Source organism: Pinus tabuliformis, chromosome 7 (assembly GCF_031772625.1).
Source record: "Pinus tabuliformis cultivar Carrire ecotype Pingquan chromosome 7, CPIR1, whole genome shotgun sequence".
NCBI classification, from domain to species: Eukaryota; Viridiplantae; Streptophyta; class Pinopsida; order Pinales; family Pinaceae; genus Pinus; species Pinus tabuliformis.
This window is the reverse complement of record NC_142293.1, coordinates 908,810,622-908,882,710: the sequence shown is the minus strand read 5'-3', so window position 1 is coordinate 908,882,710 and position 72,089 is coordinate 908,810,622. Positions and strand designations below refer to the sequence as shown.

At 37.7% G+C, this 72,089-nt stretch overlaps 1 protein-coding gene and 1 pseudogene across 3 annotated transcripts; both read right to left on the bottom strand.

The window, feature by feature from the left end:
- Positions 1-23,100: 23,100 nt before the first annotated feature.
- LOC149250566 (putative casein kinase II subunit beta-4) lies at positions 23,101-63,389 on the bottom strand. Of its 3 annotated transcripts, none has more exons than XM_089459144.1 (6): positions 63,116-63,389; positions 62,489-62,925; positions 61,701-61,922; positions 23,974-24,083; positions 23,710-23,875; positions 23,101-23,488 (listed from the first exon to the last, which is right to left on the bottom strand). In XM_089459144.1, the coding sequence occupies exons 2-6, from the start codon at positions 62,745-62,747 to the stop codon at positions 23,346-23,348; spliced, it is 900 nt and encodes a 299-aa protein (XP_089315270.1). In that variant the 5' UTR covers positions 62,748-62,925; positions 63,116-63,389; the 3' UTR covers positions 23,101-23,345. The 3 variants fall into 3 exon arrangements, with proteins under 3 accessions (XP_089315270.1, XP_089315269.1, XP_089315271.1); XM_089459143.1 differs by having other exon boundaries at positions 63,227-63,389; XM_089459145.1 differs by having other exon boundaries at positions 23,101-23,482; positions 63,227-63,388.
- Positions 29,395-30,956, bottom strand: LOC149250567 (double-strand break repair protein MRE11 pseudogene; annotated as a pseudogene).
- Positions 63,390-72,089: the final 8,700 nt, after the last annotated feature.

Here is a 72,089-nt window from a genome sequence, read left to right as displayed (position 1 = left end):
ATGAGAGCAGCGGTGATGAAGAGCATGATGAAGAATTTCAAAAGAATGGAGTGTCACAGTGTCCTCTTAGTCCTAATCCTATTGACTATGAGAGCAGCGTTGATGAAGAGCATGATGACTAATTTCAAAAGAATGGAGTGTCACGGTGTCCTCTTAGTCCTAATCCTGTGGACTATGAGAGCAGCGGTGATGAAGAGCATGATGACGAATTTCAAAAGAATGGAGTGTCACGGTGTCCTCTTAGTCCTAATCCTGTGGACTATGAGAGCAGCGGTGATGAAGAGCATGATGACGAATTTCAAAATAATGGTGTGTCACGGTGTCCTCTTAGTCCTAATCCTGTGGACTATGAGAGCAGCGGTGATGAAGAGCATGATGATGAATTTCAAAAGAATGGATTGTCACAGTGTCCTCTTAGTCCTAATCCTGTGGACTATGAGAGCAACAGTGATGAAGAGCATGATGACGAATTTCAAAAGAATGGAGTGTCACGGTGTCCTCTTAGTTCCTAATCTTGTGGACTATGAGAGCAGCAGTGATGAAGAGCATGATGACGAATTTCAAAAGAATGGTGTGTCACGGTGTCCTCTTAGTCCTAATCCTGTGGACTATGAGAGCAGCAGTGATGAAGAGCATGATGACGAATTTCAAAAGAATGGTTTTTCACAGTGTCCTCTTAGTCCTAATCCTGTGGACTATGAGAGCAGCAGTGATGAAGAGCATGATGACGAATTTCAAAAGAATGGTGTGTCACAGTGTCCTCTTAGTCCTAATCCTGTGGACTATGAGAGCAGCAGTGATGAAGAGCATGATGACGAATTTCAAAATAATGGTGTGTCACGGTGTCCTCTTAGTCCTAATCCTGTGGACTATGAGAGCAGCAGTGATGAAGAGCATGATGACGAATTTCAAAAGAATGGTGTGTCACGGTGTCCTCTTAGTCCTAATCCTGTGGACTATGAGAGCAGCAGTGATGAAGAGCATGATGACGAATTTCAAAAGAATGGAGTGTCATGGTGTCCTCTTAGTCCTAATCATATGGACTATGAGAGCAGCGGTGATGAATAATTTCAACTGAATAGAGTGTCACAATGTCCACTTAGTCTTAATCCTATAGATTATGAAAGTAGCAGTGATGAAAAACATGACGAAGAATTTCAAAAGAATGAAGTGTCATGGTGTCCACTTAGTCCTAATCCTATGGACTATGAGAGCAGTAGTGATGAAGAGTGTGATGAAAAATTTCAAAAGAATGGAGTGTCACGGTGTCCTCTTAGTCCTAATCCAATGGACTATGAGAGCAGCAGTGATGAAGAGCATGATGACAAATTTCAAAAGAATGGAGTGTCACAGTGTCCACTTAGTCCTAATCATATGGACTATGAGAGCAGTAGTGATGAAGAGCATGATGAAAAATTTCAAAAGAATGGAGTGTCACGGTGTCCTCTTAGTCCTAATCCTATGGACTATGAGAGCAGTAGTGATGAAGGAAAGGATGAAGCACTTAGTCCTAATCCTAATGACTATAAAGGTAGAAGTGACAAAGGACATGATGTAGCATTTTCAGTAACTAAATAGTCACATTTTCGACGTAGTCCTAATTCTATGGACTATAACAGCAGCACTGACAATGCACATGAGGAAGAATATCCAATAAACATCGAGTCAAATTTTCCATTTAGTCCCAATTCTAAGGACTATGAAAGTAGCACTGAAGAAGGGGAAGATAAAGAATATCCTCCAAGTCAGTGTTTGAAAAGCACAGCTGATCATAGCGTGGATAACACTCCTCTTAATGATGATCCACTAATGGAGATGTTGCCAAGAAATATTGTATCGAGGAGTAGGAGCAGACATTTTCGTATCAATGCAAGATGTTCTAGTTATACAAGGGGTAGAGCAGAATATCTGACGAGAAGAAGTTCTATCAGCGCTCTCATTTCAAGTGAATGTTGTCAAAAAGATTGCTTGAAACATATGGATTTCAAATTTGCATTAGAGGAAAGGAAGAGATATTTGTCAATGAATAAAAGCATGAAAAATTCATATTTAATTGGGTGCATGCAATCTACATTGTCAGGTTATGATTATCATAGTGGGTCTTTATTTATCTGTAGAAAGGCTTTCAAAATGTTTTATTCAATGGGGAATTTTCGTCTCTCGAGAATTCAAGAAAATTTGGAAAAGGATCCCACATTTTATTTAGAAGTACATCATAAACGACAGTTTGAGCCATTATCAAATACTGCAATGACATGGATGAAAGATTTATTTTCAAAGCATGGAGAGTGTATGCCAAATAGAGAGACAATACATATTCCAGATAATTTTTCAAGACGAGAAATATACAACTTATACAAAGAATATGTAGGTGTTGAGGGACATGGTCGGTTTATTACATATCAATATTTTGTGAAGGTATGGAAGAAAGAATTCAACAATGTCCGTATTCCTAAGAAGACAAGGATGGGAATTTGAAGTACATGTGCTTCTCTTAAATCAAAAAGGGACAAATGTGAAGGGTCAGAAAGAGGTAAGCATTAATAACTTTAACTTTTAAAATCGTATAGTCATCAACTATGAAAACATATTTCTTAATGGCTTTCTTTTATGTTGTGTAGATTCAATTGTCAAAGAACTTCAGGAGCATCGCGAACAACAAACAAGTGAAAGGGAAAAGTTGTACAAGAATCGAAAGAAGTGTTATGATCATCCGAATAAATATTTGGATTTGATAATTGATGGTATGGACCAGAGGAAAACACTTTTGCTACATTTTGTTCGCACACCTGAAAATTTACAAGAGGAAAATTTTATTCAGTATCACTTGGTCAGTTCTATGGTCTTCAATGGGAAAATGTTGCCAAGGGCATATTTCACAGCTCCAATTATTCATAATGATGCAAATCTGACAATAACCATAATTCATGATGTGCTTTCTCATTGGTCTGGTAATCTTCCTGAAGTTTTGAATCTACAATTGGACAACACTTGTCGTGAAAATAAAAATCAGGTTGTTTTTGGATATCTAAACATGCTTGTTGAATTGAGAATTTTTCAGAAGGTGAAGGTTGGTTTCCTTCTTGTTGGGCACACCCATGACCATATTGATCAGATGTTCAATCGTTTTTCAGTCACATTGAGGAGGAAGGAAGTTGGTAGCTTGCCATCATTAATTGAATCTATTAAGAAATCATACATGCCAGAGCCTACTTTTGATGTGTTGGAAGAAATTGTTGACATGTGAAGGTTTATTCTGGGATCGCATGGTGAGGAGAAATGCATTGAATAACTTAATGACATTAGCTTCCAACATCAATTTCGTATCAAAAAAATTGATGGGAAAACACTAATATGGGGAAAGAAGTACTCAACTACTACAGAATGGGCACATCATCAGGTTTGGAATTTTTGAAGTTCATTCTAGATCATCCATTATTTGCATCAAAAATATTGTTATTACAATTAGTTGGTGAAGTTCATAATGCACGCAGACATAATAGAGATATAAATTATTCTAAATGCCTAGAAAAAAATTTAAAAATGTATTAGATATACATATGAGTACTTTGACATTTCTGATTCAGTTTGGTGGGAGTCATTTTCCAATAATCAAAGTGATATCATTTCAACGACAACAATTGAAGATATACCTTTGAAAAATCCATTTATTTGGCCACAAAATGTGTCAAATGAACATGAGGAAATAAACATTGTTGAACAGCAACAATCTCAAAGTATTATTAATTCTTCACAGGCAAAGGAAAGAGAGATGTATATTGGTTCCAAAAGATCTCGTGCACAACGTGAAGCCATGGAAGACCTTTACAGGGGTTCAGTACATGATACTAAGGAGAGTTGCATGATCGCAGTGCTAGCAGATGGAGATCGCAATGGCTATCCATTCTGGGTTGTTAAGGTTATAAAGGTATTTACAGAAAATGAGGATGTTAAAGGTGTTGAAGTACATTGGTATGCCACAAATACACACCCATTCAATGGTGTGTATAAGCTAGAGATGATAGTTGATGAAAAAAATGGCGGAAAGAGAAAAAGAAAGGGTACAAATATAAATCGTTGCCGCACAGACATCTTAAAATTGGAGAATGTTGACATACTTGTTTATAACTTCAATTTAACAAAGAGAGGAACTCTTCGCTTCAAGACAATAGAGATTCTGAAAAGGTTGTTACCAGAAGGAACAGTGTTGAGATGGGAGTCTGCTGAAACCAGTCGTAGATCTAGAAGAATTTTGAAACCTGAAATGGTGGGCATGCATGTGGACTCAGATGGGGCACTAGTTGATGAAAGAGAAGAATATGGAACATCTTCGTCAGCATCCAGTCATTCATCTGAAAATTTGAATTCTAATGGTGTGCAAGAAAATATGAGTGATTTTGAATATTTCTACGATAGTTTATATAATTGATATTTGCATCGTATCTTGAAACAAAAAAATTGATTTCCATATGGTGTTAAATCAAAAGTTATGAGTCATTTTTATGTTGTTGGATTATATGTCTTAATTATGAGAATTTTTATTGTTTATAATATCTACAATGCAATATTAAATTAAAGATATAATGTATGTTTCATTCAATATACAAATAATGACATTTTGATTCATTTAGTCATGTAATTTGTTCATAATGTAATGGTTTTTTAATTTTATGGTTGAAAAAATTCCATTTTTTTTGTATCTAGCATGTTATGGTTGAAAACATGTTGAACTTATACTTAGGAAAGAAAAATGTTATTCTACCAAAAACATTAGTTTGTTTTTTTCCTCATAAACAACTGTTTTTTACACATAAAATTTCGATTTTACTAGCATTTTTTAAAAATGTTGAAAATTGACCCTAAAAAAAAATCATCGTTCCAGTATCAACACTTTTACGTTTTCAAGGTGTTTTTTGAACGAAAATTTCGTTTTCACTACCATTTTTAAAACATGTTCAAAATTGACTCTAAAAAAAAATCATCGTTCCAATATACACACTCTTCATTTTTAACACTGTTTTGATGTTTTTTCGTGGTTTTTTTGCCAGAGTTCCCGTTTTGAGTTTATAGTTCCCATTTCAAAGTTTACATTGTTTGAGGCATAGTGGAAAGAAACGAATCGATCTCAAGACCAGGCATCCGCATCATTGCGAGATTTGGGCATCAAGCATTCTAGGGTTTCCAATAACCCTCCACATCTTCCTCTCTATCTCTTTCATCATGATGTAAATATCACCCACTATTAATCGGCCACTATGTTAGGTCTAATCTGGGCATGTAATAATCATTGTGGCCTAAGGAAGAAGTGGGTAATCTCAAGAGTCATGAAGGTAGTCGAAAGGTCATAAGGGAGGCCAAGGGTCATGGTAGGTGAGAAGTCACCTCACCTCTATAAGTGTTCCCTTAGGCCTCATTCAAAGGGACTTTTAGCACATGAGTTGAGGGAGAGATAGATAGCTCATGTATGCTTGAGAGCTAGGGTCACTCAACGCTTGGTAGCTAGTAGAATGGATTTGCAGTGGGTTTAAGGTTGTGGCATCGGGCAACGGTATGAACAGCCCATGTTCCACTATTGGGTATTGACCAATTGCATGATATGTATTTGAAGTTGCAGGGATATTAATAAGATTGTTTTATTTTACCTTTTTGCATTGATTTCCATACTTACTCATGGGGGTTGTATTATTTGTTTGGTACCTTCACCATATTTTTATGTGTTCTTGCATATACGCGAGATGTTATGTACTGATACATAGTGATTTCATTTATGTTTTGCTTTAGAATCTGTGTTTACTTGTCCCTTGCCATGTCGGTAACCTATGGTGAACTGCTTTGCGATTGACCTCCAGCATGTTCCTGTTTATTATGTCTGATGAGGTTTTAGCTCACTAATCCCTCTCATCGTTTATCTCTTCTTATCGTTGTGGTGACTTGTTTTCACCTCTTTCTGCAATTTGTCAATCTTGGGTTGATTTTGTTTCGCTGCCCAAGAATTTCATTCTTGCCCCACTCTAGCCTCTTCTCAGTTGATAACCAAGAGAAGAAAACATTCATGGTGGCAGTCGGGCCCACATACCATATGGGACTCCTATCCCAAACGGTGTGAGATCTAATTGGGACTTCACACCGGGGAGACCCCTTAGTCATTGGTGGTACATTTTGGCCTGTCAACAGAACCAAGATGAGTGTAGTCCTAGTAGGGCATACTTGGAGAACACCCGAGTGGTTACGACCCTAAGAGAGACAATAATTATGTGTGTCTATCAGTCATTAGTCTCGCCAACATTGTGCTCTGATCCAAGTGAGAGATAGATTTGTTAGTTAAGGCCTTGCTATATGAAAACAATGTTGGTTGTAATGATGCTATAATAGATGGAATACAAATCCGATATTCTTATGAGAATTATTCTGTGAACTTGAAAAATTGTCCAAGCACCATGTGTGCATGAATACCTCCCTAGTTAAGAGGGAGTGTTGAAGAAAGTGTAACTGGGTTCAGTCTTCATAATGACACATTCCATTGTAAATTATGTAAATTGTATCTAGCAAAATATTTTGTAAATTTGAGTCATGGGTTTTATGCTCAAATTTTGTTTGTAGTAACTCCCATTAAGAGCTCTAGGCTAGGTGATAGGTTTGTGTCATTCATGTAAATAATTACACTTGTAAAGTATATATTTTATCTCCAAGATCAAGGGTAGAACCATGTGGAATGTCTCCTCCAAGTTCAAGTACAAATGGATAATAAAAGTATCCCCCAAGCAAAGATCAAAATGGCATTGTAATTTGACAAAAATGTATTATATTCATGTTGGCTAAATCATTATGTAAGTCAGCCTAATGAGCAGCATTAAGAGGACTATAAATAAGGGCCTCTCATCCCTCATTTGAACACACTCACAACACATCAATTCGGTCTTTGTCCTATGTGAAGAAGTATGTGTAAGGGTACGAAGAAAGGGTCAACTCAAGGAGTCACAAGTCAACAAGAAGGTGGTATGTTCTACCATATATAACCGCAGGAATTCTGTCCACCCATGCAAGGCGAGGGCATCATCATATGTGCTCTCATCATCAAGGAAAGAATTCGATCTTGGATCTATTTGAAGGGCATATTTATTTGAAGAGCAAAGACAAGTAGAGTGAAGGTTTAGGAGGGATAGAAGAGCCCTAAACCTCTCACACTTGCAAAGGAATAGGTCACAATTAGGGATGCATTACAGTCCTAGGTCATCTTCATGATAAGGGTTGATTTGAGGCCTAAAGAGTTTGGTTGTTGGTCTAGAAGGAATCTCCAAGTATAGCGACGAAAGAAGGAGGCTACAAGATTGAGTAGCTCACTCACACGTGGGAAGACAGTGACATCTTCAAGTTTGCTGCAAGAATTGTTGATCAGTGCACAACAAGGAAGCAGATCATCTTGTTTCAAGGCAAGCATTGAGGAAAACAACTGGACAAGTAAACTAGTTTGGACAAGTGAAGCCTGGAAGAAGGAGGAAGGAAGAGGGAAGCTAATTCATCCATCTATAGTTGTAGATCTGATCCATGGAACCGTAGGTTAAAGGCCAACAGTAGCAGAAGGTTCTAAACTTGATCTTGGAGACACTTTGGTCAAAGGGTCTTTGTATGTGTCTTGGAAATTTTGTCAAGTGAAGATTCTATAGGAAGAATTACCGTGGGTTTTGCTCTCAGGTTGGAGAGGTTTTTCCTTGGATGTTGCCTATATCTTGTGTTATTTTTCTTTTGCTTTTTATGCATGATAGATGGTTGATGAAGTTAATAAACATACACATATGAAAAGATCTTGTTTGAATAAGGAAAATGATAAAAATACTTCACAAGCAGTTATCTAAGATAGAGAAATCATTAACATATCAAGCCCTAATATTTCTCAACATTGTCCCCCATTCTCTCCATCTCTCCTTTGTCTCTTTATCTCACCCCCAAACATACACACTCTCTCTCCATCTCTCCCTTGTAACTCCCTCTCTCTCTCCACTTCTCATTCTCTATGTCTTTCTTCTTCCCTCCCTCTCTCCCCCTCCATCTCCATCTCTTATCCCTCCCTCTATGCTCCTCTCTCTCTCCCACTCTCCTCCTCTCTCTCGTTCTTCTTCTCTCTCCCTTTCTCTCCTACCTCCCTCTCTCTTTCCCATCACTCTCCTCCTCTCTCTCATCCTTCCCCTCTCTCTCTCCCCCTGTCTCTCTGTCTCTCTCCAATACTCTCTCTTCCCCCATCACTCTCCTCCTCTCTCTCATCCTTCCTCTCTCTCCCTTTCTCTCCTACCTTCCTCTCTCTTCCCCCATCGCTCTAATCCCTCCAATCCTCTCTCTCTCTCTCTGTCTTTGCCCTCCAATCCTATCTCTTTCCACCTGCCCCTTCTCTCTTTCCAACTGTGTTACTTTATCCCTCCCTCTCTCCTTCTCTCTCCTTCTCTGCCCCCTTCTCTCCTTCTTTGTCTCTTTATCTCACCCTTAAACATATACACTCTCTCTCCATCTCTCCCCTATCACTCCCTCTCTCTCTCCACTTCTTACTCTGTATGCCTTTACTCTTCCCTTCTTACTCTCTATTCCTTTACTCTTCCCTCACTCTCTCCCCCTACAACTTTATAATATACCCAATTTTGTGAGCATGGGAGTCACTAAGTAATTTTACCCAATTTTTGTAATATTAATTAAAAAGGGTCAAATATTATTAGGAAAGGTGGCTTAGTTTATCGGAGAATAGCGGCAAATTATTATTTTATTAAATGGTGGAAAAAGTGACTTAGTAGAAAATGGCCCCTGCCAATAAAATAATATTTAAAAAAAATCTAGAGGAATGAGGAGAAATTATAAAAGGAGGATGGACTCATTTTGTGGATTATCTTCTACATTTTCAAACAAACACTCACTTGTATGTTTTGTTGTTTAGCAAGTCTATTGGTTGTTTAGCCACGAATCTCTCACGCGGGAGATTCAATGTCTACTTCAGGGGACCATTTGTGCCCCCCTAGGGAGGTTTTTCTACAGGAGATTTCAGGGAGTCAGGGGCAACAACACACATCAGTCACCAGCGTAGAGAGAGGGAAGTGTGTATTTCTAGGTAGCTAGAAAACACGCAAAGGGAACTGAAGATCAGCAGGGGACTCATTGCTTGTCGGGAGATCCAGCTACTAGCAATTCGCATTTCTGAGCAGAGGGATAGTGTAGAGGCCACCCAATAGAAATTTGTGGAGTTTGGGGAGCAGTTGATCTTGGCTAAGAGTCATCTGGGTAGTGAGGAGTTGGATAGTAGGGGTAAATCCAATGTTTTGGAGGAGTTTGCAGAGGGATTTGCAGGTAGTTTGTAGGAGGTCAAATTTGGCAGCCATAGCTATGGTGAGGCTCCAAGGGGGGTCAAAAATCAGAAGTCAAAACCAGCCAAATTCCCTTCTGGGTTTTGGACAAGGAATCCGGGGTTAAAAGCACACAATTTTCTAGGCGGTTTTAGTGCACTTTCCAGCTAGTCAAAGTTCAGCAGTGCATTAGTTTTCTGGGCAGCACAGTGCAAATTGGTGCAACAGCTGGGCAGCCTTCAGCTCAGCCATTTTCCTACCTAGGTTTGGTCCTGCTTGTCCATTGAGACAAGCCCAGGTGCACCATTCCACTATATATTGTATTTGGCTTGCAGAATTATAATAAAATGGCTCAGAAGTTCTTCATTTGCAATTTTTGTGGGTGCTTAATGAATATTTCGTTTTTGTATTTTGCTGCATAGGATAATTGCTATTATCACTTGTATTTCCTATTTAGGAACATTACAATGGTATCAAAGCATGATCTTGGCCAGCTATGGGGGAGCTAACAATATCATAGAGGTTTTGGACATGCATGTATAGTGATTGGTGAATTTATGGGCACTCCAATGACACAAAAAGAGAAGAGTACACAGGGGATCATGGAGGAGTTGATGAGGCAGAACCAATAGTTGAGGAGACAAAACCAATAGGTCCTAGAGAGGATGCAACAAATGGTGGGGATGTTGAGTCATACCCAGCAGAGAAGCCATGTTCATGCACGCACAACCCAGCAGTACAACACCCATATGTATCGCCAATTTGGTTGTCCTACCATGCCTCATTTTCTAGATGAGCTAAAGGAGAAGCATGGGTCAAGGACAAGATCATCCTGTAGAGGAGGGCAATTAGAGGGTGAGACTAAGGGGAGTTTCTGCTAGTGGAGACCGTGCTTTAGATGTCAGGAGCTTGAGGAGGAGGTTGACCATGATGAAATGCAGGATGGTGAGGAGCACATTGATATACCTTGTGTGGCGCAAGAGTCACCATTGTTGGAGACCTCTTTGATAGCACAGGTTGACACATTCATGGAGATAGTAGAGCCTACACCCCTAAATCCATATGTTGATGATGTGTTGTCCCTAGGTGAGGTGCTAAGAGACAGAGATACCTAGAGCCATGACTGAGTTCCCAGACAGCAGCCACCTACAGCAGCATGGAGAACACATAAAGGGATGTGAGATATTCATGGAGGGGCAGGTTGTGACCCATGTAGAGCCCATGGTGGAGGAGGACGAGCAATTGTGTTTTGGACTTGCCACTAATTTAGAGCATACAGATGCACAGACCATCACCAAAGACACAATACTTCCAGACAGTAGCTCTCTTCGGGCTTATATAGATGGCACTTGCAACATTTCTAGGCTACCTCTGCACAAAATTGCCCCAATTGATTTTATGTACTGACAAGGTTAGTGTGATGAGACGACATGAGCTACACATGGAGCAACATTCGCAGGATGTGTAGGTTTTAACCCTGTAGAGAAATTACCTGCATACGAATTCTAAAACACCGAAAATAAACAATGCAAGAGCATAACACATAAAACACATATACACAGAGATTTTCTCCTGGATCCCAAAACCGGGACTACCAGCTTGATTTTTCATAATGTTCATTTCAATGTTACAATACATAGCTATACATGCCAAAGCATCCAATACCATGGACTGAAAACCATCGTGTCCAAAACCATGGACCGAAAATCATCGCGTCTAAAACCATGTGCGAAAATCATGTACAAAACCATAGGTAGGTCCACCCAACCTAATATAAGGTACCAAAAAAAAAAATTGTAGTCGTGGAAATAATAACACAACCCAACATTCTCCCACTTGTTGTTTTCTTTCCACAGGGGGCCACAAGAGAGCTTAGTCATTTATCCAACCTTGCAACGCCCATTGTTTCTCTACACCAAAAGAGCTTCTCAGAGCTCACAAATTTTTTCAATGCAGCTACAGTATTCTTCAAAGTGTGCACCTTTACCAGCAACACCTTTTTGTCTTCTATCATATCCCTCACAAAGTGACACTGAACATCAATGTGCTTTGTCTTTGAATGGTAAGCAGGGTTCTTTGCCAAGAAAATTGCACTTTGGCTATCACGGTCTATCCTTATAGCTCCTTGTACTAACCCCATACTTAAACACAATATCTGCAACCAAACTGCTTCCTTGCTTGCATGAGTGGCTGCCATGTATTCTGCCTCTGTAGTTGATAGTGCCACTACAGATTGTTTCTTACTCATCCAACTGACTGCACCTTCACATAGGTTAAACACATACCCACTTGTAGATCTTATCTGATCAAGATCTCTAGCCCAGTCTGCATCAACAAAGCCACGGATATCCAAAACTTTGTCCAATCCTGGTCTTCCTTGGTAGCACAAACCATAATCACTAGTGCCACGCAAATACCTGAAAACCCGTTTCACTATTGTCCAATGCTCCTTCCCTGGTTTTGACATAAACCTCCTCAACACTCCCACTGCATGTGCAATGTCTGGTCTAGTACAGACCATCACATACTTTAGGCTACCGACTGCACTTGCATATGGAACACGGGACATATCCTCTTCCTCTTCTTGTGTCTTGGGACACTATTCAGCAGATAACTTTACACCTACAGGAATTGGAATCTTCACTGGTTTACTATCCTGCATATTAAATCTCTGCAATATTGTCTCGACATATTTCCTCTGATTTAACCAGAGCTTCCTCTTTGCCTGATCTCTTTTAATTTCCATGCCTAAAATATAGTTTGCAGCACCAAGATCTTTCATGTCGAATTTGGAGAATAATTGGGTCTTCAAATCCTAGATAATTTCTTTGTCATTTTGAACCAACAACATATCATCCACATACACAATCAGATAAATAACACGGTCACCAATTAATTTAAAATACACACAATGATCTGCTTTTCTTCTGGTGAAGCCAAGTCCTCGTATAAATGTATCAAATTTTTGATACCACATCCTTGGTCACTGTTTTAACCCATACAAAGTCTTCTTTAACTTGCATATCAGTTCTTTCTTACCCTTCACCGCAAAGCCTTCAGGTTGCTTCATGTAGATCTCCTCTTCCAGATCCCCATGAAGAAATTTTGTCTTCACATCCATCTGTTCTACCTCAAAATCAAAGGCAGTAGCAACAAATAAAAGTAATCTAATAGAAGCTACCTTGGCAACATGAGAAAAAATATCACCAAAATCAATTCCTGGCACCTAGGAATAGCCTTTTTTCTACCAATCGAGCTTTGTATTTCTCCACCTTTCCTTATGCATTTGTCTTCTTCTTGAACACCCATTTGTTTCCAATGGGTTTCCTTCTGGCCGGAAACTCCACCAGATCCCAAGCCTCATTTTTGTGCAAATATGTCATTTCATCACCCATGGCCTCTTTCCAAAGTTTTCTATCCTCTGAATCTACTGCTTCCTTCATAGTTCTGGGATCATTATCAGTGATAGATAAAGCAAATTTTGAACAGAAAGAAGATGGAATATACCTTTCTGGTTGCCTTCTTTCTCGAACTGATCTTCTCACACGCGGAGTTTGTGGCTCTTCATCTTCTGATTCCTCCTCTGTTGTAGACTCTGATTCTTCCTCCTTTAGCTCAAACTCTATCTTCTCAGGTTCCTTTGGTTGGACTTCATGTTTAATAACATCTTTCACCTCTTTGAACACCACATCTCGACTGTACACAAATTTCCTTGTCACAGGGTTCCAAAGCTTGTAACCCTTTAAACCATCCTTATACCCAATAAAAATGCACTTTTCAGATTTACTATCCAACTTGGTTTGTTTCTCCTTTGGAACATGTACATATGCATCACATTCGAATACCCTCAGATGTGAAAGAGAGGGTTTCTTACTAGTCCATACTTCTTATGGAGTCTTATCCTCCAACTCTGATGAAGGTGATCTATTGACCAGGGAACATGCTATCTCCATCGCCTCTACCTAGAATTCTTGTCCTAACTCGGCACCACTGAGCATGCTTCTTGCCATTTCCATCAACGTCTTGTTCATTCTTTCTGCAACTCCATTTTGCTGAGGTGTATATGGAGTAGTCTCCTGTCGTGCTATACCACACTTCTTACAGAATTCTTCAAATTCTTTACTGCAAAACTCTCCACCGTTATCTGTCCTCAGCAGCTTTATCTTCTTCTCTGTCTGGTTTTCTACCAGAGCCTTAAATTCTTTAAACCTGTCAAAGACTTCAGATTTCTTCTTAAAGAAATACATCCACGTATTCCTTGAGAAGTCATCTATAAATGATACATAGTACACAAACTTACCCAGTAATAGAACCTTCACAAGTCCAAACACATCACTGTGCACAAGCTCTAATATTTGTTTCACCCTCTTACCACCAGAGGGGAAACTCACCTGATTCTGCTTCCCATATACACAATTTTCACAGAAATCAAAATCCAGAGAGCTATTACTCATACCTTCTACCATACCTTTACCATGAAGTATTTAAAGGCCCTTCTCTCCAATATGTCCAAGCCTTTGATGCCACAGCGTGGTCTTCTCTTCAGAGACCACTAGATTTTCTGCTCCACTTTCATGAACCACAAAACTATTGCACCCATCAACAACAGTGCTACCTTGCAGCGTGTATAGAGATCCAATCCGAACTCCCCGCATCAATACCAGTGCTCCCCAAACCATCTTCCAGGTATCCTTCTCCAACATTGTTTTTACACTTGCATCATCTAGCTTGCTTACAGAAATCAGATTTCTGGCCAATGCAAGAATATGTAAAACACCCAGAAGTGTTCTAGCCCTTCCACCTTACAACTTCAACTTTACTTTTCCGCGACCAACGATTCTAGCCTTCCTATCATCCCCTAAAAAAACATCACCACCATCGTATTTCTCATACTCGCAGAACCACTCTCTATGGGTAGTGAAATGAAAGGATGCACCTGAGCCAATCAACCATGCCTCATGATCTACATGTGTACTTGAAGAAACCAAGTACACATCCCCACCTTCATCTAAGGTGGTTTTTGCCTCTTCAGAAGGAGCATCATCATATCCCTTTCCTTTGTCAGGAGCTGTAGATTTACAACCCCTTTTGTAGTGCCCTTCCTTTCCGCATTTCCAGCACACCACCTTTACATGTTTTCCTGGAGGTTTAGATCTCCCTCTAGATTTAGGTCTCCCACTCGATGACTTATTTTTGTTTCTATTCTAGGACCGTCCTCGTACAGACGCATCACCATTCTGGCTCTCCATATTTTTCCGTCTCATCTCCTTCGTCAACAAGGATGAGACAATTTCATCAACCTGAAAGGCAATTGTATTGCTACCTATTGCAATAATTAGACTATCCCACGAATCTAGTAGAAAACACAACAAACTGATGCACTTATCTTCATCTGAAATTTTAATATCAACAAATAATCACTGACTTACCACAATATTAAATGCGTTCAATTGCTCTGTCACCAAGTCTCCATCTTTCATCCTCGGGTTATACAGTTTTTTCCATATGAACAGTTTATTCACCAAAGACTTAGCTTGGTACAAAGTCCCTAACTTGTCCCACAAATCCTTCGTCGTAGCTTCCCCTGATACATTTAGCAATACTAAATCTGAGACACACAATCGTATTGTGCTCTTTGCTTTCCGATCTAACTTCTTCCATTCTTCATTGGACACTCTCGTTGGTTTAGTACCCGGATCTACCGTGATCCACTGATCTTTATCCACCAACAGATCCTCCATCTTAAGTTTCCACAACTCAAAACTCTGACCATTAAATTTCTCGATCTCTATCTTTCCACTACTCGCCATCTTCTTTCACCACCGAATCGATCTCACAGATCTCCCACTGAACAGGATCTACCACAGGCCCGAGCGAAACCCCTCAGCAACAAAGGCGTCCCATTGAAGCCAAAACAGCTCTGATACCAAATGTAGGTTTTAACCCCGTACAGAAATTACCTGCATACTAATTCTAAAATACTGAAAATAAACAATGCGAGAGCATAACACATAAAACACATACACAGAGATTTTCCCCTGGATCCCAAAATCGGGACTATTAGCTTGATTTTTCATTATGTTCATTTCAATGTTACAATACATATTTATACATGCTAAAGCATCCAATACCATGGACCGAAAACCATCGCGTCCAAAACCATGGACCGAAAACCATCGCGTCCAAAACCATGTGCGAAAATGATGCACAAAACCATAGGTAGGTCCGCCCAACCTAATATAGGGTGCAAAAAAAAATTCCCGAGGTGCTGCACCGAACCCCATAGAGGGGGGCTACCTGCCCCCCTCAAACCCCCCCTATGACCCCCCCCCCCCCCCCCGCGCTGCGCAATCGGTGCAACGAAGGGGGGGCGGAACCCCCCGGTTCACTACGTGGGCTAGTCGTGGAAAGAATAACACAACCCAACAGGATGGGCGACTGGTTTCGTGTATGGTTGTTTATGCATTTGATCCCTCTCTCGGGATTGGATGGCAAGAGATATTGAGTTGGTATCTGGTGGAGTTGGTTAGGAGGTTAAATGCATCCATGGCCATAGTTCAACAGAGGCTATGGATTACCAGAGGGAGAACCACATTGTTGTTAGGATCCAGGTGGGATTCTCTTTCACATCATGGAGTCAGTAGGTGGTGGTAGTAACCGCATGATGGACTTGGTGGTTGGGCACACACACCGTTTCATATCCCCTGCAGATTTCCTGACAAAACTAGTGACAAGATCGGTTAATAGGGGAGCAAGCATATTTCATGAGTCGTCATGGCATGTTGGGAATACATGGGATTGTAGGATGATGAGCCTACTTTGGCAGGAGTTGGTAGGAGGAGGTGGCATCGGCAGGCCACCAGACAGGGTATTGTATGGAGACTGTGCTCTCTCACTGGTATATTGGACACCATAGCTATTGAGGATAGGCTCAATAGTGTTATTCACGTTAGCATGTAAAAAGTTAGGTTGCTTAGGTCTATCTAAGCAAATGAGGAGATATAGCTCACATCATGGAGGGCTTACCAGCAGAGTGGTAGTAGAGATGGTGACCCTGATAGGATGCAGGAGGATGCCTATGGACTCATTCTTAGACCTTGATATCCAAGGGTGTATAGGGGTATGCAGTGGTGCACAACAATATGCAAAGAAGCACGAAGGTGTGCAGTGGTGCGCAATGGTGTGCAGGGTTGCATTGTTGTGTAAGAGGAGCGATTCAAATATTAATGCATTCCGTCATAGAGTGACAGACACATCGATATAGGAGGGATACCAATTGATCCGAGATGATGTAGCAGCATGTAGCAGGGTCCAATGGTGCATAGAGATGTGTGATTGAGCGCAGTTGTATGCCAGGGGACACGAGGATACATGGTTATATGCAATATTGTGTGAGGTTGCACTGCGGACAGAGAGAGTTCTACTAGCAGGGAGATCCCTTGATGAGAATGTTAGGCATGTCAATGGAGTGGACATACCCAGGTTGGCAGATCGAATCGGTCACAGGACGGGTTGGGAGCATCCACATGGGTTCTTGATCATACTCATCGGAACCTACACATCTTCCACTCGTTGGCACCACGTGCAGTTGAGGGCAGCCTTGTTTTGTTCGATCCAGGCCCATAGTGTGGATAGAAGGACTTGTGGGATTTTCCTAAGACAACACTATGAGATTTAGTGCCTCAGGGGCATGATAGACCCAATCAGTGTCCAAAGGACTTTCTCAAGTTGATGGAATTGGCTGTAATGAAATATTTGTTGAGTTTCCACGACACTCAAGAATCTAGTTTGAGACTTAAAATATCCAACATAAACACACTTAAACGCCACAACACTTCTACTTTTCACATTGGAATAAACACAACAGTGAATCAACTAGTACACAAAACACAATTTTTCAACCCAACTTTGTAATATAACAAATCTTGAATACAACAGTCTAGGTCTCCCATACCAGGGATCAGGGCCGATACAATCAACCCTGATACAAGACAAATAGTGCTTGGGATCAACAACAACTATGATGACCAATCTACCTTGAACAAAGTACCACTAACCTAATTTTGTTGTTGTGTATCTACAATCCTTTCGGTCCATGTACCTTGAACACTTTTGGCGGTCCTTTGCCTTCCAATCTGCCACTATCAATGATCACAGCTCCTTTAGGTCATTGAACATTGACCAAACTCAATCTACACACTAGTTACAATTCCTTCAAGGACACAAGCACGTAGGGTCATCCGACTACCCACTTCTATAACATTGTTGCTCTAAAGATGACAAATCTTAGGGCTTTGGAGGTTTCCCTCTTTCCATTTAAGATGATCATTGCAACTAAATGAACTAGGGTTGATCACTAGCCTTCTTGGTTGCCCTTTCTTCCTTCAAAGAACAACCCTTAGAGCTCCAAACACCCTACCCTCCTAACAGCCTTATAGTCCTTCACAATGGATTGTACTTAGGACACTAACAGCGACTTCTAATAGTCCTACACTTCTTGTACTTAAGTTGCCATACAAGTTTCCAACAAGACCTACATCAACTTAGCAAACATCAAACTTAGAAGGAGATTCAACATACCTCAAGACATCAACTTCTGTCCTTAAATCCCTAGACCTGTATATGCACCAGAACTGTAATTTTCGGCCCTAGTTAGGGCATCCTGTGGAAACAACAGGATAGCTCCTACTAAGCCTCAAATTGCTCTAAACCCTACGTTGTACCTCCCACTCAATCCCTTACCTCTATGTTATAACTCATCCTCCTATACACATCTCTTTCAAGGGTCTTCTACCTTTGTCCAACTCACACTTAGGGATCAACCCTGCTATAAAACTTCAGAGACAAATCCTCGACTTATCATAGAGAGATAGCACCCAAAACTATGCACAAAAATTCCTAGACTTTGTCATCCAACACTCTACCCATGTCAACCTAGTCTTGTCACAAGAAAAGACTCAAACTGACATTCTCTTCACATCAGCCAGACTCCTTGACGTTGCGACTAGTTCAAATCTCCTTCTCCTTAGATGTGTTGTGCTTGTGATGTTTTCAAAGGAGGTCTCCATCCTCTTCTATTTATATGCTTCTAAGGGTGCAACGACTTGCCCTCAAAGGGCACCTCTACAAGCCTAGCTAACTTGACATCGTAGCAATTTGCCCCTCATTTAAATAAAAAAATTCTCTCATTTGAACAATGCTCCCATGGCTGCCTCAGTTTCCCCTTGCTCCATTAAGGGTGTCATACACGCAACAATGGTCCGACAAACAAACTCATGCTTGGTTTTGCGCCCACAAATTTGGGTGCACAACCGACTACTTTAGTACATTTCCCACAAAGTGCTTTAGTGGTGCCAACTCACACAAACCTCGTACCCAAGGTTGTGGAGTACATACCAAGCTACAAAAATCAACAATCTTTGCCCCTACAACCAAAATGAATTACATTTGCATTGTTTTAGCCTTTGTTACATCACATAAATGGGAGATCCATTAAATAGATGAAAATCTACATTTTTACATGTGATTGCAAAAGAAACTTACATGGCCCTTAACCATGTTCAAAATGACTCCATACTTATTTGTCACCTTAAGAAATATCTCTATTGTCTTAACCAAGCTCCTTGAATTTGGGATGCTAAAATGGATAGTTTTTTCTTCACACCAATTTTTCTAAATGCCAATCTCACCCTAATGTATATACCAAAAAAGTACCTTACAACGTCATAATACCTATTTTTATGTTCATGACCTTATTCTCACTAGCAGTGACCCCAAACTTTTAAACCATAAATAATCAAACATTTACACACACAAATTGATAAACCTTCGTTATTTATATTATTTATTTGGCCTCCAAGTATTGCAAGCTTAATAAGAAATTTCCTTTTCCTAGTCTAAGTATGCATGTGACATTCTTCACTTCTTTCACATGGAAGATTGTAAACTAGCTCCAACTCTCTTCAAGTCTAAAGTCAAACTCCTTGTTGCCTATACTACACCTAAGTAGATACCACTTTGTATCATCAATTAGATGGTAATATTTTATGTGATTCAAACTCGTGTTGGCATTTCCTTTGTTGTTAATCTTGTTGCCCAGTATATGTAAGCACCCTATGAGAGCCATTCGAAAGGAAAAAAAAATTACTTCAATACATCTAAGGCACACTATAGTTTGGGATGCATTATAGTTTAGGTGGGCCTCTTTTCTTGGTTTGTTTCACTAATTTTGATTGGCCGAGCAACCCTTATGATTCGAAGTCTATTGCAAGTTATATTTACTCTTGGTTTCAAACCAGTGACTTGGGATTGTAAGAAGCAAGCAGCTCTTACTCCTTCAATGAACACACTCTCATATAGCAATTAATGCAAGTCAAGAAGCCTTAATGCTTCAACATATCCTCTTTAAGAGTTTAAATTCCAACAAAACAGTATCTAACCAAATTAAAGTGTGATAATCTAAATGTCATCAAGCTCAACAAATATCCTATTCAACATTGGTGTAATAAACACAGTGAACCACCCATGCACTTCATCAAAAAATTTATTCATGGTTGTGTTCTTCAAGTGCCCTTTTATCCCAAGAATGATGAAGATGCAAAAGCTTCACAAATTATTCTACAAAACAGTTTTCCCAATCTTTCATCTCTATTAAAAGTTCAAAAGGTTGTCATTAAGGGGGAAAAGGCTCCAATGCCTCCTCATATTGTCATCTTTGTAAATCCTTTGATTATATCCCTAATTACTCTTAAAGGGCAGTGTTAAGATATTTAGCCACTTGAAAGTTAGTTAAAACCAACGTGGTCTAATGCATCCATTAGTATGCATCTACAATTATGTATTCTAATGGTCATCATATGTTTTAGACATAAATCAATCCAAAGATTCATATTCTCCTCAATACTAACAATTACAATGATCTATGGTTTACTACCAAATTCATCCATGATCTCTATTTAAAAAGCATAGAAGATGATTTGTTGCTGATTAATTGTGAGAAATTCATATGTAAATAGTTTTCCTTCTAAATTAACATATAGTGTCAATATGTCACATTGCTTGGGGTCATGGATTATTTCCCTCTTTAAACATTTTAACTATATGATACACTTATGCACCAATCTTTGCTCTATTTGCGTTAATAGTGTCGTAGCAATTTGATATGGACCAACCTGTCCTTACAAATTGAGGTACAACTACATAAAATGCACTTGTAGTTAAACTTACAACAATAGGAGCATTTGCTTAAGACCCCCTACACTGTGAGCCATGTGCCTCTTAAATCTTACCCTACCCCTACCCCTACCCATGTTCCTGCTCATTCCACTTCTAAATGATCTTCAATAGCAAGCTTGCAAATTGATCAAAGAACATTGCAAGCATGAATGCAACCTCTTTGTTGGCCTACCCCCAAACCGTGGGCAAGGCCTTCTTGTCTACAACTCTAGCAATCTCAAAGGGCCCTAGACCCCAAGGAACCACCAATGGATGGAATATAATATTGGTATTAATCATGGGCTCTCTTTCTTCCCAGTTTTATTACATAGATTTAAATGCATTTGACAATGTTTAAAATTGGAGGATACAATTGAGAAAATTTAAAAAGCGACCAGCTATTGTTATTAACATGCACCAGCTACTTAATGATGTTAGCAAGTAACTTGAAAGTTATTCAGAGTTACTGTAGAATATCAATAAATACTTGGGCATGGATTTTAATTGCCATCTACGTTAGAACCACAATCTTGAGAAGGGATTCATTGATTGAAAGCTTGTCATGATTTTGAAAATAAATGTCAAAAAGATGCACTTCTTAATCATTTTATATGACTATGAAGTTCAAGACTACATCTCCAAAAAACTTGGAATAAAATTGTAGAGTCAAATAACTTCTTCTTCCAAGTAACTGCTATTTTTTCCATTAAATCAGTCTAATGAGCATCATCAAAGATACATTTATTGAAGTAAAAGATATAGTAAAATATGACATCAAGAAAGTACATTATCTACACCTCCACAAATTCAGTGATCAACTTATCATGGGGAGAGACATCCCTGGTACCACAAAGAAGATCATATACACCAAATTGGTGTATAACTTAGACCATAAGCTTAAAATTATAAATATTTCATAAGCTTGAAATTATAAATATTTCATAACCTTGAAATTGAAATATTATTCATTTACCAAAAAATATATTTCAATCTACATAAAACTGTTCCTAAATTGTGCAAGCATTTTTTGACACAATAAAATTTGAAAAAACAATTAGTCCTAAACCTAATTAACCATCATTTAATCAAAATACAAAGTAAATCCAGCATAAAAAAAATAAAACATCGAACGTCATGTCAAACAGCTTCTTATGCACATGATAGTCCTATACGTTAAAAATTGAATAGTCCTATACATTAAAAATTGAATCCTAACTCTGGAAAAATGACAGACTATCGTACAACAACAGCAAAAACCTTCCTACCAGTAGTACTCTACGGATTAGTGAATTAAAAGCAGTCTGGCGAGTTACGAACGGCAAGCTCGAAGTTAACAGAGCATAACAAGGCAAACAAGAATTATACACAAATACCGGAACAGTGCCAATATATTCCTTCAGCCAAGGCATCATTTGTTGGTAGAATACATGTTACTAAATACTAGGCGCCGTAACACCAGAACTCCCCCCGTAGATTAGTAAAAACAATGTGCCTACAGCGTGATTTTCATACATTTTATCATTTACATAAATAGGTGTTGCGGTACTGCAAACATTTCATTTATTGGAATAATTTATTTTTAACGTAAATTTAATTTAATATTCATACAAGTCATCATCACATAAATAGATCGAGTTGCTATCCTACAAACATTCCATTTAGTTGGGATACTTCTTTTAGGTAGGTGGATTTGATTTAATAGTCATTTTATAGGAAGGTCATGTCCAAAACTATGCACAGGTTCCCAGGAAATGGTCCAAAGCCTTTCACTGAGATAATCCTGAAAAATCTAATCAAAGTTATTAACATCACAACAACCTTAACTCAACGGGATTAAAAAAACTCTATTACTCAATCCTATATCTATCCTGAAATTACGATCCCTGCAAAAACTAGAATATCGCTTTCTGCAAAAATAGCACCTCCAGCATTAGTTCAGTAATTAACTAGTTTTTGCACCTCCAGCATTAGTTCAGTAATTAACTAGTTAGATGTGTGCTACCTAGCATGCCATAACCCATGTTTTCCTCTTTTAAATACACAAAAATAATTCACAACCAAAACTCCAAGCGCTTAAGGAAACTTGTAACGAAATAACCAAAGTCCCCAACCATTCCCACTAAATGTTCTACAAATCAAAGAAAAAACAAGAGTCAAGCTCAACCATCGACAAAGTAAAACTAACCCAGCTAGTATACCAGAAACGTTAGTATAGCTGAAATGTAAAAAATAAAATGCAACATTAATGTAAGAAACCATTGAAAAGAAACCATTGTAAAAAGTGATTCCATACATTTAAAAATAATAATAATAATAATAATAATGAATTTCCAATTGAAAAGAAACAACTGTAAAAAGTGATTCCATAGATTTAAAATAATAATAATCCATTTGTCTAAGATAAATATATAAATTACCAATTGAAAAGAAACAATTGTAAAAAGTGATTCCATTGATTTAAATAATAATAATAAGCCGTTTTAGAAATTCACGTATTTGGATGAAGACTGAAATTCTGTTTGTTGAATTGCACGGCTAGAGTGGATGGCATTATCGTAATCATAAATAAAAATAAAAATAAAATCTATTGAAAAAGGGAAAGATCCTTTAGCCTAAAGATAAAATATTTAGATGGAGCTCAAAATCCCAATGCTCTATAATTTTACCATTTTGTACATGGCCATAATGGAGGTGACAATCACATTAACTTATATCTTAAACAATTCAATGAAAAATAATATGAAGTACAACCCTCGTGGGCAAGAGCTACTGCTTGTCACAACTAACTACAGTTACATCATTATACTTGGTTCATCGTGCACTTTTGTGGATTTTAAAACCAAATATCTTTGGAACATAGCTCTGCATTGGCCTGGATGGCTTTATGTGTGCATATGTCATCAAAAATAGATGAGGAAATGTGGTTCCGAAATATGCTCCATCGGTATCTGAATCTAATTAAGGAAATTTGGGTGACAGAAAACAAGTCAGTAATGTCTCGAAAAAAGTGAGAAAGCACCTGCCCAACACCTGTCTGACACGAGAATTGTCAAAATAATCGAGCAACGTATTCAAAACGCGCATATTAAACTAGGAAAATAGGGAAACATATCTTCTGATCATGACCTTATTCAGCGAGAAAATTGAACAGAAAACATAATTTATTGAAGGATACTGCCTTGATACTTCGATCTTGGATAGTAAACATCTTCACACTTTGGACAGTAAATCTTCACTGTGCTTGTCCGGGGAATGTCAGATTGGCCAACTGGAAGACACGGTTGCCCTGAACAGTAAACTCTTGGACATCTTCCAAAATCAGTATTCTTGTACTTCTCTAGCTGTAGAAGAAACATCAAATTGAATATCAGGGTTGAACAATGAATCAGCATAAACTCCTAGACAACACAATATTCACTATGCTTCCAACACTACTGACCATGGCATTCATTCCCTTGCTTGTTAAAATATAACGGACATGGATCAATCCATACAACATTTCTGCAGCCGACTCCACCAACTCATTCTGTTCCTCGGTTAAGATATCATCTGTACACGTATAATGTATACTGTAAGCTTTTCCATAGATATATATACACTGTAAATAAAATCACATCAGCACGCTCAAAATTAAGAATGCCATATTATACATTCATACATTAATGCACAATTTTGGCACGTTTTCATACAACACGCAGGTTTAAAGGGGAATGGATGGGCTATACTCTAAGGTCTGCAAAAAGCAAAATCTACTTTATATTATTTTAATTCCAAGCTAAAGAGAGATCCTATGTGCATTGTGAGAACAACCTGTGAACTTTTTTACATGCAAAAACACTTGATATGCAAAATGCACAAGTGATTGTGGAAGAATAGACATATGCAAGTGAATGTGTGGAAGGTGCTTAAACATGCCTCCATTTGCTAGAATGTTGGTTTTAAAAGCAAAAGGAAAGCTAAGCAGGACTTGGTTGTTGAAAAAAATTGACCAGAATTCTTGTTACTGTAAGTTATTTTTATAACATAATAGCACCTATGTTTCTTGAGAAAAAGCACCACAAGCGAAGACTGTAGGATATAACAAAGATTGAGCCCACCAAAAGGAATTCAAGTCAAGAAAAGGGAAGCATTTTCCTTGTTCTGTCAGCTACAAATACTTCTAATGATATGCGGTACTTGCATTTCGATGCACTTCAGTATATGACAGAATAAGAGTATAGTCTATTCAAAGAGTTGAAAGAAGATGTTAGGGGAAGGAAAAATATTCTTGGCAACGGTGTTTCCCTTCAAACCGAAGAAATAAGTTAAGTGCCCGTGGACAATGGTAATGAAAGGCCATTACCAATATTATGTCTTTCTTGCATTAAAAATAATATATTATCAGTCCATCAGTTTGCCATGAAGAGGCGGAAATAAAAGAAATATTCAATAATAGGTAAGCGTTATGTTGATAATATGTTTCCTGAAAAATAAAAAGGAATTATTATAAAATCATTCTCAAAGACATAACAGAGAATGGCATGCATAGGATTTTCACCAAAATTGAAGATAATAATGTGCACATGTTGCACAAAATACAACACAACATTATCTAGTGGGTAAAATGGGAGGATTTCACATAACGATGCCACATACAACCAGTAGGCTAGCCTTTTTGAAATATAAATGCATAGGAGCTCTGCAACTCATCATCATTGTAATTGGGAGCCGTGCTCCACATTAATTATTTAAAAATAAAATAAAATTGTATACAAAATTTCTTTCATTGTTGCGCTGGTAACTTAGACCATGGCAAAATGCAATACCAAATTAACTAAAATACACCTTAAATAATATCCAACAAACAGGCAAACCAGACATCACGATACAGTCAATTATATATGTATCACCTGTCTTGTTTGAAAAACACCATGCAACCACTTCAACTACATTTTACAAGTACACCAGATCCCGAAACCTCAACACTGTAAAGAACTGTGGGCCAAACAAGACTGTCCATGAGTGAAATCTTGGCCAATATGTCCTGAAAATGATTCCAAAAACATTCTCTCGAGAAGGGCCAAGAACCCATAACCCTTATTGATTCAACATTGAAGTGCATGCTGCAAACTAAAGCAAGTATTGATGATTGCTCGAACATGTGCTTCTGCATAGACTAGGTGTCAAGCATGCAAAATATGTCCAAAAGCCTCTTTAGGTACTTGCTCATGTTAAATAAATGACTTTTATGATCTCTTTCCAAAGTCTAACTTAGGAAAAGCACATTGATTCATCTATTAATTAATGTTAGCTATTGGGCTAAGATTTTCAAATGAAAAGTAAATTAATTACTTTAGTGAGCTAGATCTAACCCCTACCATTGAGGCTTATGTGAGGGTCAGGATCTAATCCTAGTCATCCATCATTTAGGAGATCTAAGGGTTGAGATCTAGCTCAAACAGAAATTATATGAACAAAAAAACACGGCCTAAGGGAGAGATGGGGGACAAATCAATTTTATTGGGAGAGCAAATTTCTCAAGAAGAGTGAGAGACTCAAGACAAAAGAGAGGGGAAAAAGGTGTGCAATAAGGAGATTCTAGTGAGAAGAACTCGAAAGGCTGAGATCTTAGAAAGAGTAGACCAAGACTTTCAGCTGAAGGCTTGCACAAGGGGGTCATACGGCCTAGGAGAAAAGTGACTTTCTTCCAATGTGCAAGGGGTCGTACAAGGCCAGGAGAAAGGAGGCCGGTTTACAAGTAGCAGAAGACGAGTTCCAAGGGCCAAAATTTCCAAATCGGATTTTCCAGGAGGTCGAAGTTTCCACATAGACAAAAATTTAAAGTTTTATTTTGTTGCTTTTCCATGTATTCTATGAGGGCCATTTTCCCTGTTAAGAGAGCCCTTAATTTCCTAAGTAATAAAAGGTGGAGGATAATTTAGTGTGTGAAAAAATTCTTGTGTTTGTGACTGATTTTCTATTTAAATTTCCGCTGCAAATTATTTAAGTTAAAATACCAATGTACTTTAATTTACTAGGGATAAAATAAATTTTCCATGAATTGGTACTGGAAAATTTAACAGCAAGGACCTTGAATAAGACCCAGAAAAGTATGTGAGCTAGTGATCTTGATCTCCTCTCCTTTGAAAAAAAAGTTAATGAAAAAGAAGTTAAAGATCATGACCTTGGTTTTACTTAGATTCATAGTTATCAGAACCAGACTGGTCACTGAACCAGTAGACGGCCCCAGACCAGGAACTGGTCAGAACCATACAGAAACGGGAAAGAAAACCAGACCAAAAATCTGATCAACCAAAAACACATAATATTCAAATTTTCAAAGAAAAACATATATATTCATGTGCATCTATATGAATCCAAACCATTTATACACAAATAAGCAGAAGTTCTCATTTATATAGCATGCAAAGGTGCACATAACCAAAATAGCACTGAGTGCAATCCATCTCTAAACCGAAAATACATAGCTCCACATGGCCTCTAGCATCCGGAGAAAAACAAAAACAAAAACAAAAACAAAAAACAAATAAATAAATTATGCTACAACAAATACCTACATATCATCAAAATCATTGGCTATAGTGCAATCTTTGTCATCAATATCACCCTCTAAGCATTAAAATAAGATAGAAAAATCATAGCATATTAAGTGAAGATTTTGTTTCAGTGATGGGTATTTTTTTTAGTACGCTCGTGATAGAAGAGTTCAAAAACCAATGCCACTAGTAGCCCCAATGTAGTCATTGGAAGAAAGTCACTTTTCTCATTGGAAGAAAGGTTGTGGGGCTAGTATTTTTTTTAGTACGCTCGTGAGAAAATCCAATGTAGCATTGCAATCCTGAAATCCTGTAAAACTGTTAAGTCTGTTGGATTTTGAGTAAGATCTAAAATTCTACTTTCGAAATATGAAATCCAATGAGGTCAAAACCACTCTCAAACATCCCAAGTCATTTCATGGTAATGTTAAAAATTTAAGTAAAAGGATGAAAATGAATTTTCATCATTTTACTTGAATTTTTAACATTACCATGAAATGCATAGCATTAGTAGGGCCATATGCTTGAATATTAGGCACCTATTGTGGGCTAGTGCCAACCTAAGACAAATATTAAAATAAAAAGGCAAAACAGGCACAACTTGTTGCATTCTACGTGGCTTTAAAGTACCGAACTGGACAAAAACAGTTCAAGTCACCCGTTCAAAATGGTTTTTGCCTCAAAATGGTCGGACCGGTCTGAACCAGTCGGTCAGGTTCGTTCCTTAAACATTGCTTAGATTGACTATCAATTGATGAAGACCACAAAAAAGGGCCAGAGCATCCACCTGTCTTTGCAATCCATTAGGAGATGAAGCTAGAAGGATCACACCATCCGCAAACAACAAAGACACATTGTAGATCCCAAATAGTGTGAAGGACAAGGGGCTACCTTGTTTTACCGCAATAGTACTTCAAATAAAATTTGATAACTTATGTGCTATGCATAGACAACCATATGATGCAAGGTTGCTAAAAAGGTCTTTGAGATGCCAATGTCTCTGAGTTTTTGGAATAAAGTCTTCCCTCGGACAAAGTCAAAAACTTGCTGAACATTTATAAAGCAACAGTGAACTTTCTGAGAGCAATGTCAAGTTTCCTCAATGATGGCCATGTTAGTACTCAAATTCTGCATTAAAGTGGTGAAAGCTACAAACCAATGGGGCAAGGTGATATCACAAGTAACTCTGGTGACTGATGTCGAGTTTCATCAACGATGGCCATGTTACTACTCAAATTGTGTATTAAAGTCCTGAAAGATCCAAACGAATGGGGCAAGGTGATATCACAAGTAACCCTGGTGACTGAAATGGTTTTTAACCAAAAAAAGGACATAATGGTGATTGAAGAATGTGAAGATCAATTCCCACATTCAAATGTGGTATGTGAGGTTACAACCAAAACCCTCTCCTTGTCAACTCTTCCTTTATGATTCGAAGGGTGATGAGTTGGGTGTGAAACCATCCCACTCAAACCATTATAAAGTTATAAACTAACCTACAAGGAATTTGGTTTCACTAAAAGGACTTATTCATTCAAAATGTCCCAACCACTATACCAACAGTGCCACCAATATTCCACAATAAGGTTGAATATCCCCCCCTTGGAGGGCTTGTCCAACACAATAGTATGTCTTCTTAATGGAAACCAAGGGTGAGTTTAAGACCCTGGATCCTTGACCTTCCCTTCCAAGTGACCACTTGTCCCTCAAATGGATCAGCAGAGCAATTTTGTGATCACAAAACTATACCTACAAATCAATATTTTAAGCCAATTTATAGGCAAAAGCTAAGAAGAAAAGGAATAGAAGAATCAACCCAGCATACCAATATACTATGAAAATTTTCATTATGTCCCTCTATTTATAATGAGGCAGCGTTAACTCCTTTACAAAAAAAGGATACTATTTCTACAAGAACTTAGTCTAAAAAGACTAAGACTAATCTAACATACAATAAAAAATTAATTAATTAATTAAAATTAAAACTAAAAGAAATGAAACAAAAAAATGGTAGACAAATCCACATGTACAATGACAATAATAGTAGCCCCACAACCTTCAAAAAATAAGGCAGCAAGTACCTCTATTTATAATGCGGCAGCATTAACTCCTCTACCAAAAAAGGATACTATTTGTATAAGAACTTAGTCTAAAAAGACTAAGACTAATCTAACATACAATAAAAAATTAATTAATTAATTAAAATTAAAATTAAAAGAAAAGAAACAAAAAAATGGTAGACAAATCCACATGTACAATGACAATAATAGTAGCCCCACAACCTTCAAAAAATATTTTTTTTAATTTAACGTAACCCTCTTTGACTTTGAAAAAATCAACATGCATTGTGATGATGGTTAGCTAGATATGGCCCATGATGATATGCTTTTGGCTTGGCTATGATAGCATGGAATGACCCCACTACTAGCTATGCAAGTTTCAACCCACTTTTAACTTATACAACTGACAAAAAAGACCCTACAGCCACCTTTTACTCAACGACTAACTTACTAAGTCAATGTGGCTGTGTGGCCCAACTCAAAAATTCTACAATTCCACCTCCTCCACCCTAGCCTCTAATTCCAATTTATTCCCAGCTACTTTAGCTATCCAGGGTTACAAAATTTCCAACATGCCCTATTGATTATTATCTAAACGCATTGGCCCACTTTGTGGATCAGTTCCTCCTCTTCTTCAATTTGCAATACATCTACTTCTTTGACAAGTTTATTCCATGTCTACTCAAGATTGTGTTGCAAAAAAGAGTGGAAAGTTGATTTATTGTCCTTATTAATGAATTCGTACAATGCAACATCTCGACAATTCCACAAGGATTTCCATCAATGTTTTGTCGGTTAAGTTTCCTTAGTTGCAAGCGTTCAACATCTTGAATCTTTTCATCCATGCATTGATTCCTTCTTGTGGCCTTTGAAAAGAAAAGTATGCCATGCAGATTTGCAACCTTTCCAACAATTTTTTGACCAAATATTTGAGGATTTATTGTTGTGGGTCCTACATAGTCTACCTTGATTTGAACTAGAGGAATATCTTCAGCTTCAGATGACTAACTTCCTTTCTTTCAACCAATTTAATCATACCTTTTTCCACTTTATCTAGATATTCCATAACATCTTTTTGATCATTGGGTTCTAAATAAGGTTCATTCTTCAATACAACCTCTTGATATTCTAAAGGTCTCACTTATTGCAAAGGGAATTTTGTTGGTCAGTATTAACTCCCCTTTATCTCCAAAAGAAGTACATGTTTGGGTTTTGCTTCACCATCAATCAGAGATATTGCAATTGAAGAGCTCAGTTGTGTTAAATGAAAAGCCATTCCAGGAACTTCTTGTGGATCTATCGAGAATTCATGTTCATGTCCCCAAATCACAAGATCTAAAAACCAAGGAAGTGAACTGCTCATTAATGGCATTTTTGTATTGGTTTAGACCATGCTTTGATGAAGAACCAAATTATTGAACCTATTTAACATGGGGCATCCTTCCTAAGGTTTAGGGCACATCCATAAAACATCATGGGGTGTCTAGAACATGTAGTTAAGCCACTCATCACGTATATTTCCCAAACCATAAAGAGCCCCAAATGTAACTTCATTTTTTATAGGTATGGGAATAAAGAGTAATCTGACCAACCTCAAAACCTTCAAGCACCACTTTTCCAAACAGTTCACAAGATTACATGTAGAAAGGATGTTATTTGCAAAAAGATTATAGCAAAACAGAGTCTGTTATCAACCAATTCATCATTAAACAATTCCAACTCCTACTCCCCCCACATATAGCCTTGAGGCCTACCTCTTGCCATGAGAATTTGGTCCCTCCAATCTTAGATTCCAATTGTCTGTAAAGTTCACCTACCTGTAGCATTTTTCTAGTTTTAAAAAATGGTGTTGTACATGTAGAACTAGACATATGAAGCATCCTATGATTAAAATAGTCTTCCTATAAACCTATTTTTGTTTTGGAAGTATCTATTAAATAGTCTCCATGATATGATTGAGGAAAAGTACGTACAAACTTTCTTGCTTGCTATAAACACCTGTAAACTAGCACACCCTCAAACTTCAACATTGAAGGAATCAATCCAATCACCAATTTCTACAATAGGTTAGGTTGCTCTTCAAATGTTATATTATCTTTTATGCCTCATAATTGCCCTACTCAACTAACACAAGCATACCCTTTTGCATGGGTCATGGTTATCATAATTATTGAATCAACACCCATTTCCAAAGTTTCAATCAATTCCTGCTTGTCAATTGCATGATCAATGAGAATTATAATTGGCACAATAGTGTGCCCTATAGTAGAGACATAGCATGGGACCAAAAGTAGTTATAATATGCTTATGTATGTTCCAACTTCACTTGAGAAAGCACAACATATTTTTGAAACATTCATTCACATCAACATCTCCACAATTCAAGAGCTTCACCCTATTACAAAAGAATATTATTTTGGAGCTTGCCTTGTTATTCAAAAATCCCTTTGAAAGTGAAAAATTTTCTATAGGTATCTCTATTAAAAGCAGGGGTAACAATTGACTTCAGCTATGAGACACATTCTCCACATGGGAGAATGTGAGGACCCAAAAATGTCAACATTCTAGATGAGCATCGGCCAAAAGTAAAACAAAATGTTGCAACTATTGTCCAAATGGAATTTTATTCATCTACCCCTAATGTAACTTACTTTGAAGTGGCATTTTTCAGCAAAATCAAAAATCTAGTGCAACCACCTCAAGATGGCATCAATCCATTGCCTTTTTCATCGATGCTTGATTACCATATAGAACAAAGACACTACAAATCAGATGCTTATTTGTATGAATCTTTGTGACCAGCAAACTGAAAATGTATCTAAGCACCTGTGTAATAGCCATGTCTTCCAATGGACGTACAAATAGAAAGTAGCTGCTACAAGATTTGTCAATACACCCCTGCAATAAGTTGACTAAATGTTGTCCAGATCTAAAAATTCCATCAAATCAACATAATAATCAATTTGCTCTCCTTTATTTGACTTTAAATCAATTGTCCCTTTACCTTGCATATGGCTCATAAAGAGAGGTATGGATATTTCTAATGCAAGCATTGAAATTCACAATAGGATGGCCTTTCCAATTGATATATAGTGTGTAATGTTGGCTTACGAATCTAGGTAGGGATTTCCATTTGAATCATTATGAATACTGAACTAAGATGATGTTGGAGGGAAGCAACATACCACTCTGTGCATGTCTAGCCAATGGAGATAACCCATGAATATGAATCTACATCAACCAATGCAGCTCATCTGAAGACACCATAGAAACCATCCCCTAAAGTGAGTCCCTAGTTAAACCTGCAAAACCACCTAACCTTCTGACACCTATTGAAACTGTCATGGTGGTTATCCACAACCCCTAGTCTAGCGTGACATGCTTTGAGGCCTTTGTTTCTCTTGTCCAAGAGGGGCGCAACTAGGAGTCATTGATTAATGTTGCATTTCCATGGTAATCCATACTTGTCACTTTTCATCTTTCCCTTGTTTCATGTTCCATCTTTGACTTGATTGCTATCCATCACCAATATCAATTCCTTGTTTTCCTCATTCTTGAGTAGGGGGCTTGAAAAATTTGTGCCAAGAGGTTGCAAATAGAAGCATGAGATATGATTATAAAATGCAAATAAATGGTTGGGATATAATAAAGTGTGCAAACAAATGCCTAGCTCAAGCTCTACCCCACTCATTAGCCCTCAGCGAATTCGGCCCAATACATGAACAATGAAAATGAAAGGAACTTTGATATCACAACCCTGATGAACAATAAATCATTTCATCTTGAAGGGGTAAATAATGGATGAATGAAAGCTTTTGAGCCATTGCTTATCAAAGGCTGAAGGTTGTATATAGTCACTTAAAGTTATATAAAGAGACCAAGTGTACATTGAAGTACACGCGAGAATGGATTAATTGAATGGAGTTCACATTCGAGGGTATCTTGACTATAAATTCTTGATTTGCAGTAGTATGTGTTTGAGTTGATTTGTTGTTGATTGTAAAAAGCACAATAATTTCCTTCAATCTAGACAATCAAAGGCAAAGCAACCTATATTGAGATACAAATCACACTAGTAGTTTTTCGTTCACAAATTACCTCTTAGCCTCAATACAAGATTAATATGTAATCCATCTACATCAATAATCTATCCCAAGTTAGCAACCAAGTTCATGCTAAACAAGCTTCGCTTGTTATTTAACTAGAGATTCTACTTCTTTAACTTAAACATTTCATTGACATGTTGAAAATGCTCTTTCCATCCTTTGAGATATGGTACGAAGTTACCAATTGAATAATCATAAGGAATTCAAGTATGATCACACCACCTTAGAAATCAAACTCTAGAATTTTGTTCAAACATTACTCAAGTACAACTTAAGCACCCTTAGAAATCAATGATAAATTGTTGTGGCAAAATGGCATCACAAAGGCAGTCATATAGCCCTTGATAAACCTTGAACATACATGGTTGATCCACATAATTGATTTGTCAAATATTCACAATATCATTCAAGTACTTGATCATCAACTCTTAGCACTATATAACATATGCACAATTGTATAGTAAGTACTTCTTGAACAGCGAGACGAGCTAACCAAGTAGAGTAGCTTGGTCAAATAAAATCACTTTTAATCAACCTTTACAGTTACTACTCTCTAAATATGAAACTCAAGTACCTACCTATATTTGGCCAAGTTACATTCTATTATGAAACCACATTGTGTGTAAAATTTGAATATTGTTACTAAAGGTATGCCTTGCTTATTTTGTGAAGAGTTTGTCACAATGTTGCGGGCGCCGCCCGCCCCCACCCCCAATCCCGCTCCCAATCCGCGCTCCGGGCGGGAGCGACTCGGGAGCGTGCTCCCATAAAAAAATTTGTGCTCCCTGTCTATTTCCAAAGCGAAGCAGGGAGCGTCGCTTCGAGAGCGATTTTTATAACCCGGGAGCGATCAAGGAGCGAACACTCCCGACCGCTCCCGGATCGACGTGAGCAACCGACGGGAGTGAAACACGCGAGAAAGAAACAAAGAACTATTTAAAGAAAAGAACATAATATGAAAAACATTAAAACAATTAACAACCAAAGAATTAAACAACAACATATATATATATATAACAAACAAACAAACAAAAATTGTGGAAAATTTGTGACGGAGGGAGGGACATAGGGTTAAATAAACCCTCCCTCACTTCATTTCATCATTGTGAGAGTGAGAGTGAGATTGATATTGAGAGAGGGTGAGAGTGAGGAGCAAGGAGAGAGTGAGAGAGAGCATGGAGAGAGCAAGGAGAGAGTGAGGAGCAAGGAGAGAGCAAGAGAAAGAAAGGAGCAAGAGGAGCAAGGGGAGATTGAAGAACTTGCAAGGGGAGATTAGACACCAAAGAGGTAGGCTCTACAATAATGAATAGAGTGTCTAGAAAAAGAAAAAAAAAATGTTTATTCCTAAATAAATAAATAAATTTCTCTATTTCCCATTCCCATTCCATTTTCTTAAATTTTGCAGATTCAAAACTTCAAATTTCAAACATCATGATTATATTTCTTGGAATTTTCTTCTTCTTGGTTCCTTTTTTGGTTATCATGGTGCTGGAGAGTAGAAAAAGGAGGGTTGAAATCGAAAATGAAGGGGGGGATGAAGAAGGGGGACATAGTGGATTTGATGAAAACCCCGGTGAGGAGGAGCTGAAGGAGAGTGAACATGAATCAACTCAAAAAACTAAACAAGACCAAACCCCATTGTGGAAATATGTTAACATGTCTGAAGCAGGGAAAGGGGGTGGAACCACTAAATTTCATTGCCCCCATTGCAACAATAATTACACAGGTTCATACACCCGTGCCAAAAAACAACTCTACGAGAAAATTCCAAGGGATGGAGATAAACAAATAGGAATCAAGACTTGTACAAGTGTGTCAACAGCAGATAGAGCCAAATACATAAGGGTAGAGGAGGAAGCCCAATACAAATCTAAAAAATCAAAGGGTTTCTTTGAACCAAGCTCACAATCACATGCACAAAGAACTCCTTCAACATCCTCCCAAGGCAATGGATATGGAGGCACGAGGTCACCAGGTTTAAGGCGTAGAACCATATCATATTTCCTTGATGAAGGGTGTAGGAATGATGTGGATTCAAAAGTTTACAGGTTTCTCTATGCATGTGGGATACCATTCAATGTTCTTCGCTCACCTTATTGGCACGAAATGGTTTCTGCCATAAATGATGCCCCTAAAGGATACAAGAGCCCTAGGTATGAGAAGGCAAGAACCGTTGGACTTAATCATGAAAAAGCAAAAATATCACATTCTTTGAATAGAATGACAAGTTCTTGGACTGACCATGGGGTGTCCATTGTATATGATGGATGGACAAATGTAAAAGGCAAGCCATTGATAAATGTTCTTGCTATGTCTGTTAGTGGTGCCATCTTTCTTTCAACATATGATTACTCAGACAAGTTCAAGACCTCCATCAACATTACAGAACAATTACTTGAAACAATTGACCGTATTCGACCATACAATGTCATCCAAGTCATCATTGATAATGCTCCTAATTGTAAGGCAACGGGAGCAATTATTGAGAATAAATACCCCAACATATTTTGGTTTGGGTGTTTGGTTCACACAGTGAACCTTTTGATGCATGATATTGTTAAGAACAAAAACGAACAATACAAATGGATTGGTGATTTGTACAAGAAAGGCAAACAAATGATAAAATTTACTACAAGTCATAGCAATACCCATGGCTTTTTCCGCAGTCACTCAAGATTGGAGTTGTTGAAGATTGCGAGGACTAGATTTGGTAGCTATTACCCCACCTTCAGGGGCCTTTTGAAGGTAAGAGATTCATTGGCAAGCATGGTATCAAGTCCACAATGACAGGTATTAAAGGAAAGGGCTACAAATGCAACTGACAAGCAAGGTTTTGAACAAGTGGAGGAGGTCGCTCTTGATGGTATGTTTTGGGCACGTGTGAGGCTAGTATTGGATTTCACCAAGCCCATTTATCACATGATTTTGTTTGCAGATACAGATAAGCCAGTGACTGGCGAGGTGTATGTCCAGATGGATACCATGTTGGGGCAAATAAAAGATATTGTTCATAACAATGATCCCAACTTGTACAAATTGATTCACAATTCTGTGTATATACGGTGGTATAAACTTAATGTTCCACTACATTGCTTGGCGTATATCCTTACACCAAAATACTACTCTACATCTTGGTTGGGCCAACCTGCACCAGGGGGTGGGGTTAGGGCCAAACCCCATATAGATGAAGAGGTATCTACAAGATATTTGCAAGCATTAGAAAAGTTGATACCTGACAGGGAGGAATGTGCTAGTGTGCGTCTTGAAATAGGCAGATACTTCAATTGCACTGGTTTGTTTGGTACCTTTCATGCAATGGAAGACAAAGACAGATTTGATGCTCTCACATGGTGGGAATCATATGGTGGCCATGGACTTTTGCCAAAATTGGCAAAAGAAGTTCTCTCACAGGTTGTAAATACTTCTTCTGCAGAGAGGTGTTGGAGCACCTACAGCTTCATACATAATGTGAAAAGAAACAGACTCAATGAAAACCGAGCAAAAAGCTTGGTTTATGTGCACTACAACTTGAGGTTGTCGAGTCATTACTATGATCGGGCTTATGAGGATCCAACGTATAAAATTTGGGACAACCACCCAGAGGATGATAATTTGGAGGATGGCACTATACATCTTGAAGAACTGGAAGCGGAACTTATAAGAGAGGAAGATGAAGCAACAACCATGCCACCTCCACCATCCAGTAGCAGTGCTCGAGTTCCAAGTGTTGTTCCTTCGTTGTCATCGCCTCCATCTACACCCTCACGTGGAGGGCATGTGCCTTCTAGTTTTGGTCGTCAATCTGTGCGAGAGACTCCTAGAAGACCACCACGACCTGCTCATACATTAGACACTTCTCATGGCAAGGGCCACATGTAGTAGTAGATAATAGATTTGCAGTTTACTTGTCTTTTCTAGTTTCTATTAGTTTTCATAACTGTTGAGTCTTGACTCTTTCATATCATAATGATATTTTTTGTAAACAATATATCACTGTGACAATTTTAGTTTGAAGTTGGCAATTATAACTCATTGGTAATGATTCTGAATTACGAATATGATGCTTCGTGAAAGTTGTTTCATTTCATTTCATAATTCATTTTATAACATTTCATTTCATGTTAGATATTATTTCTTGTAATGGTTAAAGTTTAAACTTCAAAATTAGCTTACAAGTACAACTTTGTTGACAATGATGATAAATGCTATATATTGAATTTTCAATTTTGAAAGCTTCAAGTTGAAACTTTAAGTATGATGAATCATGATTCACAAGACTCAATATGTTGTATGTTACTAACTTGTGGATGTGGTTGACGAAGATTATAACTCCTAGATGATTGATGTTATATGGTTGATGGTTCAATGATCAATCTATGTTTTTTTTTTATGTTTTTTATATCTAATTCATCATTCTACATGTTTTTGTTGACATATATGTATCAAAATATAAAAAATATAAAATAAAATAAATAAATATAGATATAGATATAGATATATATATATATATATATATATATATATATATATATATATCGCTCTGGGATTCGCTCCCAAACCGAGAGCTTTTTGAAAATGTCGCTCCCGCTCCCGCTCCCGCTCCCGTTTTCACTCCCGCTCCCAAGTAACATTGGTTTGTCATACTTCTCCAACAATCCACACCATGAATACACTTGGCTAATTGCCTACACAACTAACTTTTCCACATTAGATGGCCTATCATCCAAATATTTAAATAATAACAACTACTAGGTATTGTTTCTTCAATGAGTTTATTATGGAGCACCTACTAACCTTAACAAGTGTGTGTTTATGTTGTCGTCGCCAAAACTCAATATTTCTCTCATAGAATATAAATTATCAAATATTACATTCAAACATCCACTAGAATCTTTTGTCACTCTCTAACTTGTGAAATAATTGTGAGACAATTACAAATCGAAATTTGCATTGTGGTGATGAATAATTCTATCTTTCTATAGCCCCGCTAACATATATAGCTTCTATTATGGCATTATAGGCCATGTTAACCAACTACGGATTTTATGTGATCAAGATATTTGGTTTCCAAGATCAAAGATTGTTAGAAGCAAGTATATATTCACCTTTATCAATACCTTGAATAGCTTCTAACTTGGATTTGTTTATTGATAAATTAGCTCCTTTCTTTGTTACGAAGTACATCAATGCACCTTAAGACTATTCACTCTTAATTGAATTACACCCATTAGCCCTTTAATATTCTTTCCATTGGATGCAAAAACTAACAACTTTTCACCATGGTTAATCGCATCATAGTTTTTTGTGTCACCTCGTTCAATGGCACATTGGTGATGAATCAATCAATGTTGATCCACCAATGTCACCATCTTATTTATCAGTTATGTTGTTCAAACTTACTAGATACAATAGGGGCAATCTTTTTTAGTCTAGCTTCATGTCCATAGATATGTTACATGCATATTTTAAAGTTAAAATCTCAAGCAACTTCAATTCTCTCAATCAAGGAGTCATCAATGATGATTCACTACAATGTATCTCTCGTCCTCTCAAACCTTATTGCTAACAAATTGTTGGTGGAACTCATCAATATACTTTGGCAACTTCTAGCAAGTTTTTGTCTCAAGAACTACCACATGATTAGATGCACTCCTAAGTTCTAACCCATAGCATAAGCCATTTTGTCTTTACCTCAATAACTACTAATAGCAAATCAACCTTGTCACCTTTATCATTCATTGAAGTTAACCCTCCATAGTAGGCATGAGTAATCAACATCACTTTGGAAAATTCTATTTTATGGGCGTAAGCCTATATTACACCAATATTTAGACCCTAGGGAAAAGGGGCCAATGTTCATAGGTCATTAGATCTCTCGTCTTTAAAAAAATTAAAGATAAGAAAAACATTGTCCCAGGAATATTAAAATGGTCTTAAATGTATTCAAAAATATTCAAAACAAAATTGATTTTAATAATTCTAGATTCTACAATAAAATTATTAGTTAGAATTCATGAGACATCAATTTAAACTATTAAACTAAGTGAAAAGACACTCTCCTTTTATTGTCATGTGTCCCTATGTCAAACACTTGGACACTCTACCCCCGATCGGGGTGGTTAATGTGGTAAGATGGGAAGGCAGTAAAAGGACGAGGGGCGGCAATTATGAGCCACCTTGCATCAAGAGATCGCGGCAGGTGGATTGTACGTTAGGTAGACTGGGCATCATTTTAAATTGAAGCAGGAAGAATAATCTTAAGCTCAGAGGTGGTGGAGGTGACAGCGGAACGGTGATGGGACAAGGACCAGGTCGCACAAGGGAAATCCGAGGAGGAGTGGGCTATTATGGCGAGTGCAGGCGGCAGAGAAAGACGGTGCAGCAGCACAAAAGAGGTCAATGGATACGGGTGGAGGCATAAGGGCAAGCAAGAAAGGAGCGTCCTCGAGGTGAGCGGAGGCATGAAGGAAAAGGTGATAACCGGAGCAGGAGGAATCGCACAGGGTCGACCTCCTGGGTTAAGGAAAATCCAGTGTAAGAGAATAGAGGACGGAATGAAGAGGACTGTAATGTCTGAGAGCAGGGGAGGAAGACCTTCGCGATTTGAAGGCATTAAGCCGGATCACTGGGAGGGAGAGGAATAGACCCGGGCAAACATGGAGGAGATATACGACCTGGAACGGGACAGTCAACCGCAAATAAGGAAAAGCGAAAGAGGTAAAGGGAAAATTATGGAAGAAACACAATCAGCAAAGGTGGAAATAAGAGACAAGAAACTCAGAGGCCGAGAAGAGGATGTAGACACGGGATCACCCGCCAGCGAAATAGGACAGGGAAGCAGAGCAAGGAAATACAATGTAGGCGGAGCAAGACGAGGAAGGGGCCGCAGAGGGAGAAGAGGACGTTGGCAAGCCGGTCACCAGGAACAGGGACGCACCAAAACAGCAGGAACCAAACGTGGAAGGAAAACGATGAAACGCCAGGTGCAGTATGCAGAGAGGGCATACAGTAAAGACACGCATGCAGATATTAGGTGGATAATTCAACATTTGGAGGAGGTGACCTAGGAGCAGTCAGAATCCGAGATGGAGGACTGGGAATATCTGTTGCCAGACCCTGGAAACACCAGAGGACGTATGTCCCTGTACAAATAGGCCTTACATGTGTATTGGGTCATGAAAAGGTTGTTAGCAAAGGCCATGAAACAGGTGCCCATGGAGATGGCTGAACTGGCCCAAGGCATTCCCAATCTAAAGAAAGAGATAAACAACCTTCAGATAACCCTTATGATGCAAGATGGCAAGCTTGACGAGATACAGCAGCAACTAAAGAAGCTCACTCAGGAAGCAAAAGAGGAGGAGCACCAGTCGAGCGCAATGGAAGAATGATTTTTCAAGACATGTCTATTATCTCCTTAGTTAGGAAGCTGAACAACATGCTACCCTATGTTATATTTTATAATGCAGTTAGCAAACAGTGTTAGTTTCTTTAAATGGTTAGTATATATAGCATGGACAAACAGACTTAGTAAATTTTGTTTTTGGATGGCTATTAAGAACTTCAAATGGCCAACAGACCTGGTTTCCCTTCGGGGCGGGTTGAGGCCATCGTATGTATGTACTGGTTTTAACTTGTTCTAATATAAATGGTTCCATCTTAGCTTACCAAAAAAAAAACACTTGGACACTCTAAACAATCATGACATCTATCAAACACTCGTAAGATAAGTGATCGTGCATGTCCGCTCTCAAGTCACATATGTCAAAAAAGACTGGACAAGGGCCAATGTCTTGTACATTAGCATTGGTCAATTACTTTTGAGGTATCAAAACATGGATCTTAATGAACTAACCCTAGAGCTAATCACTTTAAAAGATTATGGTCCTTGAGTGGGATCATCTACCCCACGAGCAAATGTAACCCTTGGACTAGATACATAAGACAGAGAAGAGCACAATGGCAATGTCAAAGGTGGTCATACTAATGATTTTGACATAAAAAAACTAAGAGGATGAGCTATGAGATTCTTCCTCCCCACTCTATTTTCTATGAGTGATATGTTTTAATGACATCAAACAAGAAAACTATAGTTATTGATTCTATACATATGATATGTAGTGTATTCTTGTGTATTCAAATATTGTCAGTATATTTTCAAGAAGTTAAAAAACCTTACATCTTTGTCCATATTTTGTTTTTTGTCTAATACCTATATATATCTATCTATTCACATCTTAATGTCCATATTTTGTTTTTTGTCTAATACCTATATCTATCTATCTATTCACATCTTAATCCCCTTATGGTGGCTCTATGTGTCCTATGTCAAATACATGTTGTCATGTCCCAATGTCAAAGTGACTTAGTTATTTAATGACTAGAACTTAGAAGTGGAGTAGCATGATAAAAAATAACTAAAATCAAAAATCCAAGTATGCTCTCGCTAGTATTAAATGGGAAAGTATAATGAAACATCAAATACAACGAAGCATCTATACACAATTCAATTCATATGGAGTTGTTTGCATAATATAAAAGTCCAAATCATAAAGACATAATCAAAAATTCATATGGAATTGATAAATTGTAAATGATCGTTTCGGATATTAATATTAAATTTAAATAGTAATAAAAACATGTGTAAAAAATAATAAATAATCCATGGGGCATATGCTTAATCCTATTCCTCAAGGTGTTCCACAAACCCTTCAACCTCAACCACTTCACCATGAATACTATGATTACCGTCCTCTAAAACACAAACCCCTCTTTGAAATGAAACCCCTTTCAAAAATTTGAAGCATGGTATCCCAATGTAAAATACCCTTTGGTTCATGAGTTCTCACAAGCTAAAATTGATGACAATTCCTCTCCCAAAACTTTCTAATATAGATGTTGCCTTCCCAAGATAGATATTAGTTGTCTTTGGGAAAAAAAGAATTCTCCCAACTTGTTAAAAATCAATCCTAAAAATCTAATATGTTTTTGACAACCATTGGTAATAGCCTAATAGCCTCTTTTAATTTTTCCTACAAAAGGTTTTTTTGTTATGAAATATTTAGTTGCTAAAATTAGGGGACATAGATTTTATATTGATTCTTTTTGGAAAAAGACAACCATATTCAAGACATATTTGAGTCTTTTACATGAATTTTCTTCAAACCAATGCAATATGGAGGAAACTCGAGCTCCTAAATCATTCAACACATCCTTACCCACACCAAGTATAATTGTCCTAGTACCTCTACCTAATACAAGGTGGCATCCCCACCACCAATTACGAAGGTTCTCAATTGTGCCCAAAACAAGAACATCTCAAATATACCTCAAAGCATCTCCAAGGACCATGCTCATGTAAATAAAGCATAAGCATACCCTTAATCTCAAATAATGCATTTAATTATTTATGCAAGGCATCCAAATTCTTAGCATCGACGTCTTTATCAAATAGCACAATTTCCACTTCTACATACACTTGCAATCAACTTCACACAATTGGCATTGATAGTTGGGTTATACATGAATTTACCTAGTAAAATTTACATTAGATGAATTTACCTAATCACTACAAGTTACACTTTCAAAACTATTAAGTGATGTTGTGGTTGTAGTAATGTACACTATTTACATCAAAAGTTAAATTTCTACTATGTTAGCATCTACTAGTCCAAAATGTTCTTTTGTGGTTGATGGGCTTTACTTTCTTTCAGCAAATTTATTTTGGCTAAAGCTAGGGGCACCATTACCCCTGGGCCTCCTATAGCCCCATAGACCACTGCTTGTGTTCAAATTCCACCGCCTTGAAATTTCACCCTTTGCAACGTCAACAGCGATGCCACCAACCTTTTCCCTATGCTCCCAGAGTTGAGGAACCTGCTACACCCTCTAGTTGCAGCCCTAGGGTTAGTAATCATGGGGTTTGGTCTTGTAACTACCTGGCATTGACACTGGCTAGGAAGGCTAGCTGGAGGCTGAAAGACACCCTCGCCCCAGAGACCCTGAGATATATGATCCTGATACAGCTCCCCCTAAGATAAAGAAGCAAGCGATTGATCTTAGAGAGAGAATGTGTTTCTCATTATACACGTCATAAGATAGATAATGATTGACCAAATTTCTATCACTTGCCTTCTTTCTTTACCGCACCCTGGAAAGAGCCATTAAATCAAGCATAGGCATACCCTTAATCTCAAATAATGCATTTAATTATTTAAGCAATGCACCCAACTTCTTAGCATCGACATCTTTATCAAATAGCACAATTAAAACTTCTACATCCACCTACAATCAACTTCACACAATTGGCATTGATAGTTGGGTTATACTTGAATTTACCTAGTAAACTTTACATTAGATGAATTTACCTAATCACTACAAGTTATATTTTCAAAACTATTAGGTGATGTTGTGGTTGTAGTAATGTACAACTATTTACGTCAAAAGTTAAATTTCTACTATGCTAGCATTTACTAGTCCAAAATGTTCTTTTGTGGTTGATGGACTTTGCTTTCTTTCAGTGAATTTATTTTGGCTCATCTACAACTTTTCGCATAAATTCCCTCTTCTCCCTATACGACCTAAAAAATAGGATTTTATGGTTATGTTGCCTATAATAGATTCATTTTTGTCAATACCATTAATCTACTCATCCATGGAGTTCATCATCCAAAAGGTTCCACAAATGCCTGCTAACAAGTTGTGATATCAAATTTGGCTTCTCCACATGTTTTGTTTTCTATTATTTTGACTTGGAAAATAAAATAAATAAAAAGTTTGCTTGTTTCCTTGGGTTATGTATATTTCAATAGAGAGACACACCAACCAAAGATTGGAGATTATTTATAGAAATACAAGTTTCACATGAGACAATATTGCAATACTTGACTACATTTATGTAGCTTAAAGGGGCTATTTAGCAATCATCTTTGACTTCTTAAAGGAACTAACGAATTTATAAAGAAAGAAATCAAAGCTCCTACTTTTCAATTAACTTCTAACTCATACAATTTAAACCAAAGTGTGCAATTCAACTCTGACACAATTCCTAATACTTGAGAAATTTCCAACTTTGTCACAACTTCAACAAAAGCAAGAGCCTTGGTGCAAACATCAACTCTAACACAAGCACATGCATCAATGTAACCATTTCTATGTGTAACATAGAGGTTAAATTCACAACTTGCAAAAGCACCAACCAAGAATTTAGGCCAACGCCAACAATAGTAAGACAACAAGTCATTGTGCTTTAGCATAATAGACTTAAATCAAATACAAGCCCAACAACAAATCTTATACACTTATCCATGCACAATCTAGGTGCCTAGTTGTTAAAGAGTGCAACTAGGACAAATTCCTCATCTTCGAAGCCCCTCCTTCCATGGCTCTTTTCACATTTGGATTCCCCTTGATGGCATCTCCCTTCACTTGGAAAATTAGAATTTTTTCTCACCTACAAATGCCTTAAAATCAAGCCAACCCCAAGTTGCCCCTCTTCACGTCAGCCTAATGATGAATGGACATGTCTTTTCACCCCTCATCAACCACTATAAATATAACACATGTCCTCCTCATTTTGGCACCTCATCGCACATCACATTCTCTCTTTTAAGTGGTGTGTACACATCTAAAGCAACAACTCCTTTTTCACACATGCAAGGACCTTCTTGGCCATCTTTGACACTTGTGTTAACTTTCTTCTGCAACAAAGTTTGACCAACATTGACCAAGGATTTAGGGAGACCATTTGACTGTGTTTTGACTTGGAGAAACTCTGTTTGGGCAAGCCACGTCTTCTAGCACAAATTCCAAGATTTTTTGGGCAAGTTGACCAATGTTGACCACAAGCCATTAACTTTGGTGGACCAAGTTTTGATCTTTGTTTTGGGCTAACTTTGACATGTTGAAAGGGCCAAGATCCTTGCTAGTTTGATTGAGTTAATTGGAGGCCATTTGACTATTGTTTGACCACAGTTGACTAGGTTAGCTAGAGCACATTGACTATCGTCGACTATTGCAGAACTCCAAATTACTTTAATCAGATTAGGTCTCACCTAATTGGTTGGTCTACTTCATTAGCAAGTCAATATTTTGACTTTGAATATTATAACAAGTTGGATTTTAACTCTCTGTTGAACAACTGATATTGATTATTAAGAAGGATTGGTTGAGTTTTTCCCTTGTGGGGTTTTGCCCTGGCATTAGCCCAAATATTTGTGTTCATTATCTTGGCTTGTCTTCTTGTGCATATTGTTGATAATGTTCTATCTACAATTACTGTCAATAATGAGCTATTGTTGAAGTCTAATGTGATTGCTATTGGAATCTAAAGTGAAATTGTTACTAGGCTAATAAGATATTGAAATAATTGTTGCAAGCATAGAACATACCATAAATCTTAACATGGTATCAAAGCCAAAGTGAAGGCAAGCCCAAGGAACAAGTAAGCAATCACTTTTGGAATTCCTGCTACTATTGGGCAAGGTCTATTGGGACAAGTCCACATGGCTTCTACCTCTTACTTCAAGACAGATGAAAAGCTCAATGACAAAACAGACTATCATGTTTGGAAGATGACACTTGATCTGAACTTGGAGGAATACGAAGTATTAGGCTATGTGCGATGGAAAGTGGTGGAGCCTCCTTTAATGCACCTATTGCTGCTAGAACAAAGTCTAAAAAAAGTGAGGTCAAAGCTAAGAAAATCTTAATTGACTCCATTCAAAAGCATTTAGTTGCCTATAAATCTTAATTGACTCCATTCAAAAGCATTTAGTTGCCTATAAATCTTAATTGACTCCATTCAAAAGCATTTAGTTGCCTATATTTCTGATCTGGGAACTTCTAAGGAAATGTATGATAAGTTGGTTGGGATGTTCAAAGTCAACAATGCAAATCAAACCTTTTTCTCAAGAACAAGTTAAAGGATATCACAATGGACAAAAGGGAGTCTATACAAGCCTATTTCATGAGAATAACTCAAGTGAAGAATGATTTGCTATTTATTGGAGAAATTACTGCTAACAGGGAACTCACCCTCATTGCTCTTAGAGGCCTTTCAAGGCCATGGGACACATTTGTCTCCACCATTCTCAATAATGACAAGATACATGGCTTTGACGAACGATTGGCTAGATGCACTCAAGAGAAAATAAGAATGATGGAGAAAAATAAGTCCTACAATGCAAATGAACCTACTACTTTCTCTGCACATGCTAAAGGAGAAATGGTGTTGGTCCATCTAATTCAAGGAGACAAGGTCAAGGATCTAAGAAGGGATACAAAGGAAAAGGCAAAGGAAGATGTTGCAATTGCAACAAGTTCAGCCACTATGCTAGAGAGTGTCCTAACAAGAAGTATCCTCCAAGGGATAATAATAACAATCAAAGAAACAAAAGGTCTAACAACAACAAAAAAAGGAATGCTCATGTTGTTGCTTGAGAAGGAAATAATCAACCTTCCCAAGAGGACAAGAAATGCCAAGTATGGTGAAAATAATGTTGTTGAAAAACAAGATGAGTGTTATCTCATTTCTGCTTTGTCTACTACCTCTCCTTCGGAAACCTTGGATCATTGGTTAATTGATAATGGAGCTTCAAGGCATTTCACTGGATATAAAGTGGTTCTCTCAAATTTAATTGATAAGAAGACTAATCTAAATATTATTCTTGGAAATAATGCCACCTACCCCATGAAAGGGATAGGAACTGTTACTCTTCACTTGAACTATGGTCGAACCATATATCTTCAGGAAGTCTTGTATGTGCCCCATTTGAAGAATAATTCAATGTTTATCTCTACAATGGAAGACAAAGGTTTCAAGGTAGCTTTCATTGATGGGATGGGCATGGCTTAGGAACTTTAAAAATGCTATTACTCTTGGGTTTAGGGTTGATGGTCTTTATCAAGTTGGTGAAAGTCCTTTGGGAGCATTGGCAAGTGATACCTCTATTCAATGTGAGCTATGGCACCAAAGATTTGCCCACTTACATTACAAAGCATTACTTGGTGTAAGGAAGATGGTCACAAGAATGCTCGAATTTCATATGAACCATGAAAATGTCTATCAAGGTTATGCAGTTGGGAAACATACAAAGGGACCATTCTCTTCTAGTGAGAGCAAGACAACTTATATTCTTCAATTGATCCATTCTGGCCTATCTAGTGCCTTGCCCGTAACTTCATTAAGAGGATAGCCTTACCATGTTATATTTGTGGATGACTTCTGCAAAAAATGGATTTATTTCTTGAAGAGGAAGGATGAAGTGTTCAAATGGTTCAGGTCTTTCAAAGCATTGGTGTAGAATCAAACAAGAAAGAAGATTAAGACATTGATAACTGATAATGGAACCGAATATGAATCTAATGAATGCAATAACTTTTGTAGAGAGGCAAGCATTAAGGGGGACAATCATTATGTATGCTCCAAAGCAAAGTCATCCACAAAAAATGGATTTATTTCTTGAAGAGGAAGGATGAAGTGTTCAAATGGTTCAGGTCTTTCAAAGCATTGGTGTAGAATCAAACAAGAAAGAAGATTAAGACATTGATAATTGATAATGGAACCGAATATGAATCTAATGAATGCAATAACTTTTGTAGAGAGGCAAGCATTAAGGGGGGACAATCATTATGTATGCTCCAAAGCAAAATGGAGCTACTGAAAGAAAGAATCTAACTATTATGGAAGCCACTCGTGCCATGATCTCTGATCAAGGTCTACCAAAGTTTTTGTGGGGAGAAGTTGCTAACACTGTTGTATATGTTCAAAATAGGAGCCCTCATCAAGCCCTAGATTTCAAGACACCTGAAGAAATTTTCACTAGTAAGAAACCTGATGTTTCTCATTCTAAAATATTCGAATGTCCTATGTATTTTCATGATCCTAAAGAGAAAAAGAACAAGTTGGAAACTTCTGTGAAGAAAGGTGTACTCTTTGGATACAATGAAAATTCAAAGGCATTTAGAATTTATGTACCTGGTCATAAAGACGTAGAAGTAGAGATGTTACTTTTGATGAAGAAACTGCCCTTGGGAAAGCCAAAGATCTCCCCGTCTCAAGGAAGGATGATGATGTTGTTGAAAAATAAGAAGAACATCTGATGGATGAGCCTATGCCCGATGTTGATGGCTCGATGGATCCTCTTGATCCACCTCCTTGTGATCCCTCTACCTCAAAGAAAAGACCATTATGGCTCTGAGATACTCTTCAAGATGTTAAAAAGCATTCTTCCCTTAGAGGGACATTTCAATAAAGTAAGAAACCTAACAAATATCAAGGATACTTAGCTGCCATGAGCACTATCATTCAAACCAAACCTTACACTTTCAAGGAAGTTGTAAAGCACTAGGTATGGAAAGCTGCAGTGGCTCAGGCGTATGAGTCAATCACAAAGAATGATGTTTGGGAAGTGGTGCTTAGACCCAAGAACAAGTCCATGGTCACATCAAAATGGATCTACAAAATTAAACATGGAGTTTATGGAGTTGATCTACATAATGCAAGGTTTGTAGTTTGAGGTTTCTCTCAAAAGGAAGGAATTGACTATGATGAAATATTTGCACTAATGGCTCAATACATCACTATTCGATCAATAATTGCTCTTGCTGCCAATCAAGGATGGAGCCTACATCAAATGGGCATCAAAACTACAGTTTTGCATGGTTCACTTATGGAGGAAATCTACTTGGAACAACCTCAAGGGTTTGAACTGCAAGATAGAAAGACACATGTGTGCAGGTTCAATAAAGCCCTTTATGGGTTAAAGCAAGCCCCTAGGGCTTGGTATGAGAGGATTGATAGCTATCTTATGAAGTTAGGGTTTACAAGAAACTATGCTGATCCAAACTTATACTTCAAGGTTGAAAAGGACATGCCACTTATTTTGGTCTTGTAAGTCAATGGTTTATTTATGACTAGTGACCCTCTCATTTATCAATGCAAGGAGTTGACTTCTGAATTTGAAATGAAGGACCTGGGACTAATGCAATACTTCCTAGGCTTGGAGTTCTGGCAAAAACCAAGCAAGATTTTCCTTTCTCAAGGGAAATACATTGTGAAGTTGTTAAAAAGATGTCGTATGGTGGAATACAAGTTTGTGTCTACTTTGTAGGAACTAAATTTCAAGAAGCCATGAGGAAGTATTGTTGGTCCAAGATTGGTAAATCCTTTTTAATATAGACAACTTATGGGGGGCATGATGTTCTTTGTGAACACCCAACCGAACATATGCCTTGCTATCAATACTTTGAGTCAATTTATGGTTGAGCCTCATCATGTACGTTGGGTTGTTGCAAAGAATCTTCTAAGATATCTTCGTGGCACTATCAACTATGGACTGAGATATACTGCCAAGAAATTGAGACTACATGGATATTATGATAGTGGTGGATAGAAAAAGCACATCTGGATGTTGTTTTTCTTTGGGATCTGCTACATTTTCATGTACGAGTCAAAAACAAAACTTTATTGCGCTAAGCACCACAGAGGCTTAATATATTGTAGCTAGTATGGCCTGTTGTGAAGCTAATTGGTTGAGGAAGTTCTTCAGTGAGCTATTTGAGCATGTGTTGGATACCATCATTTATTGTGATAATCAAAGTGGGATTCATCTCATTGGGAAACCCATGTTCCACGATCAATCCAAACATATTGATATCAAGCACCATTTTATTGGGGATATGGTACAGCGAGGAGCAATAAGGCTCCATCACATCAGGACAGATGAACAAGTTGTTGACATCCTCACAGATCCTTTAAGAAAAGCCAAGTTCTTAATCTTCAAAGAGAGAAGAGAGACTTGGAGTTGTGGAAAGGCCCTCTCATTAGGGTCTTCACTTGAGTTGTTCATTGAGCTTTGGGAGGGGCTCTTAAGGAGCCTGGGGTACTTCTTAGAGATATATGAGCACAAGGTGAGTGGTTCACCTTCCCCTGTGAAGCATATACCCCAACACAATTGAGCACAAGGTGAGTGGTTCACCTTCCCCTATGGAGGAGACTATTTAAGCATAGGATGAGTGGTTCATCTTCCCTTATGGAGTACATTATATGAAGACAAGGTGAGTGGTCCACTTTCCCCTGTGGATGCCCTAAAGTACATCCTACACTCGAAGTTTGGGACTCTTGGGAAGTACCTCACATTTGGCCAATGAGTTGGGAAAAGAGGTTAGGGTTAATTAGTACTACTGATGTACGCATTAGGTACCATTGTATTCTCTATGACTAGGGTGCATGATGTTCAACAGCTGGTAGGGGTTCTTGTACCCTGGACATGAGAACTTGCATGTGTCATCTAGGTGAGGGTGGCAAGGTCTTATGACCCACCCTCTTTCAATCCTTTATTATTGATCTATAATATCAATCCTCGGCAAAGACAGGCCAAGTTGCAAAGATGGTACATGATGACATAACTGTGGACAGACATGGTCAGTTGGAATTAATCCCTAGTTGAGAGGGAGTGTTAAAGAGTGCAACTAGGGCTAATTCCCCATCCTAGAAGCCCCTCCTTTGATGGCTCTTTTCACATTTGGATTCCCCTTGATGGCATCTCCCTTCACTTGGAAATTTGGAATTTTTGCATGCCTCAAAATTAAATCAACCCCAAGCTGCCCCTCTTAAAGTTAGCCTAGCGATGAATAGATACGTCTTTTCACCCCTCATGACCCACTATAAATATATCATAGGTCCTCATTTTGGCACCTCATCACACATCACATTATCTCTCTTTTAATTGGTTCATACACATCTGAGGCAACAACTCATTTTCCACGTGTGCAAGGACCTCCTTGGGCATCTTTAACTTCCGCAGACTTTATTCTGCAATAAAGTTTGACCAACATTGACCAAGGACTAAGGGAGACCATTTGATTGTGTTTTGACTTGGAAACTCTATTTGGGCAAGCCACATCTTCTAGCACAAATTCCTAGATTTTCTAAGCAAGTTGACCAACGTTGACCACAAGCAAACCACAAACTTTAATTGCAAGGCATTGACTTTGGCTAATCGAGTTTTGATCTCTATTTTGGGCTAAATTTGCCCTGTTGAAGAGGCCAAGTTCATTGCTGGTTTGACCGAGCTGATTGGAGACCATTTGACTATTGATTGACCACCATTGACTTGGCTAGCTAGGGCACGTTGACTATTGTTGACTATTGCAAAATTGTTGACCAAATTACTTTTATCAAATTGAGCCTCATCTCATTAATTGATCTACTTCATTGGCAAGTCAATATTTTGAGTACCAAATTAGATTCTCTCTCGAATGAACATTTGATATTTTTTATTATTATGAAGGATTAGTTAGGTTTTCCCCTTATGGGGTTTTGCCCTAGCATTAGCCTAAATATTTGTAATCATTATCTTGGCTTGTCCTCCTGAGCATATTGTTGATGATGTTCTATCTACAGTTACTGTCAATAATGAGCTATTATTGAAGTTTAATGTGATTGCTATTGGAATCTAAAGTGAAATTGTTACTAGGCTAATAAGATATTGAAGTAATTGTTGCAAGCATAGAAAATACAATAAATCTAAACTCTAGCACATGGCAACATTCACACCATACATGGGTGACACACAAGGCACACACTTCCCTACACCCTCCCGGAGCCCATACCCACCGGTATATGCCAGTTGTCGCCGAGTTCAAGGCACAGTTGATAGCAAAGAAAGACAAGTTGATTTACCAGTTGAGTGCTTTATAGACTTGCACCCCTCGATTGATACAAGGATGGGCTTGATACACTCTTAGGAGGAAGGACCTGTCGCAAATGTTTCGATCAATGCAAGCAATTGAACCTTCCCCATATGTGGAGTAATCATAACCAAAAAAATGATATCATGCTATTAAGAAGCATTCCAAATATTTCTAGAAGACTCTCATGGCCACATAACATTAAGCATAATACAGTCAATATGATTATGAGCAAAATTGTATAAACTCTTTTCTAGTTCTAGAATATTTTGAGATTAATATGAATAGGCTTCGATTCTCCATCAAAAAATAAGTTGAGCCATTTGTAAACCTTTGTACAAGTCTACTTTCATCTCTCTTCATAAAATTTTATGTATTTCTCGTTCTAATGATGAAATATATTGTTCTATGATATCTTTTGTTTCATGTTTCTCTCGAGTCTCTACAAGTCTACTCTCATGTATATTCACATCTTGAGCTAGAACAACTAAGGCATTTAGATTTCACTTATAGCCCAAGGTTATCTATAACTCTTGGTTTTCCTTCAAATATCTCCTAGAATCCAAACTTTAAATCACCCCTCTCTCCCTGTCTAAATAGTACCTCAACAATAGCACACAATATGCCAAAAAAAATTATCAATATCATGTAATTGCTTTCGCAGTATGGGTGATAATTCAACTACCTAATAATGCAATTTTTTGTCTACTCATTGTACTTCTTGAATATTTTGAGATTACTTAAATAGGCCTACATTCTCTATCAAAACATAGAAAAGCAACTCTACAAACTTGTGTACTTATCCTTTAACATCCCTCTTGATAGAGCTTATGTATTTGTTGTTATGTTATTGAAATACACATTGCTATAAGGCATCTAAAGTTATTAGAACCAAAAACAACCAAGCTTCAAACCAAGACCAAACCAAAATTGATTAAAGTAATAGATTAAAGAACCAACCAAACTAGTCAACTAAAATAATCCATAATTATATGCGAATTTTAATAAAATATTTGTATACTCATGTACATCAAGGTAAGCAATTAGACAAATCTATTGCATATAAGAGTGAACATAGTAAAATGGTGCCAAAATTCATTTTTTCTATTTTTGGTAAAAATAGCACCTAAGTGGGCCACCAAACAAGCATTGGTCCAAATTAAACCGAATAAATTTGAGATGGAAAACTATCTAGTTCAACCACCAATTCTAACCCAAACAAAAGTGAGCCAATGTGGACCAATCAGTTCCAATTTGACTAAAATGGTTATAACAACCATGAAAACATATTGCATCTCTTGTTTATTTGTATAACTACTTCAATTTTTGTTTTCTTATTTAGCTAGTGTATCTAGCTCACCAGTAAACTAGGATTATCGCTAACACTTTGTCCCTCTAATATTCCATGGAATTTGTGATCTGAATTGGATCCACAAAAGGCTATCAAGAACCTTGACTGTATCGAGTTGAACAAATCTTTGAAAATTCCAAAACAGCGATCAAAAACGCCTTGAACCAGTGGCAATGGCCGCCAACGTAGAACGACGAGGACCTCGGTCAAAGCACGTTGATCGAAACCCATGGAGACTACGCAGGAGGCCAAAGTAACCCCTGGGAGCCCCGGATCGAGAAAAGGAGGTGATTTTGATGTGTGATTAATCGCGCATCGTTGGGCAAATAGGGCCAAAATGGAAGAGCCTTAAGCACTCGGTCACGTTGGGAGCCGGAGAACCACGGGCGAAGAAACAAAAAGCGCTAAAAGACAAAAGCGAGACCCGCGCTCTGGAAAACCGACAGTATTGATCGAGGCGCCCTTGAACGGTAAGAGGTTTTGGAGGAGAGCGGAGTGATCCCACTCAGCGATCGACGCGTGGCAACAGAGGTGAGAAAAAAAACGTCGTTGATCGTGTGCTATCAGTCGAGCAAGTCAACTGTGCTCGACGTGCGTATGACGTTGGATCTAGAGGAGCCCAAATCGAACGGCTGAGATTGCGCCCAATGGAGGAAGCAGAATCGACATGGGATCAAGCTGAGTTCTAAAGAGATTTGGAGTCCGTTTGACCGCCACGGTGGAGAAAGAACACATACACGACGTAACGAAAGAAACGAACCGACGAAGCATGCTCGCACCAGTTAGATGGACACATGGCCACTTCCTGAGCGATCGTGCTGACGCCGAACAGGGAATTCCAAGCGCAGCTGCAGAAGGCGAATCGCCACAAGTGGGAGAGGAACCAAACAAGCATAGGGATCGAATGACTAAAGCCATGAACAGAGACAGTCGGAAAAAGAGAAAGGGAGAAAAGAGAAGAGTTAATTGGAAACCCAAATTGAGAGGAGTCCAAGCAACTAAGAGAGACAGTGAACACAGAGAGCAGTAAAGCCAAGCAGAGGAGACAGAGGGTCGAGCCAACCATAGGCAGCATCGAGCACCGGGGAGCTTGAAGATTCAAGCCTTCCCATAGAGGAATCTGTTTGGACTGAGCATCACATTTGGGTCTACAGAGCTGGTAGGAAGAAAAAGAGTTTGTGAACTCTGAGTGACTTGGGGAATCCAAGAACCACCCTGCCAAGCAAAATCTGCTTCGAGAAAACTCATATTGAGTCCCTGTATTGTAATTTCTCTGTTGTAAGACACAATAAAACAAGGCCACCACTGAAGCTGGACCAGAGACGTAGCCCTGGAGAATAGGGTGAACTCCTTATTAAAAATTGTTTGTGTCTTTGTGTTGCTTATTGTATTTCTCTGTTGTCTTTTCACTTATTTTCTGTGTATTGGCAATCTGATCGATCCGTTGTTTCAATAACACAGAACACACACACCAGCACATGGGTCTGTGATACCTTTTCGTTTAATAAATCTTCAACTGAGGTCACTTATAGGGTGATTATCAGATCAAGTGGTATCAGAGCTCTAGGTTGTAAAGTTAGACAAGCTTGTGTTGTTTTAGCTGTGAATGCTTACTAGATCAAAGCTCAAATTAGGAGAAGGAGAGTTGATGGAAACTAATCCTGAAATTGGGAGAGTCTATTCTCGGAAGACAATGTCAAAAGAAGGTTCTATAGGGCCATACCCTCAATTCATAAAAAGTTTCCTAGCTATAAAGTCTATGGTAGAAGAAATGTATACGGACTTTAGAAAGCATAAGGATGAAAATTCGTCAGGCTCTAAGCAAGATAAAGAAGAAGATGAATCTCATTCCCATGACCACTCAAAAGGAAAGGGAAAAGAAGAAAGCTTTCTCACACCTCCTAATAGCCCTGTGCATAATAAGAAAGCATCTTTGATTAAGCTAGATGTTAAATTTGATTTGCCTATATATGATGGAGAGCTAAATGCTGAAAGGTTGGACAATTGGATTAAACAAATTGATGTGTTTTGCAGAGTACAAAATATAGACTCAAACAAGAGTAAGATTCAATTGGCAAGCCTACACCTAATAGGCATTGCCTTAGTTTGGTGGCAAAGCAGAACCCAAGCTGATGTGAAGAAGCATGGTAAGACCATCTCTGTCTGGAGTGAATTTGTTGCTGCAATCAAAAAGCAGTTCTATCCATTAGCCTCCATGCAACAAGCCATGATGAGTTGGCAAACTCTTCGACAGTTGAAAGGGCAAAGTGTGCAAGGGTATACTCAAGAGTTCAGAAAGAGAGCAATGATGTTGAGTATCTCATTAGACTCACCAGAAACTCTTTTGAAGTACATTGATAGTCTACACAGCTACATGAGGCATACCATCCTCATGTTTAATCCCACTAGTATAAATGAAGTATTTGTACAAGCTACTCATCTAGAAGCTAGAGGAAAGAATGGAAATGCAGAAGTTGGGGGACCATCCCAACCCACTGAAAGCAAGAGCAAGGAGAAAAGAAAGCAGAAGTGGAAAGCAAGGAAGGCTAACACTGCACAAAAAGGCAAAGCTTCATGCACTCACTACAAAAAGGAGGGGCATGATGATGAGCACTGTTGGATTTTGCATCCAAAGCTAAGACCTAAGAAGTTCGAGGGCAAGAAGAAGAAGACTGCTGCAGCTATTCAGAAAGATTTGGGGTCAGATTCAAGAGATGAAACAATCATTGCAGCCACAGGTATAAAAGGTAAGAATTCTGAAGCATCTACTAGTAATTATGCTCAATCTGTTATTGATGAAGAACATGAGAGAAAAAAACATGAGATTTTCCATATTCGAGTTGTTTCCAAAAATCAAAAGATTGATACTTTGTTTGATAGTGGCTCACAAGTAAATCTGATTTCTGAAGCAATTGTAAAGAAATTGGGATTAGCAACTACACCTCATAAGAAGCCATACCCATTAGGATGGTTGAATGATAAAGCACAACTACAAGTGACTAAGCAGTGCAAACTCAAGTTTTCTTTTGGGTCAGCATTTGTAGATGAGGTTGAGTTAGATGTAATTCCTTTGGATATATGTGAAATTGTTTTAAGAAGTCCTTACTTGTATGATAGAAAGGCTATTTTCTATAGAGCTGAGAACAAGTATCTACTTGTTAAAGATGGAATCGAATACTTTGTAAGAGCTCATAAGCTCAAGAACAATTATACTCTCATAAACTCAGGACAAATGAAAAGAATGATAAATTCATGCAAACAATTCTTACTGATGGTTGTAAAGGAAAAGACACCCGAAAAAGCCAATGTATTTGAGGGCTGTAATGCTGGTCAACGAGCTGGTATAGAAAATATTGTTTCAGAGTATGATGTCTTATTTCAAGAACCTAAAGGTTTGCCACCCAAAAATGGAATAGTACATGATATTGTTTTGCAGCAAGATGTTCCTTTGCCTAACATTTGGATGTACAGGTTATCTACTTTAGAGAATGCTGAAATCAAGAATCAGGTAAAGGAGTTGCTCGAGAAAGTGTTCATCAAGCCTAGCACATCACCATGTGGGTCACCAATCGTTTTGGTGAAAAAGAAAGATGGCTCGTGGAGAATGTGCATTGACTACTGAGCACTAAATAAGAACAATCAAAAATCGTTATCCCCTTCCTCGCATAGATGATCTTTTAGATCAATTGAAGGAAGTTGTTTATTTCACCAAGCTGGATTTGCACAGTGGATACCATCAGGTCAGAGTTGCAGAGCAAGATGCATGGAAGACTGCTTTCAAAACAAAGCAAGAATTGTATGAATGGTTGGTTATGCCTTTTGGCCTAACTAATGCTCCTGCTACTTTCATGAGATTAATGAATGATGTACTCAAACCTTTTCTTGATGATATTGTTATTGTGTACCTGAATGACATTCTGATTTTTAGTAAAACGTGGAAAGAACATTTAAAGCATGTTAAGCAAACATTAGATGTTTTGAAAAGAGAAACTTTATGTTAAACTCTCCAAATGTGAATTTGGCAAAACCTCTCTAAATTATTTAAGTCACATAGTAGGGGGAGGCGAACTGAAAATAGATCCCTCTAAAGTGGCAGTCATTGTAAATTGGCCTAAACCCAAGTCCGCTACAGAAGTACGAAGCTTCTTAGGAGCAGCACAATATTGGAGGAAGTTCATTTCCAATTTTTCCTCAATTGCAGCTCCCTTACATGTTTTGACAAGATTGAACAAGGTGTTTCAGTGGGGAGGCAAACAACAGAAAGCCTTCGACACCTTGAAAGAAAAAATTAGTACAGCGCTTGTACTAGCACTACCAGATCTACAAAGACCATTTGAGATCCAAACTGATAACAATGACTATGCCATGGGAGCAGTGTTGACACAGCACAGTAAACCCATATGTTATCATTCTGAGACTTTTAATCTTGCAGTAGTTAACTATCCTACATATGATAAAGAATTGTATGCATTAGTTCAGAGTGTGAAAATGTGGAAACATTAATTAATGGGCAAAGAAACAATAATACATATTGATCATCAGCCACTTCAATATCTACACTCCCAAACTAAGTTGCACCAGTCAAGACATTACAGATGGATGGGTTTTCTACAACAGTTTCATTTAGTCATCAGATATAAAAAGGGCATACATAAAAAAGTTGCAGATATGTTATCTAGACCCATTATAAATGCATCTACCATACTTAAGCATAATTCTGTGCTGCATGAAAGCTACATAGAACAGTATGCTCAGGATATGGACTTTATAGATGTATATGCAACTTTGAGTCAAGGCAAAAGAGTAGAAGAATTGGACTATCATGTGAAGGACCGACTCTTATATCATTGTGGGAAACTCTGCATTCCACAAACTGAGAGAATAAAGATAATTAGGGAAGCCCACACTTCTCTGATATCAGGTCACTTTGGGGTAAGTAAAACAATTGCACAGCAGCAAAGGTTCTGCTATTGGCCGAAAATGAATGAAACACTTTCTTGATATGTGAAGGGATGTGATATGTGTGCTAAAAGCAAGCCCAGCAATAGAAAACTAGGCTTGTACACTCCTTGCCAGTTCCTTCTCACCCTTGGGAAAGCATTTCCATGGATTTTGTTGGAGGACTACCCAAATCTAAAAAAAGTCATGATTATCTGTATGTTGTTGCGGATAGGTTCAGCAAAATGTGTATTTTGATACACAGTAGTAAACAGATTACAGTTGTAACAAACTGCAAAATTATTCTTTGAACATGTATGGGTTCATTTTGGATTACCCACTTCTATTGTATCTGATCGAGACACCTGATTTGTGGGGAAGTTTTGGTCAAGTATATGGGAACTAATGGACACCAAGTTAAAAAAAAGCACAGTTTTTCATCCACAAATAGATGGCCAGACAAAAGTAGTTAACAAGACGATGATCCAGTTACTGAAAGGATATTGCAGCAAATACCCTAAGCTTTGGGATGAACACTTGTGTTATGTGCAGCATGCTTACAATAGAGCCAAACACTCTTCTACACAGAGACCTCCTTTTGAAACCTGCTTTGGTTTCATACCAAGGTCTCCCTTGGATTTTGTCTTTGGTAAAGATGCCATGGTTGATAGACACAGTGATGTGGACAGGGCAACTAGGTTCATTAAACAAATTCAGGAGATCCACCAGGCAGTACAAGAACAGCTGGAAAAGAGCCAGGCCAAGTACAAGGCTAGGCATGATAGGCATCAGATGGAGCATAATTTTCAAGTTGGAGACAAAGTATGGCTGTATATCAGCAAGGACATGATGCAAGGTGAAGGTAAAAAGCTAAAACCTATCAGGTATGGACCCTTTAGGATACTTGAGAAGATTGGTGAACATGTTTTTCGCCTTGATCTGCCAGCTTACATGCACATCTACTCAGTCGTGAACGCAGATTGTTTGAGGTTGTTTGAACCTTCAATGATTGAGGACCCCGAAGAGCAGAGTGAATTACCTTCTGTTGATGACCTGCTACTTGAATATCTTAATGAGTTACGGGAAGACACAGTGCTGGACAGGAAGGTAAGGACGATGTGCAGTGGACAGGTGGAATACCTCAAGATTGGGCTTAAAGGTTCGAAGCCGAGCAGTGCGAAGTGGATTGAGATTGGGCAGGTGAGACAGCAATTTCCTCACTTAGTCGATGCTTGAAGCAAGCCAACTTTTGGTGATCCAAAAGCTTTTTCAGTAGGGAGGCCGTGATCCGAATTGGATCCACAAAAGGCTGTCAAGAACCTTGACAGTATCGAGTTGAACAAATCCTTGAAAATTCCAAAACAGCGATCAAAAACGCCTTGAACTAGTGGCAATGGCCGCCAACGTAGAACAACAAGGCTAATCGCGCATCGCTGGGCAAATAGGGCCAAAATGGAAGAGCCTTAAGCACTCGGTCATGTTGGGAGCCAGAGAACCGCGAGCAGAGAAACAAAAAGCGCTAAAGGACAAAAGCGGGACCCGCGCTCTGGAAAATTGAGGGTATTGATCAGGGCGCCGTTGAACGGTAAGAGGTTTTGGAGGAGAGCGGAGCAATCCCACTCAGCGATCGACGCGTGGCAACAGAGGTGAGAGAAAAACCATCGTTGATCACGCGCTATCGATCCAGCAAGTCAATCGTGCTCGACATGCGTATGACGTTGGATCTGGAGGAGCCCAGATCAGACGGCTGAGATTGCACCCGATGGAGGAAGCAGAATCAACAGGGGATCAAGCCGAATTCTAAAGAGATTTGGAGTTCATTTGACCGCCACGGTGGAGAAAGAACACATACGCGACGTAACGAAAGAAACGAACCGACAAAGCATGCTCGCACCAGTTAGATGGAGACACGTGGCCACTTCCTGAGCGATCGTGCTGATGCCGAACAGGGAATTCCAGGCGCAACTGCAGAAGACGAATCGCCGCAGGCGGGAGAGAAACCGAACAGGCATAGGGATCGAATGACTAAAGCCATGAACAAAGATAGTCAGAAAAAGATAGAGGGAGAGAAGAGAAGAGTTAATTGGAAACCCAAATTGAGAGGAGTCCAAGCAACTATGAGAGACAGTGAACACAGAGAGCAGTAAAGCCAAGCAAAGGAGACAGAGGGCCGAGCTGACCACAGGCAGCATCGAGCACCAGAGAGCTTGAAGATTCAAGCCTTCCCATGGAGGAATCTATCCAGACTAAGCATCACATTTGGCTTTTTCCACTGTAGACCAAGGGTCATAGAGCTGGTAGGAAGAAAAAGAGTCTGTAAACTCTGAGTGGCTTGGGGAATCCAAGAACCACCCTATCAAGCAAAATCTGCTTTGGGGGAACTCATATTGAGTCCCTGTATTGTAATTTCTCTGCTGTAAGACACAATAAAACAAGGCCACCAATGAAGCTGGACTGGAGACGTAGCCCTGGAGAATAGGGTAAACTCCTTATTAAAAATTGTTTGTGTCTTTGTGTTGCTTATTGTATTTCTCTGTTGTCTTTTCACTTATTTTCTGTGTATTGGCAATCTGATCGATCCGTTGTTTCAATAACACAGAACACACACACCAGCACATGGGTCTGTAATACCTTTCCGTTTAATAAATCTTCAATTGAGGTCACTCATAGGGTGATTATCAGATCAATTTGAATCAAAATATGTTACTCTATTTTTCTCTTCTTTTACCCTTTTTCTGAAATGCAAATACCTTCTCTTAATGTGTGAAAATCAACCATATAATAATGGCCTCTATTGCCTAATTGTCAAACCATGTACTCATCAATTAGCTTGACAAGTGACATAACAGATGGTTAGTTCATTTAGTCGTTGATCTCTAACGACTCACATGTCCAAGATAGATCATAATATTGAATAGACACCATGCACTAACTCCCTTTGTTAAGAAAATTTTACATTAACTCTACTAAGCCTCTCCTCCATTGTACAATATAATTTAAAAATTGCAATAAAACTAGTGTCCCAAAGCAGCTAAGACAATACATGCAATTATAAATGATACATCGGGGCAACTAGCACCAGGAAAATAAATCAATAGCTTACAAGAATAGGATATAAATCATAATCAAAAGTTACATGATGAGAATGATATGCAGTACTCCTAATCCTAGAGTACAATATTCATGACTGATGGCCAAAAAAATCTAAAATATTAATTGTTCAACAAATTGAATCCTGAAATCAAAAAGATTAGATTGCAAGCATATAAATATGGCCAATGGGTATGCACAATAATAGGTGTTGACTAGAGCAAATTAAGTTTATCAAGGAGTTTATTCCAGACAATATTGACAAAAAAACAAAGCCCAAAAATTTCGCTTTTAAAATTGAATCACGAGATACAGATCATTGGAAAATATTTAATTAATTATTATATTTCCCTGAAATTTCCTGTTAATATAGAAATTGAAAGAACATTACTTACCATTAGATGACTCCACATCCAAAATCAGGTCAAGGGCATAATCATAGTATGGAACTTGGCTACTAAGTCCACAAAGGTTGAAATCATCCTGAATGTACTCATCATCAACTTCACAAAAGAACTCATTGCCTCTTAAATTACAGAACCAAGAGATCCAGGATGTGTCATCTCCATCAGAACCGCTGACATCTGATTCTTCGCTATCTGTATCAGAGTTCACCACTGTCCCAGAAAAACGCAAGAAGAACCCAATGAGAATAAGATTATCAAAAGCGGCAAGATGGAGAATCCCAGAACCAACTAACAATGTTTCGTGACATATCTCAAACAGATAAAATCATCGAACTAAACTTCTGTGTCAGACTCATAGGGAAACGGTGTTTCAATAAATAAGGACTTCTTTGAAAAATGCTTAGTATATTAAATCATAAATCAAGATACATATGCATCACAATCGAGATTTTTGAGATCCAAGAGCCAAAGAGCGTTCAGACAGAAGCTTATGGGAAGGCATTTATGGATCACCAAGCCAACTAACTCTATGACAAACCAAAATATGAGAAGTTTGAACATATATTGAACCATTATCTGACAGGAATACATTTTGAAAATGTTTCAGAATATTCTTACATTTTAAAATATTATTCCAGGTCATTGGGGTTCTGTGACTTAAATTCATTAGATCCACACCCTAAAAGGGATAACCTCTGGCCGATTCACATAGATGCTACACTAGAGCCACTACAGACAACACTCGAATGCATAACATCAAGGAAAAAGTGACTAACCATCTTCAGCGTAATTTGTCTTGTCTAAACCGCTAGCATTCCGTGAGTCTCCCGGGCCACGCCGCCCAGCCGATGTCGATGGGATCGACAAACGGCCATTGGCTCCCTTTGAAGTGGAGGGCGGCGACTTCTCCAGATGCAGATGCTTATCCAGTGCATCGTTGATCCGTTTCCGATCTGATGGATCCCGAAGAGTGCCCAGTTCTGACTTTGACGCCCCCGTTCTGCCTTCCGTTGACGTGTTCCGGTCCTTGTACATGTCCTCCCAACCTACTGTGATGATTAAATAATTAGAATAAATTAACCCTGAAATTCTTCAGCACCATCAACATATATGGGTGGCTAATTTTCGACCCGATATTCCATGGAAATGAATTAAGGAACGAATGCTTTTCATTCACCCACGCCTCCACCCTGCTCATTCACACTCTCTGCCCCTGCACAAACGGAGCAGAACCGAAATACTCGAATCAAAACCCTCAGATTGAGAAAACATAACCTAATGAAACTGTGGGTCCCCCATATTCCAATGCAAACCAAAACAGAACATAAGGACCAGAAGAAACGTATTGGTCTTGAGATTTTACTTCGTTTCAACAAACAAACAGAAAGGACGAAAAACATTACCTCAGTACCCACGAAAACCAAAATCTAGGATCGAGGGTTCTGTAAATGATGAGTTTGAAGGATTTGGCGATGAAACGAAACTTAAGAAATGTTAAAAAGGATATGAACTACCTGGTTTTGGTTTCTGCGCTGGTGTTGGCGTTGAAGAGAGGCAGATCTGGGTGGTTCCTCCATGCCCTCCTCCTCCTCTTTCTCTCGCCCCCAACGCTAACAAACGGTGGCTAAACAGGGCAGCCACGTTCACAAAGCCCGTTACCCCGGTGACCGGGAATGTCCCATTGTCACTGGCATCCCCCGGTGATATATATAATATCTTAATATATAAGTGTGTTTTCCCATATTTCTTCGGGCGGGAAATTCTGTAAAATTCGAGACAGACCTCCGCTACGAAATACATGGAGATTTTAATGGGGACAAAATAATAAATTAAATAATTTTATGGTGAAAGATAAAGGCAGTGGTCCATGATGATGAGATTTTATTTAGTGATCGGTCTTATTCTTTGGTTAGTGTTGGTGAGATTTATTCTTCCACATTTGTTTAAATATTCATAAGAGTTTTTTTTTATATTTAAATGAGGGATTTATAAATTTAGAATTTTAGAAAACAGTTTTTCAAATTAATCACATTATAAGGATTGGGTTGAAGTTTCTAACTAAGTAATGTGGTTAATCCTCAAGATAAGGTGAGAAATTAATTGATTTGAGAGAATAAATAGCATAGATGCATCATTATACAGTGTTAGCCACTTAAAATTAACTATTGGTGAAGTAGATTATTTATAAGAAATTAACTAATATTTAGTTAAAAACTGGCTGTTATGTAATATTTAATTGTTTCTTATCGAAATTGTCACAATTTATTAATTTAAATAATAATATAATCTAGTAAAATAATATTATAAGCCAGGGTTGACTTAGTCAATGTGAATAAGAAATGAAACTAGCCCTTATCTTGATATAATAATATTAATTAGTTTATTTATGTAATGTTATTGGTAAGGGTTGACCTATTGGATGGAAAATTAGCTCTTATAATAAATAAATAATTTATATAATAATATTTGGTTAAAAGTGAGTTGTTATGTAATGAATTAGTTGGTAATAATGTTAAAAATAATTAATATATTTATCAATTCAAATAATAATATTATTAGTTGGGGTTGACCTATTAATGTGAAATAGGTAGAAAAACTAGTGGTTATGATCAAATAAAATGGTTACTAATATTATTAAAAATAATTAATTTATGTAATAATAATAGATGGAAATAGTTGAAAGGTAATAAATCTTTATAATAATATGACCTAAAGTAATTATTTAAAAAAATTAAGGATATTTCGTTAAAACTTCATTTAATTTTGATATATTTTATAACCATATATTTTAGAATCTTTTATTAAAAATATTTACCAAAACCTTAATAAAGACAATTTAAGGAATTCTGCAATAAAAAAGATCAAATGCTAGAGGAAAGCACACCTCATTAAAAGGGGGAAGTAAAGAAAGGTATAACTAACAGCAGGAGGAAAGCCCTCTCTTATTATCGGACAATTATGATCAGTCCTCTCCTAGCCAAGTTATATGGTATTATTTTGGAAAGGAAGTGAGCATATGGCTTGAAAGTGAAGGTAAGCGGGCTAAAGGCCAAGCGAGTTTTAGAAAGCAGCACTCAACAACAAACCACCTTGTTACACTTAGGATCATTGTGGAGGAATGCCGCAATGATAAATCCAATCTCTTTTGTTGCTTTGTGGACTTTAGAAAGGCTTTCGATACAATTCCTATAAACAACCTTTGGAACAAATTAGAAGAGCTAAAGGTTCCTTTTAAGTTGAAAGTTGTCGCTATAAGGTTATACGAGAATGTAATTGCCAAGTTAAAGAGCAATGAGGGGTGGTCGAAAGATGTTAAGTGTAATATCGGAGTTAAACAAGGTTGCCCCCTCTCCCCTGCCCTATTTGGCATTTACATCGACAAGCTAGAAGGTTGTTTAGAGGAAGCAGGATGTGTTGGCACGATCTTAGTTGGGATAGTCTTCATCCTTCTTCTCTATGCTGACGATATTGTTCTTCTCGCAAGATGCCCATCTAATCTTGATAAGCAACTTATACTTCTTAAGGATTTATGCTCTACCATGGGTTGATTATTAACACTGACAAAACAAAAGTTATAATTATCAAATCCAAGAAGGACACTTACGCTAATTTTATGTATGACATTAGTAACTTGGAGGAAGTGTCTTCCTACAAGTACCTAGGAATTGATATTCATCACAAGCTCAACTTGAACTATAGCATTGAGAAAAGGATTAATGGGGGATGGAAAACTTATTTTGGTCTTGAAAATAGTTGTAAAACGGAAAACCTCGTAATGTGGGATAGAAAGAAGTTCCTCTTTGAAACTTTAGTCACTCCGATTATTTTATATGGATGTGAGGTTTGGGGTTGTGGCATCTCTAGAGAATCCTGGAGAAAGATTGAGCAAATTCATAAGCGTTTTATAACGTATAACTTCAAAATTAAAAGCAACACACCCTATCATATTCCCCTTATAGAAGTGGGTCTTTCCCCTATCGAGAGCCTAGCTATGACTAGGCTTCTATTGTACAAGCAAAAACTCAATAACATAGGAGACTATAAACTTCCTAAGATAGCTTTAAATTCCAGCCAAAACCACCTAGGCTCAAACGAGGTTGGTATAAAGACACCAGGGCCTAGTTAAACCATTGGGAGATCGTCGAGAATGTTGCATTGCAAAACATTAATAACATTAAAAATATTGTTACTTCTAAGTTCAAAGGAAAAATGTGGTGTGAGAAAGATTTAGCAGCTAAAAGAAAATTAAGATATTATAAGGAGGTCATCAACCCCACCCAAGAAGATCAAAAGTATCTCTCTGTTTTAACTAGCTCAAAGAAGAAAATTAATATAGCCAAGATTAGAACGAACTCTCATGAGCTCCAGAAACAGGTTGTTGGGTAGTTCCTAAAACGCCATGGATGGAAAGGTTTTGCCATCTCTGTGAGAATACAAGCACCAAGGATGAAAATCACTTCGTCTTAGAGTGCCCCACGTACAACCACATTGGATCTCAGTTTCAAAACCTTTGTTGCAATACTGACCTTCCTAGCCTTTTACGTTGTCAAAATTACAGTGAGCTCGGGAGGCTTCTCTCCAAGCTTTTTGAGCATAGGAATAAAATCTTAAATCAAACTAAATAATTCGTTTCTTTAGGTCCGATAGACCAAAGTTTGGTCTCAGTGGACGTTAACCATCATCATCATCACCATCATAAAGATTTATTACCTTTCAACTATTTCCACCTATTATTATTACATAAATTAACTAGCATTTGCACCAGATGTTGCAAAGGAAACGCCGTAAGGCATAAATTGAAGAACACAAATACAACAAAAGAATACTTTGATAAAGAATAAAAATATATTGAACGCTCAAATCAATGCCCCATTAACTGAAACCAGTTAGTAGACATATCTATCAACATTAGGATTATATACAATGATCAAGAAATTTCCCATATACAAACAGCACCTTCCACAACAACCTTTTGTCACATCCACATTTTAGAAAATGCCTTGGAACGTGATTGGAATCTCCCATATTGTGTTTTTAATTATGCAGATAAATCTTCCATATTGCTATTTTCATCATGAATATTGTTAGTTCATTGTTGTAAAGTGTTAGTGTGTTAAATTCAATACTGTAAGTTTGACAAGCGAAAAAAATTCCTCAATTAGCATAATATGCATTTTTCTCTCACCATGTATTTTTCAGTCATGCATTACAAAACTTCCATCAAAGAGCACAAGTAACAGATTAACATGTATTTTCCCTTCATTATTTTCATCACAGAGCCAAGAAATCTACGCCTTATCTATAAAGTAACAAAAACATTTTGAAATAAGTTTAATATTTCAAGCCAGTGTCTAACCTATAAAGTAACAAAAACTTTTTGAAATAAATTTTATAGTTTAAGCAATTGACTAACCTAATTTAATAATTGAAAAATTCTCAAAGATGAATTATACTCCATAATAAGAGAGCCAACATTGGAGCCCATACTTTCACTAATAGGAAAAGAAACACAACCACTTGTTAAGAAGAAATTCAAGTAATAATAATAAAACAAAAATAATAAACATTAAAGTATAAAATGGTATTTCCAACGGATAGGTATAAATATACATGCTCTATGTCCATTGTTAGATTAAATGGGTGTGGAGAAAGGGCAAGAAGCATGTTCAATTTGTTTCTAAATGAGTGGTTATCTAAGCTCGTAAACATAATAAAAAAGATATTTATTACAACAACTTCTATATGATTATTCTTTTTGAAACATAGTTAAAACCATAAATTAACAATTTCAGAAACCTACACATGTTAGAAACAATCAGATAAGCCATGATGATTGAGTTTCCCGTTACTTCAAGTCTTTGTTGATTGAGTCCACTGAATGAGCCAAGTTCATGTTAGCTTTGGTTGAGTTGATGTAAAAATGTGTAGTGGAGTTGATATCAACTAAGGTCTAGTTGTAGAATCACCAAACTGAGTTGAAGTTGGCTTAGCTAGACATACAAGGTAAAACCAGCTGACCAATAAAGTTTGTCATAACTATAAACAGAGACAGTTATAGTATCTGTCCTTACCTTTGGGTATATTGGCTGTGAGATAAGAAGTGAGGAGAAGCGGAGGACACCATTAAAGCAGCAGTAGCAGAGGAGGTTTCAATTGGGGCGACCTGGGAACACATCCACATTACTCTAAACTCTTGATCTCTCCATTAGTCCTGTGAATGTGTTGCAAGGTCACCCCAGTCGAGCCTGCTCTGTCTCATTTATTCATGTGAGCCCAATATGCAGGGGAAACCCTTTCTGAAACTGCGTCAATGAATGTCTGTAATTTATAATTTATTGAAATGAGATTGATAGAGAAGAAGAAAGGAACCGAAATCTGGTAGTACAAGCAATACACGTGAAGTGCAGATATGGCCCTGAGATTTATGTTGAGTTAGGTCGAAATTAGATGGTTTCACACACTGTCGGTGGAAGCAATGAAAGGGCTTAATCTCCTCCATATTTAGGTTGAAAGGACAGCGCCATGATGGGAGGTCAGTATGAAATTGCAATGTATGGAATGTACTCTAGTACTATTTTTACCAGGAAAAATTGAATAGTACAAACAATAATACTTTATTATAATAATAGAACGAATTGAAGTATAGTAAGGTTTGAAGGTGTCAAAGCCAGTGTGAATGCTGACGTGTCTAGCAGTGACTATTGAGACTATGACATTAGCCAGGGACTTGCACACCAAAACCCAAAACCAGTTTCTGGCCCGATAAATATTTTGTCATGGATGACATGTTATAAATCATATACATTTCACAACTTGCTTGACCACGGTAAGATAAGCACCGTACCTACCTAATGTATAAAAGAAGACTGATAAGCAGGTATTGGTTGTGAGATAAGAAGTGAAGAGAAGCGGAGGACACCATTAAAGCAGCAGTAGTAGAGGAGGTTTCGATTGGGGCGACCTGGGAACACATCCACATTACTCTAAACTCTTGATCTCTCCATTAGTCCTGTGAATGTGTTGCAAGGTCACCCCAGTCGAGCCTGCTCTGTCTCATTTATTCATGTGAGCCCAATATGCAGGGGAAACCCTTTCTGAAACTGCGTCAATGAATGTCTGTAATTTATAATTTATTGAAATGAGATTGATAGAGAAGAAGAAAGGAACCGAAATCTGGTAGTACAAGCAATACACGTGAAGTGCAGATATGGCCCTGAGATTTATGTTGAGTTAGGTCGAAATTAGATGGTTTCACACACTGTCGGTGGAAGCAATGAAAGGGCTTAATCTCCTCCATATTTAGGTTGAAAGGACAACACCATGATGGGAGGTCAGTATGAAATTGCAATGTATGGAATGTACTCTAGTACTATTTTTACCAGGAAAAATTGAATAGTACAAACAATAATACTTTATTATAATAATAGAACGAATTGAAGTATAGTAAGGTTTGAAGGTGTCAAAGCCAGTGTGAATGCTGACATGTCTAGCAGTGACTATTGAGACTATGACATTAGCCAGGGACTTGCACACCAAAACCCAAAACCAGTTTCTGGCCCGATAAATCTTTTGTCATGGATGACATGTTATAAATCATATACATTTCACAACTTGCTTGACCACGGTAAGATAAGCACCGTACCTACCTAATGTATAAAAGAAGACTAATAAGCAGGAGGAGGGGCAGGCAGTCCACTGCCAAAGCGATGGTTGCTATAATTAGTAGAGGAATTGTAAGAACCGTGCTCTAATATGTTTGATTTTGAGTCTGAGTCAGTAAAGAAAAATGCTCAAATGTAACTATGTGCTCCTTCAGCAACCATGATGTCATGGTGACTTGGGAGCTCCACAGGCAATTTGTGAATTTCTAACCATTACATTAACCCACTTGCAACTTCTCTCGGTAATTCCTTCCTCGCATCTCTATTAGATACTTAATAGACATTTTAACATAGGATAATGTATAAAACACAGGGAGAACATCAAGGTCTACAATGGAATTTATTATGAGTATTAAAATGTTTAGATATTTGTTTTCAGATATTCTAATATAATCCCACTGCAGCAGAGTGAGGTACAAATGTTGGAGAATTCCCAAAACAAAAAATACTTTTGCCATTTTGACTTCTTTTGAAGTTGAAAATTCTTCAGAGAAATAATCCCAACAACAATGTTAAAATACACACAATAATCCCAAAATAGGGACATCCAGTTATGCCACTACAGTAAGATCACCTGAAATATCACATAGAAAACAGCCACAAACCAAAGATCGCCCATGTGGCATGGCACTGAAACCGTTTACAATGTTAGTAACAAAGTGAGGAAGGATACTATGACATTAGCCAGGGACTGGCACACCAAAACCAGTTTCTGGCCTGATAAATCTTTTGTTCACGGATGATATGTTATAAACCATATACATTTCACACTTTGCATACGTATAGAAGTTCAGTTTATTTTCAAAATATAATTTAGAAGTTCAGTTTATTTGCATAATATAAAATAATTTAGTATAGTTTATTTTAAAAATAAATCTATCAAACAATTTACAAATTATAAAAATAGAATTTTATACAAACTAACACTAAATCTTGAATTCTATAATCTGAACATTTTTCACTTCATTCTTATCATCTTACATTTCATAAAAGGTAAAGTGATTTTTTAGATTTAATATCACTCTTATCTTCTAACTTTTCAAAAATCTGAACATTTTAAAATCAATTCTTACTTCATTCTTATCATCTTACCTTTCATAAATGCACTTTGTTGTAAAGTTTTTTTGCACTTTGTTGTAAAGTTTTTTTGATTTAATATCATTCTTATCTTTTTACCTTTCAAAAATATATTATTCACTGAACTTTCACTGAACCTTAGGGGCTACGGCGACAACCATTCTACTTGAATATAAGACTAACCCAGGTAGACCTTTTACTTGAATATCTAAGCCTAACCCAGGTAGACCTTTTACTTGAATATCTAAGCCTAACCTAGGTAAACCCAAAAAAGTAAAACCCTAGAGAATCTTTTTTTTTGGTATAAACTTTATGCTTCTGATATAGTCTTGATCCATCGGAGTTATATCTTCCATATGCATGAATGTGTTTTTTGATGTGACTTCAATTAATAGTTACAGGTTCTAATGTCTCTTAGTGCATGCGACTCAACTAGGAGGCCCCCCTATACTAGGACGCACACTGCTTCTCATTTGATGGGCTTTATTACTTTTAAATAATATAGTTTCTTTCGTCTTTAGTCTTCTATGTTCATAGATATAGTACTGTGTTTTTATAAGTTCTTTTTCATAGCTCTTTGTTTAAAAGATTTAATAACAATTTTAATAGAGTTTATAATCAAAGAATATCTAGAACACAGTAATCACTTTGGTTTTTTTCTTGCATTGTGCTTTCAATTGACTTAGTAGTGTGAATTTTATTTTCTTGTGTGTGTCAATATAATGAAGGGTAATCAAAAGGATATTTTCGATTGAATAGGAATTAAGCTTTAAAATTTCAAACAATTATATTAAAAATATTTGAAGATTTTTGTTATCGAAATCATTAAAATTCTCTAGACGTTTATGAAGATCTATAAGTCTTTTAGAACTATGATTTAGTTGTCAGTTATTTTCAATAGACTAAAATTTATTTTTAATTTCATTTTTTATGAGATAGATTAGAAGCCAAATTCTACCATATATTTTACATTACACTTCACATCCTTACAAACCGAGATTGATAGCTTAGATGTAATGAAATTATAGTTTGATTGAATTTACTAACAATTTTGGCATCATTGCTGAAGAAGTGTACAAACAATTTGCCTTTTAACTTATGTTGTTTTTTTTACACAAATTTGGGGAAGGAGAGATGGTAAGATGAGAGGCAAGAACTTGTGCATTACCATAGTGAGGTTTCTCCTAAAACTTAGTTGTTGCATTTTTTTCTTTAATAGTTGCATAAGTAAAGGTAAATAGAATGCATTTATAGAGAAAGAGATTCAAAAGGTAGATTCATTAGTGCTGAATATAACTACGAGTTCATAAGTTAACCACAGAGCCGACATAATTATAATTTCATAAGTTAATAGCCCGGAGGCATAAATACACAGAACCATGAAATAGTGAGGCTGAAGCCACAACCCTCGACAACAGACCAAGTAAAGACTACAAACAACAAACACTTCGAAATAGACAGACAGAGAAACAACGAGGCACGACCCTACCCGATACAAGAGCGTAGGAATTGTTTAACTATAGTTGATTGTTTAAGCTTAGTCAAATAGAATAAATAATGGGTGTCTAGTTCAATTTTTTCATAGATATCTATGAAATGTTTTGTCCAAGTAATATAACCTCTATGGAAGTTCTTATGC

What these genes read in the sequence shown, in the direction of transcription:
- LOC149250566 (XM_089459144.1), bottom strand. Translation starts at nt 62,747, where the DNA reads ATGTACAAGGACCGGAACACGTCAACGGAAGGCAGAACGGGGGCGTCA. An exon ending in GGATGTGGAGTCATCTAATG is followed by an intron (nt 24,084 to 61,700) that starts GTAAGTAATGTT and finishes ATACGTGTACAG; the next exon opens with ATGATATCTTAACCGAGGAA. An exon ending in GCAAGGGAATGAATGCCATG is followed by an intron (nt 23,876 to 23,973) that starts GTCAGTAGTGTT and finishes TTTCTTCTACAG; the next exon opens with CTAGAGAAGTACAAGAATAC.